The 66,910-nt window shown below is 41.7% G+C and overlaps 3 protein-coding genes and 1 pseudogene across 3 annotated transcripts; 3 read left to right on the plus strand and 1 right to left on the minus strand.

Annotated features, from left to right (window-relative positions):
* The first annotated feature begins 14,995 nt into the window (after positions 1–14,995).
* LOC122484273 lies at positions 14,996–22,040 on the plus strand (annotated as a pseudogene).
* On the minus strand, positions 20,551–21,501 carry LOC122482601 (olfactory receptor 52H1-like). Its single transcript, XM_043578911.1, has one exon. The coding sequence runs from the start codon at positions 21,496–21,498 to the stop codon at positions 20,551–20,553; it is 948 nt and encodes a 315-aa protein (XP_043434846.1). The 5' UTR covers positions 21,499–21,501.
* Positions 22,041–32,770: 10,730 nt separating the features above from the next.
* LOC122482602 (olfactory receptor 52B6) lies at positions 32,771–33,775 on the plus strand. The gene has a single exon (XM_043578912.1). The coding sequence runs from the start codon at positions 32,795–32,797 to the stop codon at positions 33,773–33,775; it is 981 nt and encodes a 326-aa protein (XP_043434847.1). The 5' UTR covers positions 32,771–32,794.
* An 11,383-nt stretch (positions 33,776–45,158) lies between these two features.
* TRIM6 (tripartite motif containing 6) lies at positions 45,159–60,346 on the plus strand. The gene is made up of 8 exons (XM_043580483.1): positions 45,159–45,256; positions 52,870–53,358; positions 53,837–53,932; positions 54,622–54,852; positions 57,337–57,359; positions 58,684–58,784; positions 59,071–59,097; positions 59,319–60,346. Exons 2-8 carry the CDS (start codon positions 52,936–52,938, stop codon positions 59,879–59,881), a joined length of 1,464 nt encoding a protein of 487 aa, XP_043436418.1. The 5' UTR covers positions 45,159–45,256; positions 52,870–52,935; the 3' UTR covers positions 59,882–60,346.
* The last annotated feature ends 6,564 nt before the right edge of the window (positions 60,347–66,910 follow it).

Below are 66,910 nucleotides of genomic sequence, written 5' to 3' on the forward strand. Positions count from 1 at the left end.
GACGGGGGGAGGGTGGAAGAGAGAATCTTAAGCAGGGTCCAAGATCAGTGTGGAACCCAATGCAGGGTTCGATCCCATGACCATGGGATCATGACCTGAGCTGAAACCAAGAGTCTGACACCGACTGAGCCACCCAGGCACCCCTAAGTAGCATTATACCCCTTTTATAGAGACTAATATAGATGATAAATGGTCTATTTGAGTGAGACCAAAATCCAGATACCTCTGACTTCAAATTGTGTGTTTTACACTATTCTATCATACTTCTTCCTCAAACTATACACATGTGGTTTGAAAAAAGGAAAGGGGAAACAAACTCTTGAAGACATGTACTCAAAGAGAGTGATTGAGGGCCCTCTAGTGAAACAAATATAGAATTGCTACATTCTGAAAACCAGGTCAAGATAAAAAGCAAGCAAACAACTTCTATAACAAAACTAATATTTTTGGAAACCTCCACAATACTATGCAAGTCTAAAGTTCTTTACGTGAAATAACTTCCATAATCATCTTAAAACCCTATGAGAAAGGAAATAATGTTACCTACAGTTTGAAGGTGCAGAAACTTAGGCACAGAAGTTAAATAACCCGCCAAAGGCCACATGACAGGCAAATGTTAGAGCTCCACATTAAACCTGAGAAGTCTTTACGTAAACTGACACGTAATAAAATTCTCTGTAGAGTATATGGCAAATGGCACATGCATGATATCTGCATAGCAGAGGATATAAACTTAAGCCACATGAAGAAAACACAGACAAATATTGTATGATTTCAAAGACAAATGCTGTGTTTGCAAACTAAAGCAACAAACATAACAACAACATGAAAGCATGGAACTCGTAGACACAGAGAACAGATTGGTGATTGACAGAGGCTGGTGTAGGACGTGAGTCAAAGGGGTAAAGACCGTCAAATGTACAAACTTCTAGTTATAAAATAAATGAGGGGATGGAACGTGCAGTATGGTGGCTCGGGTTAATAATAATAATGTAATGTAAAAACAGATGAACACAAGGGAAGGGAAGCAAAAACAATATAAAAACAGAGAGAGGGGAGCAAAATATAAGAGACTCTTAAATACAGAGAACATACTGATGGTTGCTTGAGGGGTTGTGGGTGGGGGATGGGCTAAATGGGCAAGGGGCATTAAGGAAGACACTTGTTGGGATGAGCACTGGGTGTTATATTTGGGGATGAATCACAGGATTCTACTCCTGAAATAATTATTGCACTATACGCTAACTAACTTGCCAGTAAATTTATAGAAACAAACAAACAAACAAATAAATGTATTGCATACTTGAAACTTGCTAAGAAGGTAGATCTTCAAAATTGTCATCACAACAAAAAAATTTTTCAACTATGTGCGGTAATACGTGTAACTGGGTGTATTGTGGTGATCATTATGCACCAAGTTTAACATCCTTCCCACTCATCTACACCAAACTTTTCCCTCAATGTAGCATAACATCATCTTAGACAATTTCATTTTGTTACTGTGAAGTCAGGTGTCCAGTTCCACAGGTGTATCTTGAAGCACTAGAACTTAGAATTGACCTGCCTCACAAATCACACTTGTAGACATGCTACTTGTATCTGCTCAGGTATGTGGTTCAGTGATTATCATTTGTTCTTCAACAACCTTGAGCCCTCCAAGGTATTGATGCTTTCTGTACTTTTTGCTCGTTATCCTAGTGTCTCTGCATTCCTCCTTTCTAGGTTAAATTCTAATTCATCACATCAAGCACTCTCTTACACATATTTTGCTTGCCCTTGATCCACTGACTTTCCATCACGTATGTAGGCAAAACTCAACTCCTAGATTCACCAATATAATAAGTCCTTCAGATCATTATGGAAAGGCACTTAACTAGACATGTTTGTGTTCCCATAAGTTCATGATCATCAACCTTCAACTTCACCCCCAACACTGCCCGATGACCCAGCAACATGATCTTATTCAGCTCAGTCTCCCTGGATGACTTCTTTCCCTACTGTTCTCCAAGCACGTCCACCAACTCCAACTCCCTCTTTCTCAACAGATAACCTTTCATTTTACTTCACAGAGAAATTCAAAGCCATTGTATGTGAAATCATGTAAGACAGCCTCACATCTGGCCGTGTGTGTGTGTGTGTGTGTGTGTGTGAGTGTGTACGCATTTGTCTTCTACCTAGCCTTTCAAGAAGTTTACTCCTTCAACATTTAAACAATTAAAATGTGCTCAAGTATTTTCTGGTCTAAATCACACAGAAACAATTATATTCTCTCATTCATAGCTAGATATGTACTTGTCTACACCACTTACGTTCTTCTCATCTCCTGCTTACCCTTTAACCTATGTTAATCTTACCTCTGTCCTTATCTTTCCACCAAAGCAGCTTTTCCTAAGATCACCAATGAAATCCGCGTCCCACACTGAGTCCTTGCTGGACTTAGCAGCAGCATTTGACCCTATTCCCTATCTCCTCAATCTTGAAATATTGTCTTAATGTTTTATTACAACACTTGGAATTTTTCTTCAACCATCCTGACATCTCATCTCATCCTTTGCCTGTTCTTCCTATTTTGTGTGTCTTAAGTCCTGGGATGCTTCAAGGCTCTGCTTGAAGCCCCCTTTTTTTCTCTTCACACTTTTCCTAATCTGTATCATCCACTCCCAAGATCCCAATTAATAGCTATACATGACATCTACCAATTCTTTACCTATCATTTACATCTAACAAGACACATACATTCAACTCCATTCTGGATATCCTCTTTTGGATATCTCATAGCACTCAAATTTAATTCTCAAAAATCAAAATGAAAACTCATCATATTCCTTCACAAACCTGATGCCCTCTACTGTGTCTAATATTTCACAGAATACCAATATCATCCACTAAATGACCCGAAGCAAAAATCCGAATTTCACCATTTATACCTTTCCCTTTTTAACCCCCCATGCGCAATCAATTATTGTAATCCAATCTTTTTAGAATCGAAATTAAAGGTCTTTAACATACCTAACAAGGTCTCCGCAATCTGGTCCTGTTACCTCTTCAGTTTTCCTGTTACACTCCAGGAATGTTTGCCAGGAAAAGAAGTCCTGCTTTTTCTAAAAATGTATATGTTAAAATCAATTTCCATGTAAGAAATAACAGTAAGTTCCTCCCCCTTTTTATTTCCAGGGTTCCAACTATAGTATTTACGTATTTCCTTGAATTTTGACTTGAGTGTCTGCTGATACCCAAACTTCTTCTCTGCAGATGAACAGAAATGAGGCCAGAGATGTTGGAAAGCCACGTGATGAAGACAAACGAGACCACTGCTATCCCTACAGGCGAGCAATCACACTGCAAGGTGTTCAAAGAGGTACCCATGCAGTGAGCTGTCATGCATCGATCCTGCACTTCTCTGAACAATTGCCATTCCAGATAAATAAAAGTCTAAACAGATAACGTGCTATGTGAATACAGGTGAGCTAACACATGTTCCCTGAGTGCCAAAGTCTCCTGACTGTAAGAGTATGCAAATATTTCCTCCTTGACTTTAGAACGAATACCCTCATCCCTCTTCCTATCTCCAAGCAAGGCTAGGTTCTACTTATCATTCAGGTCTCTAAGTCCCCTTTCATTCAACTTAAATATTACTTTCCTGGGTACAGTCTTCCTGATCTCTCCGCGTCAGAAAATTCTGTTTCCAAATTGTATCCCTTCTTTTCTGCAGTTCATCACACTTGCAACCACTTGTTTACTATTTATTTTCTCTCCTAGACTGCAGTCTCTGTAAAAAGGCAAAGATCATGCAAATCTCGTTCTTCCTGCTTTTGTTGTTATCATGGTTTCAAAAATGCTTTCAATATCTGCAGGTTGGTGGCACTTAAAAAGTGCTCAGTGAATATTTCTGGAACTGAATGTTGCTGTTGAGTCAAGACAAAAAGAATATTCTCTGGAAATACATTTGGAATCATTAAATACCTGTTCATGAATAAATAAAGGAAAATAAACCTATGCAAACTGGCAGCCAATAATATGCCAAACCAGGAGAATGTTAAAGGCATTTCCACTAAAGAGCTAAAGATCACGGTTATCATAACAGTTGTATTAACATGGCTCAAGAAGTTTTATCCAGAGATATAAGGCTGCCTACTTTTGCTCACCCCCCTTTGTCTCAGCTGAGGTGAAAATTCTTCCAGAAAACTTTTTCTTAACCACAAGACTGAGTCCTCATATTTACACACACAGCTGGTATGTAAAGGCATTTTCATAATCAAAATTTTATTTCTGTTTAAAAAAATTTTAATGTTTATTTACTTTTGAGAGAGAGAGAAAGACAGAAGACAAGCAGGGAAGGGCAGAGAGAGAGAGGTAGACACAGAATCTGGAAGAAGGTCCAGGCTCTCAGCTGTCAGCACGGAGCCCGATGCGGAGCTTGAACTCATGAACCGCAAGATCATGACCTGAGCTGAAGTCAGACGCTCAACCAACTGAGCCATCAAGGCACCCCAAATAATTTTATTTCTGACACTAGTTTAATCTCTATAAACTCTTAAGATTTATTAAATAAATAAATAATGTTTAAATCATTGCACACAAGCTCCTGTTTGATATGGGACCTTTGTACTTTTTCAGCCACGACTCTCCCTACCCCACCTCTGCTTTCCCTTCTATTTATATTCCATTAAAATACAGTTTAATTAGTAAGTGTCTAAAATATAATAAACGAACGAGTAAAGTATAACACACACACACGCACACACACACACACACACACACACACATGAAATGGTAGGCAAAGTTTACACAAAATCACATCATTCCTACTTCTTAAGAACCCAGATTTTAGAGTCAAGTATCAGATTTGCATTGATCAGTGACTGTTTTTTCATTACACCAAACAAGTTATTTGATGTCTCTAAAGTGTCTGTTTCTGCACAGAATTTTCGTGGGCATTAAATGAGAGAAGTCCTCAGCTCAGTGTTAACCTACCAATAAATAGTGACCATCATATGAGGTCATTATTATTACAAACACTTACAAATATACACGGATGCCAGAAACCCGCACAGTAACAGAAAATTTCAAATCACACCGAAAACACAAGAGTTGGAGTCCGCTCTTCCAGACCCAAGCTCCCAGACCATGTGGTTGTGGCTGTTGGATTGTGTCCTGAAGACAGCTCCAGTCCTACTTGTTCCCTTCTGCTCCATTTGTCCATCCTCATGCCAACCCCTGAGACTGTTTAAATCTGGCACCCAGGCCTGCAGACTGTATTCATGGGGAAAACCGGACTGAGCCCACCCCTGTCTTTTCCTAGCATCTCCTTGCCTCTCTTCTTGGGTCCCGTGTATGTCCCTCAGTTAGCTGTCCCAGGATCCAAACCTGAGCTCTGCCTTTGTTTTCTCCAACACTCACCAAACCCAGACCCTTGGGGAGGACCAAGTATGCAGAGAAATGGCACCTCCGAGCAACCAATCCTCTTATTCCTCTTCCTGGACTTCAGAGGGAGCACTCAATACTTGTGGGCCCCTGAGAGGCCACACCCACGCACCCAATCAGTGAGCCGTGGACTGCACAGGAAGCACTTCCCAGGGGTCTAGCTCCTGAGACTCTGACGTCCTGAAGGCTGGGGTGGTCTGAGTCCCTGCAGACTCCTGTCTTCTAGGACAGGCAGCATCCTGAGCTAGCAGAGTCCCCTGGGGCTTGCAAGATGGCAAGCCACTCTCCACCACTCTGTGTGTGTGTGTGTGTGTGTGCAAGAGAGACAGAGAGACAGAGAGACAGAGAAACAGAGAGACAGAGAGCAAGAGGGAGAGAGGATTTGTATGTCTCTGTGAGTTACTGTGTTTACGTTATAAGCATTCAGTCAGCTGTGTAAGTATATGTACCAGTTATTTTAGTATGAAAATGCAAATAGACCTGTGGGAGGAGGGGTACAGGTTCTGGTTTCTGATTCAAGCCTAAAAAGAGACTGCCTTCGTTATCACAGATCAGTCCTATGGATCAAACACTTGAACTGACATGTAAAACTCCTTACACATATGCTGGCGAGCCCTAGCAACTGACACTTTAAAATATTTCTAGAACCACATTCCTCCTTTGTCACCACTCTTCAGTCCCTTGTCACCTCTGTGACTGGACCCTCCTCATTGATCTAAAGATCTCAGTTCCACCCCACCTATTCATCCTCTCCTTGCAAGCCATAATAATCTTTCTAAAATAGAAATATGATCATCATTCCTGCCAAGTTGATAAAGACTTTAGTATAAAAGAAATCCCCATTGGCATCACACGCAAGATCTAGTGATTTCAGGCCCTTGACTTCCTCTGCAGTTACACCTCTTGCCACTCACCCCTCAAACACTCTAAATTCCATACTAATGTATTTCGAGTCCCAAACACACATTAAATTTTTGCAAGCATCATCCCTTTACATACGGTATTCCTTCTTTCTAAAATACCCTTCCTATTTTGGGGTGTCTGGGAGGCTCAGTCAGTTAAGCATCTGACTTCAGCTCAAGTCATGATCTCGTGGTTTGTGGGTTTAAGCCCTGCCTCAGGTTCTGTGCTAACAGCTCAGAGCCTGGAGTCTGCCTCAGATTCTGTGTCTCCCTCTCTCTCTGCCCCTTTCCTGCTTGTGTTCTGTCTCTTTCTCTCTCAGAAATTAAAAAACATCAAAAAATAAAAAAATAGAATATCCTTCCTATTCTTTTCTGGCTGACTCAGCCTAAAATTTAGCATCACCCATTTGGAAAATCACCCCTCACCCCAACATGCCCCCCTGACTTTATGCCTGCCTTGGCACTAACCACACTATGTTACAATGATATGTTTAACGTTTTGTTTCTGCTTCTAGAAGGCAAGTTTCTAGATGACAAGGATCTTACTCCTGATATTTGCCATCAGATATCTATGGTTGTTCAAAAGTAGGCATTCAACTATGTTCTCAATTATTAGTAGTTAAAGCAATATTACAGCATCTGTTTTTATGACACTTATTTTATAGCATTTTATACATTGAAGTCACTATTCTAAACCAACTAGAAACTAATTTTACATTGCTCAATGCATCTGGAAAAGGCCTGAAATGTATACCTGTATTTTTACAAATATCCCCACTTCCTAATTACCCACCTCTTCACAAACTCTTCATGGTCGCTGTCTTCCTAAAGTCATAGCATAATATAGAGAAGAAAAGAGATAGGACTAATTGCTGAGTCTTAAGAAACAATTAATTTACAGTGATATAAATAACTCAGATTAAAGTAGAATATTTTCAGAACTGTACATTACAGGAAAACCTCTCTTTTATTGTAACAGTTCTATAGTCTTCTTTCAGTTCAAACCCTTACCTTATGCCAGTTTCTTTTTCAGAAAACTTTACATCCTATGACAAGTATGATTAGTAGGGAGGAAATAAAGAATTGTGGCATCTAATTGCTGTCCTCGATTTACTTTTGTTCTTGGGGAAGCGCTTGCCATCTTTTCTATGAATGCTTCATTTATTCATATAGCATATTTTGGGAAACAGTTGTTATTCTGAGTAGAATAAATGGGGCCATTCACAGTATGGGTATCATGATTTATATGTGGAGCCTAGGGCATTTGAATGTTGATAGCCTGGTGTACATAGAGGCCCCCAAGGTCAGATGACAAAGCATCACAAAGACAAAGAATTCAGGTTATAAATATAAACAAGAATGGTGGTTTCATAATATGTTCATAGAGGCGCCTGGGCGGCTCAGTTGGTTAAGTGATTAAGTGTCTGAATCTTGATCTCCGCTCAGGTCATGATCTCATGGTTTATAAGTTGTAGCCCCACATCGGGCTCTGCACTGACAGCATGGAGCCTGCTTGGGATTCTCTATCTCCCTCCCCCTCTCTCTCTCTTTCAAAATAAATAACTAAACTTAAAAAAAAAGTATGTTCACAAATTTTATGATACTCCTCTCTTCAAGGGATAGAACTTAATTCCCCTCCAGTTGTGTATGGGTTGGACTTATTGATTCATCTCTAACAAATAGCATATGGTGGATGTGTGCCTTCTGAGAGCAGGCTGTGGAAGACATTGAAGGTTCCTTTTTTGCTATCTCTCCTGAATTGCCCACTCTGGGAGAAGCCAGCCTTTGAGACAGGACATTCAAACCACCTGCCTGAGGAGGAGCTGAACCATTTTTTTTGTGTTTTTTTTGTTTTTGTTTTTGCTAACAAACAGCGCTACCTAGTGATCGTCTTGGAAATAGCTCCTCGGCTTCGGCCAAGCCTTCCTAGGTCTGCAACCCCAGCAACATCCGGACTGCAAGCAGTAAGAGACCCAAGACAGAACCTTCTAGGCGGGCCGCTCCTGAGTTCTTGACATACAGAGACTGTGATAATGTTTATTGTTAACTTGTGAAGTAACTTCTTACACAGTATAGATAACTGATATGAAAAGGAACATAGGTTATCCTGTATAGTCCTACCTGTGGATAAGGAATTAAAGGTCAGGACATTGTAACTGCTGTTATTAGCCACTGGGCTACTTAACGATAATCCACTGTAATTCTATTTAAATCACTCCCTTTGAAACTTACCTCAACAAGGGAAGTCACCAGTATGTGTGAGATACAGTAAGCACCAGGTGTGATATCTGTAAAAGGATTGCAAGATCACTTTCTTCACACAACAAACATTTATGAGGGTAAGAATAGTATGTCAAGCTCAGGAAACCAGGCATTATGCTACACCCTGGATATTCAGAAATAAATATCAGTATTTCACTTGAGGACATGATCTACTAAGCTCAACAGGCTTGTAAAAATGAAATTTCAATACAGAATGAGACTCATAGGAAACCCAAAGAGGTTCATGGAAACTGCGTGGAGGAATAATACCACAGTCCAGGGATAAGAAAAGATCTTGAGGGACAAGTGAACTTAATATGAGTCTTGAGGATGGAAAAAAAGTTAAAGGAAGACAGAAAAAAAAGACACTTCAGGCCCAGAGACCAGCATGTGCAAAAGATTAGAGGTGTAAGGGGATACGATGTGCTCTGGGACATGGGTGTCACTTAGCAGACCTGGGGACATTCTGGGTCATGTGTGTTACTTATCAGACTCAGGTACATTTACTAAAGTGCTGAGAAATGAAACTAGCCTGAGGGGCAGGCAACCAATCAAGCAGGCAGTGTATCAATACAGATATACTGAACCCCTGCTAGGAGCAAGGCACTCTGCTAGCCACCAGAAGATATAATACCTCTCCTCATGGAGCTTTCAGTTCATGGAGGAAGAATATATTCTTCATATAATCAACAGAGTATATGTGTAAAAATAATCACTACCTTTGATAACTGTTATGAAAATCTGTAGGATGTTATGCAAGGTAATTGACAGAGGTATCTGGTCAGACCTGGGGAAGATGAGAAAAGATTCTGTAAGAAAAGCATTTTTAAAAGGATGTCAATTTTAACTAAGAGCTAATAAAATAGTCAATATGTACTGGGTTCTTGATTTATGTCAAATACAGGGCCAAATCCTTTAGAAACATTATCAGATTTACTCCTTCCTCCCTCCCAGTGAGGTAGATCTCCTGATTGTTTCCATATTACAGACATGAACAATGATACACAGAAAGTTCTTCCAGTTGCTCAGCTGCTTAACAGAGAATTTCCTATCTTAGATAGTCTGGCTCCTGAACCCTACTTCAACTTCACATGACACTACATTGTCTTCAGTAGGCCCAAGGAAAAGGGGACAACATTCCAAACACAGAGAAAAGTATATGCAAAGACCCTTAGGCAAGAAGGAGGAAGATGTGAATACAAGCTCCTTGAAGCAAGTATTTTGTTTTCAGTTGGGATCATATACTTAAACAAAATTGAATAGGAGTATAACAAGTTATGGGCAACAGACGCCATTTTTAGTAAGTCAATAGCCTGTTCACGGAACCATCTTGAAAGATGACATTCAGCTTAGTGGGTGCATTCCCTGCCCCAGCTTCCCATTCTCATGTATGCATTCACCCAACCACCATCTGTTGGTGAAGTCTATGGGACAGCATGGAGGGGGCAGTGAGGAGAAAGGCTTGAGGCCAAGCACTGCCTGCTGGCTGCAATGTACAATTCCAGCAGGTCCATTGGATGAATTAAATATCCAGGCTCCAGTCTCCTTGTGTGTGTGTGTGTGTGTGTGTGTGTGTGTGTGGAGATCTCCCCAGCTCACAAGGTTTGAAAAGCGATTTGTGATGCTGTATGCAAGGTACTTTGCACGTTGTTTGGGACATTACAGGACAATTGCTTTTCAATTGTTTTATTTTATTCTAGTAACTGTGTAACAGAGGCTGTGGATGCAGATATGGCCAAAGCATTTTTTTTTTTACTGTACTCAGGGAGAACACCGATTCCTGGGGAAGCAGGCAATTCCAGGACAGAGTGATGAGATAATATGACCTGAAAAGGCACTGGGAGCTGTGAGGACACAGAGGAGGGTGCTGATATAATTAAAGGAGAGAACAAGATGGTGAAGAATTTTACGTTCGAGCTGTGTTTTCAAGGAAAACCAGGCAAATCATGGGATGGGATGAAAACCGTGCTAGTCAGAGTGAACATTGTTTCAAATGTGCAGCAGCAGGTGAGAACATGGTGAGAGTGGAGAAACAGCTGGAAGTGGGTGAGGCTTAGAGGGATCTGGGAGATCACAAGAGCTTGGAGAGGGCAGCAAGAAACTGCCCCTTGTGTTCCAGAGCTTAGATCTTATTCTCAAGGCTACGGGATGAAGGGGTTCATGGAGGGTTTTGCTTGGGAGATAACAGAATAAAATTGATACAGGAAAGTCCATGGACTTACTGGTGGACTAGAGCAAGATGCACTTGGAATGAAGCTTTAAAGGAGCAAACTTAGTCTGAGGATTTTCACTGGAGTCCAGGCAGAGATGAGGAGGAGCTAGGTGGGCTGAGAGGACACAAGAATGAATTAAATAATGCCGCCTCCAGAGCCGGGGCTCAAATGAGGCTAGGGAGGTGTGGAGGATGCAAATGTTAAGGCTGAATTCACTCTCAAGGTCTTAGGTGTTCTCTTAAATTTTCTGCCCCAGGCACTTCGATGCGGCTCAAGGTCTTCTTGCCAGTTCAGCAGGAAAGGAGTGAAGTATTTTCTTGACTCATTTGTCCCTGTCTGCAGTTTAAGGGGAGGCAGGAGCAGGAACCAAGTCCCAGCGGTCACTCCCTCGGCCTTATCCATGAGCAATACATGATCCTAGGCTCATTCTGCCTTTTATGCAGTGGGAGTCTCCCTTCTGTTGAGGAAATGGATGGAAGTTGACCGAGCTAGGTGGTGCAGCTAACAGGTGGACCGTTGCTGGTGAACTTGGACACAGACAAGTAGCAGTTACTGTAATCACTTGCATTGCCAGAAGCCATTCCTGTGTCTGTGGACTGGCCACATGAACCAGAGGTTAAAGGAAGCAAGTATTCAGTGTACGTTTTTGACTACCCTTCCTCAGGATCTTCATTCTCTGGATCTGCATTTCCCCTCTGCTCTCCTTGTAGCAATTTCTCCCTACCTCTAGGCTCAGCCTCCTCTTGCTCTTTCCAAGAGTAATAATAACACCTGTACCTTGCTCTCTGAGCCTCCCACAGTGATATTTTAGATGGTCTCATTCTAGTTTGTTACTCACAGGAGAGAGCACGATGAGGACACCAGCTGTCCACCCCAGAAGGAGACGGTCTCTTAACAGGGTCTATTTGAAGAGACTGTTCTGATCTTTTAAGCCCTAGGTGGGACTCCAGATCTGAGCTGTGCCTGAGTAGGTGGTCTGGGGAAAGGGAGCTCTTGATAGATCAAGGAAGTAATGGCTTCTATGGTTGCTCCTCAAATCTTATCCTCTGTGGGTGGCTAAACCCTGACTTTGACTTATTGGTTGCCTGTCTATGAAGTCTGGGCTCACGCCCACAGCTTCTTCCATTTTAAAAGCATGAAACACCACATGAGACATGTTGTTTTGTTCAGCAAGTCAATCTTTGTAAGTAAGGAAAATGGTCTGATTTTTAACATTGAATAATATTAGGAAGATATCTTTATATGAAGTAAAGAACAAATGTATTATGTATTGCTCTATACACACCTCTTTTCTTCGGTAAATGTAATTCGCTATTCTTTTCCATGCCAATTTATGGTGCCAATGAATATTTCAAGTGATGGTAATCAAAACCAGACTTACCAGCTTATTTTAAACAGTCCAAGGGCAACTATAGATGGGTCATTGGCCTGAAGCTATCCCAACAGAATGTTAGATTACTGTGGATTAGAAGGGATTTTGGGGGGGCGCCTGGGTGGCGCAGTCGGTTAAGCGTCCGACTTCAGCCAGGTCACGATCTCGCGGTCCGTGAGTTCGAGCCCTGCGTCGGGCTCTGGGCTGATGGCTCAGAGCCTGGAGCCTGTTTCCGATTCTGTGTCTCCCTCTCTCTCTGCCCCTCCCCCATTCATGCTCTGTCTCTCTCTGTCCCAAAAATAAATAAAAAAAAAAAAAAAGAAGAAGGGATTTTGGGAAAATCCTCTAAAGATGGAAGATATAGGGGTGCCTGGGTGACTCAGTCAGTTAAGCTTCCTACTTTGGCTCAGGTGATCTCACGGTAGGTGAGTTCACACCCTCATCACGCCCTGCACTGACAGCTCTGAGCCTGGAGCCTGCTTTGGATTCTGTCTCCCTCTCTCTCTGCCCCTACCTCTTTCTCTCTCTCTCTCTCTCTCTCTCAAAAATAAATAAACGTTTAAAAATTTTAAAGGTGGAAGACATAAATAACTTAAAAAAATTTTTTTATGTTTATTTATTTTTGAAAGACAGTGTGAGTGGGGGAGGGGTACACACACACACACACACACACACACACACACACAGAATCCAAAGCAGGCCCCAAGCTGTCAGCACAGATCCTGACACGGGGCTCAAACCCATGGATCACGAGATCATGACCGGAGCCGAAGTCAGACACTTAACCGACTGAGCCACCCAGGCGCCCCCAAATCAAATAACTTTTAATGAAAGCTTGCACTTTTAGTGCTCTCTTTAATAACAACAAAACGACTTCATCAAATTATTGTCATATATTTTACAATAGTAAAACAATATACTTTTCCATATAATAGAAAATAGAAACTATCAAGACAAAACAAAAATAAAATAAAATCAACTATTAGTTTACTACATGGATATAACAATAATTATTTCCATGTTTTATCCCTCAGAAATCCTATCTATGAAAATATGTATTTTTATGTACCATTGATATTGTTCAACAATGACGTTAAGCATAAGCATTTTGTGAACTTTTTAAAATTTAATATCAAGTGGCAAATATTAAGTGTGATTCATTTTTTAAATAAAACTAATTCAGCTATCTTTGTGTATAAGCTGATATTTCCTGACGCAGAATGAGAAGGTTTTTCTTTGTTAACAAGAAAATTAATTTTGTTTTTTAATGAAAATTAACTTGCTTTTTAGTGAAGATTTTAGGCTATTCAAAATGAGGGCGGGATTGGACATTTTATTTTGACTTTCTTTAAGGAGTATAGTATATTCCATTATCTCTTACCATTTCAGTGATCAAACCCATTTAGTACAAGGTGGAGGGTTACTGAAAAATCTCTGGGAAGAGAGCTTTGAGGAAAGTCAACTGCATTACAATCCCTGAAGGATAGAACTTTCTTGTTTACTAGTTTTATTCAAATTCAGTGCTTGCACCATATGAAATAAAACGTGAAGGAATTAAAAACCAACTAAGAAAGGAATGATCCAATCTATTTTTTTCTAATTTTTTTTTTAATGTTTCTTCACTTCTTGAGAGACAGAGACAGAGTGTGTGCAGGGCAGGGGAAGAGAGAGAGGGAGACACAGAATCCAAAGCAGGCTCCAGGCTCTGAGCTGTCAGCACAGAGCCTGATGCAGGGCTTGAACTCACGAACCTGAGCCGAGCTGGATGCTTAACTGACTGAGCCACCCAGATGCCCCCCCCCTTTTCTTTTATCAAATCTATTTTTAAAGGAGTTTAAATAAGAAGTGGTTGGTAGTGGCATCCAGTTACTTCTATGATTTCTGTTTTTAATTTCCTCAAGCTACTTATTTCTGATCACATTTCTTTGAAGTAATGAAGGTAGGATGTATTAACAAAGAAAACTGAGATAGAAACAATGTTTTGAATAATCTGGGTGAAAGCCTCATCCTGAGTTTCAGAAAAGTACTATGCTGTAAACAACTCCATCTATTCTCAAGTAGCAGCATCCCCACCTGTAATGATGGTGGTTCGTAATTTAATAAAATCTTTCACTATTGAAACTTCACAACAAAGGATATCTGTAATCAATGGTTAGTAATTTATTTAACAAACACAAAACCCCTTTACTGGCACCGTGCTTGTATAAACTATACCCTGATACACAGAATTTCTATTTTACAGGCTTTGAACTCCTTTTCCCTTTTATGAACATGGAGCTATCTCTATACATATTGTAGGTTATTAACAGATGTTTAGTTGATCAATAGATCAATGGGTGATTAGGTAAATATGTGTGCCAGGTAACAGGATTGTTGTTTAACTAGTTCAATCAGAAAAAAAAACTCTTGTTTTTATTTGGTTTTTAATATTCTTTAAAAAACTTTATAATTTTCTTCCATTTCTTAAAATATTTAGTCAGAGACTACAAATTATTATTACAAGTTTTAAAATTTTGTATGACCATCATTTTTCATTTATGACCATTGTGTGAGAAAACAGTACCAAGCTCAGGATTTTCCTCAGAAGCATCTTTATGAAATTCTTTGATCTTACTTTGAATTTTTAGAACCTTTCTCCACAATGTAGAATACTACACACAATTAGGTCTGCGTCAGAGAAAACTTACTAACGGAAATTTTACATAGCAGATGTCTGAGTCCATTAACTAATAAATATATGCTAGTTGATTGTGAAGGGCTAGCTCTCAAACTTTCTTTCTCCTTACAGACAAGTGATGAAGGTTCCATACCATAATTCAGGCATGGTTGATCCCAATGACTCCACTGTCAATTATGATATGTTTGTCCTCAATGGCATCCCTGGCCTGAAGGAGCTTCACATGTGGATCTCCATCGCCTTCTGCCTGATGTACCTGGTGGCTGTGTCAGGAAATGTTATCCTGATCTGTGTAGTGGCAGAGGAGCACAGTCTTCATGAACCTATGTACCTCTTCCTCTCTGTGTTGGGTTTTTGGGATCTGATTCTATCCACATCCACAGCACCCAAAGCCCTGAGCATCTTCTGATTTGATGATGTGGACATCTCTTTTGGTGGCTGTATAACCCAGCTCTTCTTTATGCATTTTGCCTTTGTGGTGGAATCAGGCATTCTCTTGGCCATGGCTTTTGATCGCTATGTGGCCATCTGCTACCCACGGAGGTACACCATCATTCTTAGCCATGGTGTCATCGGCAAAATAGGGCATGTTGTAGTGCTCAGGAGTTTTGCAACTGTTTGCCCCGTTATCTTTTAGTGAGGCACCTGCCCTTCTGCCAGACAAACATCATTGCCCACACGTTCTGTGAACACATGGGGCTGCTTAAGTTGGCTTATGCTGATATCACCGTCAACATTTGGTATGGAATCTCTGTGCCATTACTCAGTGTAACGCTAGATATGGTGACAATAGTCGTCTCCTATAGGCTCATTCTCCAGGCGGTCTTCAGGCTGCCATCCCATGATGTGCAGATGAAAACACTCAGCACCTGTGGTTCCCATGTCTGTGTCATCCTCATGTTCTACCTTCCTGGGATTTTCACTGTCATTACTCAGCACTTTGGCCGAAAAATCCCTAAGCATGTCCACATCCTGTTGGCTGATCTCTATGTTCTCGTTCCCCCCGTGATGAACCCAATTATCTATGGAGTAAAGACCAAACAGATTTGTGAAAGAGTGGCCCTTGTGTTTTCTTCAAAAAGGAAGCATTGCTAAGGATGATTGGCTCTCATTGTGATTTTTTAAAGGTGAGGAGGAAGGATCCTATTTAAAAAAGCGGACAGATAAGTTGTCATTTAGGATAGATTCTACCTGCTATGGAATTAGTTTTTTTTTTTCATTCAATAGAAATGACCCAAATTGTATGAGTCCCTTATTTCAAAGGTAAACAGGTTCTTGAAAACCTGTGTATTCATAGGCATAAAACTACTATTTTAAATGTCTATAGGGTTCTTCACTATTTACTAGTAACATTTCTATTTCTATCAAACAAAAATAAGATTCATAGAATACATCTCTATGTGTCCTTCCCAACTGCTATATTAAATACAAATGAGAGTGAACAGGGGCGCCTGGGTCCCTCAGTTGGTTAAGCCTCTGACTTTGGCTCAGGTCATGATCTCACCATGATTCCTAAGTTCAAGCCCTACATTGGACTCTCTGCTGTCGATGCAGAGCCTGCTTTGGATCCTCTGTCTCCCTCTCTCTCTGCCCCTCCCTCACTCTCAATCTTCCACTGTCTCAAAATGAATAAACATTAAAGAAAACAAACTAGAGTGCACACCTTAAATAAGGGAAATGTTGAGGTTCCCTCTTCTATCTCATTTTATTAACAAAAGAACACCTTCACAATCTCATTACACAAATGGAAATATTTGATGATGCAATCTGCACAAAGGAAATCTTTACTGCTGTGAGTATGTGATTTAGGAAGGGGAAAAAGGACAAGGCAATTAAGTGTTTGGAAACACGAACTGCCTTGGATGCTGGGTGTCCTGTGCAACCCTTCTAATCTGCACTGGAGTAACCCTCTTTTCAGACTCCTTAACATCTATCTCACAGGGTTGTGGTATGAAGAGCCAAAGAGAAACTGAACACTAGAGCACTTTAGAAATTATAAAATGCTATACAAATGTGTTGTGTCACTGCCGTTAATGGCATTAAGTTCCCTGGTTTGAGCTTTCACCCTGCTTATGGCCAAAGGTTAAGAACAAAACAAAGCAAAAAACCCCCGTCCTTTGTCTGCAGCAAAGTCCTTCTATCTCCTGCCTCCCTTCTTTTCCCAGCAGGGTGAATCTAGCCACAGGGAGGTGTCCTCTCAAGGCTTGTCCCTATCAGAGGTGCACCACCCACTTCTGATGGGGGACGACGACAGACACTATTCAGCTACTCAGGCTGCACTGTCCCTATTCCAGGCAGTGTGGGCTGGCTTCCTACTTCCTTCAGAAGCCCGTCTAGGAATTTTCAAGGAAATTCTACCTTGCTCCAGAACCACAGAACTTCCTTCTCAGCTGTCTGCTCATATTCCTGGCGTATTGTGGGTATAGAGAAAGTATTTTTGTTTTTCCTGAGCTGGGTTTTCTGAAGAACTTTTGCCAAAATCTTGGCATCCTGGGCTAAGAGCAAGTCTTGGGAAGTTAATTTACAATAGTGCGATAACTACAGATAGAAAACTCCAGAGAGATTTAGCTAATTGCAGAAGTACAAAGACATGGCTGGGTTTAGAGCTGAAGATGAGTGTCTCATCTTTTCCCTGGAGAGATTTATTCCTCATCAGTCTCTCAGGAAACTTTCCCCCAAAAGAGGGGAGGAGACAAGGAGAGGAAAAATAGTCTCTCCGGCTTCTACAAGCAGAGAAAATACATTTTTCTTTAATCTTAGATTTTGCACATATAGGACATTTGTATGTGTAGGACATGTGACCTAGCCTTCATTGTAAAGCCCTACTGGTAAGAATCAAATATGGGGAACCACAGAGTTATTTGCTCTTTACGTAAATAATGATCATCTGTCCCTGATCGAGAACACTTTGCCTGTGCATTCAGAACAAAGTTGATAACGTGAGTATTTAAAAGGCAACACATGATTGGGGCACCTGGTGACTCAGTCAGTTAAGTGTCAGACTTTGGCTCAGGTCATGATCTCACAGTTCATGGGTTCAAGCCCTGTGTCAGGCTCCGTGATGACAGCTCAGAGCCGAGAGCCTGCTTCAGATTCTGTGTCTCCCTCTCTCTCTGCCCCTCCCCTGCTCATGCTCTGTCTCTCTCTCTCTCTCTCTCTCTCTCTCTCTCTCTCTCAAAAATAAATAAACATGAAAAAAAAAGCCACACATGCTCAGTCCAAACTTCCAGTATAAATGGTCTTCTACTTCCACAATACTCAACCATGTAATCAACCAGGTAAGTCTTGGCTGGCTGCTGTCCCTGTGCCTGTCCCTGTCCCTGTCTCTCCTCCCCATTCTATTCCTGTAGCCTGGGTGGCTCAGTTGGTTGAGCATCTGACTTTGGCTCAGGTCATGATCTTGCGGTTCCTGAGTTCAACCCCGCATCGGGCTCTGTGCTGACATCTTGGAGCCTGGAGCCTGCTTCAGATTCTGTGTCTCCCTCACTCTCTGACCCTTCCCCTCTTGAGCTCTGTCTCTGTCTTTCTCTCTCTCTGTCTCTCAAAAATAAATAAATATTTAAAAAAAATAAGAAATCAGACAGATTTATTAGCTTTATACTCATCATTTATTATTTATATGATGCTGAGCATATTATTTAACTTTTTTATTAAGGTAAGATTCACATCACATAAAATTCTCCATCTCAACCATTTACAGTGTGTCATTTAGTGACTTTTAGTGCATTTACAATGTTGTGCAAGCATCACCACCATCTAATTCCAGAACATTTTTATCACCCTGAACAGAAACCACGTTCTCACGAAGAAGTTAGTCTTTATCTCACCTTCCCTCAGTCACCTCGCCGCTACTAACTGACTTTCTGTCTCTATGGATTTGGCTATTCTGGACTTTTGACATAAATGGAATCATATGATACAGAAGTAGTCTTCTGTGTCTAGCTACTTTCACTTTGCATAGTGTTTTCAAGGTTCATCTGTGTTATATTATGTATCACAACTTCATTCCTTTTTATGACTGACAAAGGACCCATTGTTCAGATTGAATGCATTTGTTTTATCCATTCATCAGTTGATATGCATTTGATATGAGTTGTTTCCATTTTGGGGGCTAATGTAAATAATGCCACTATAACATTTATTTACAAGTTTTGGGTTAAACATCTGTTTTCAATTCTTTTTGGTTTATACCGAAGAGTAGGAATGGTTCATTTGATAATTCTACATTTATCTTTTTGAGGAACTGCCAATCTCTATTCTACAGAGGCTGCACCATTTTACATTCTCACTAGCAATGCATTAGGGTTCCAATTTCTCCGCATCCTCACCAACATGTTATTTCTCATTTTTAAGAAATTACAGTCATCCTGGTGGGGGTGAAATAGAACAATAAGAAGGAATTGAAAAACTATTTCCTTTCACTCCCTTTCCTACCCAAGTTCAAGCTCAGCTTCAGATTCCAGAGGAAATAGTATGTGTGAAAGTCCAGAAGGAAGGAGAATAGAGTTTGAAAAAGCATAAGATACACAGGGTGATTATAGCATGAGGTGGATGTAAGGAGGAAAGGGGAGAGGAAAGGGGAGAGGAAAGGGGAGAGGAAAGGGGAGAGGAAAGGGGAGAGGTGGTCAGCGAACACCATGCAAAAACTGGTTAGCACCAACAATGCTGTAAAAGGCTTTGAAGATATATTAGGGCATCTGAGTTTTCTTCCAAGAAAAATGGGCAACCTGAATGATTTTTTTTTGAGAGAGAGAGAGAAAGCGTGCGCATGCACACTAGAGCATGGGTGGAAGGGGGCGTGAGGGGAGAAAGAGAGAGAGAAGGAGAGAGAGAGAATCCCAAGCAGGCTCTGTGCTGACATGGGCCTTGATCTGTGAGATCATGACCTGAGCCAAAACCAAGAGTTGGTTGCTTAACCCAATGAGTTACCCAGGTGTCCCGTGAATCATTTTTAACTAGAGGATTGACATAATCTAATTGGGGTTTAGTAAGAATATTCTAGTTTCTGAGTAAAAAATGGATGGGAAAGAGAATAATTTGTAGTTAGCAAATTCCAAATGGGGCTGTTGAAAAGATTCAGGACACACACAGAGAAAGAGGTAATCATATTTTAATGTGAAACATGTGAGTGAATTTAAAGGATATTCAGAAGACATAATCAATAAGTGAATTTTGGTTCATGTTTATTGTGAAGTTTCAGTTGGATAACGAGGAGGAGCTACCAAATACAGAGTTGGCTATGTAGGATAGAGAAAGAATTGGGAGTAGAGCTTTAGATGTGGGAATTTTCAGCATGCAGATGCTTATTGAATTTATGAGCTTACTGAGTGGTAAACAACCTATGAATAAAGTACTATTTTTTCTTTTCTTTCCTTTTCAAAATGTATTTAAAGAGGACACTGAAACAGGATAAAAGGACCAAAGGAAGTGTAAACCTATCTTGCATGTATGTTTTTGATCGTAGAAAATTAGGATACTTCCATCTGATATCTGCCATTTTCTAGGGACTTGAAAAATCCTTACCTTTCTTAATGTAATTCTACCAATGATTTTCTCCAACAGAATTAAGGTCTTGAAATTCATGGGAATTGAATCCATATTGGAGGGCTTCCTGCTACTGATTTACACAAGAAATTCTATTAAATCAATACGATTACTTGACTTTTCATAATTTTTCCTCTCCGTGTTCTCAGCCAGGGGTTACTTCATCCCTTTAGGAAAGAGTAGGAGGATGACCTTGTCCCTGATCTGCTTGGTTTTTACACCATAAATGATGGGATTGAGTGCAGGAGGGATTGCCACATAGAGGTTGGCAAATATGATGTGAAAGGTGCGAGAGATATTGTGTCCGAAGCGATGAGTGAGGACAGAGAATATGGCTGGTGTGTAGAATATGAGAATGACACAGACATGGGAACCGCAGGTGCTGAGGGCTTTCTGGCGGGCATCTCTGGATGGAAGATGGAAAACAGCATGAAGGATGAGAGCATAGGAAATACCAATGAGGACCAGGTCTGAGATAATAGTCATCACAGGCACAGCAAAACCATACCAGATGTTGATGGAGATGTCAGCACAGGCAAGTCGGGCAACCCCTATATGTTCACAGTATGTGTGAGGGATGATACGTGACTTGCAGAAGGGCAAACGCTTCACCAGGAAAACAACAGGCAAAATGACACCAAAGCTCCGACCCACAATGCCCACCATGATCTTGACAATTGTCCTTGGTGTCAAAACACTTGTGTATCTCAAAGGGCAGCAAATGGCCATGTAACGGTCAAATGCCATGCCCAACAAAATGGCGGAGTCCAGAAAAAAGCTGAAGTGAAGAAAGAACAACTGGGTAAGGCAACCAGGAAAAGTGATTTTCTGAGCTTTCAACCAGAATATACCAAGTGTTTTGGGGACACACGTGGTGCATAATACGAGGTCTGCAGAGGCCAACATGGAGAGAAAGAAGAACATGGGTTCGTGGAGGCTGTGGTCCACAGTGATGAGGTAAAGAAGGATGCCATTACCAGCAAGGGCCACCAGATAGATAGTGAAGAAAGGAATCCCAATCCAGATGTGGAATTGCTCCAGCCCTGGGATCCCCACCAAAATGAAAGAGCCTGGATTGAAACTTGTCAGATTCAATGTGGCCATCGTAGTAACTGTAATTCCTTGAAGACAAAATGTAATTTTTTTTCCTAGAACTGAGTGGCCATAAATTCCCTTTAAGTCTTTTCCAGAACTAAGATCCTTTCATTCCCAACACATAACAAACACTAAGGCAAACACAACCTACTTCTTGTCACAATCTCTGTAGCATTTACCAAAGGCTGCCAAGAGACATCAACTAAACCAATAATCCCTACCTATAGACATTATCATAATGATATTGTTACTATATTGGGACTATGTCCCACCAGATCCATGACCTGGGATCATTACTGGCCCCTTGTTGTCAACTAAAGTTCCAAGTTCAGTCTGAAATTTCTCAAAGCTGTAAGTATTAAATATCCTACCTGGCATAAGTCTCAGTAACATCTTACTGAGGTATCCATTCAAAGAAATAACAGGGGTCAGGTGTGAATTAGCAAATCTGCATTCCTTATTGCCAGTGCATCATTAGGACTCTGGCAAACCAGCCTACTACTGCCTATTTGCCCCACTTCTTCAATATCTGGAGGAAAATTTTCACCTAAATATTCTTCTGTCAATTCAACAATTCTCAACAACTCATTATTTTTTCACCTGCCAACTTCCTGACCAGCTACCTTATTCTTTCATTACATCATTCTCCCACCACTGGAGCATGGTGATCTGAGGGTTGACGGGGGCTCTTCTTCCTCTTTCAGTCCCCATGTCTCATCTGCCAGCTCTTCTGATCCTCTTTAAAATCCCTGTTTGATCTGCCTACTCCACTTCTTCTCCACTTCCTCACCTAATCGCTTCAAATCATTAATCATTAATCACTTATTGGAGCCATGCAATAAGACATCCATCCCATTCTTTCAGTATTTTGCAAGCCTTTTTCTTTATCTCATGCTTCCAGATTTCTCTCTTAAAATATGAAATTCTTAAGACACTCACAACCTTATTTAAAAATTTGTAACTGGCATTACACCTACAGAATATACTTTATCTCCTGCTTGGGAGGCAATAGTTTCCTTTCATATTTTAGTTCTACCTATGTGAATGTGTCTCTCATTCTTCCCTACAAGGCATCCATATAGGCTTCCATAGATTTCTCCATCATTCCTACATCTCATTGCTTGGATTGCTGCCTTTTCTATCAGTGCAATATTGTCTTCTGTCAACATGTGTAAATTCTATTCCTTGCTCCTGATCCTTACAAGCACTAATGTCTCCAGGAAACCTTCTCCAGTAATCCTAAACCATGCAGTCCATTCCCCTGCTTACAAAATCACAGCTCTTAATCATTTTACCAAAAAAAAAATCAGATAGCTGTATTGAATTTTACATGATTTTCCTGGATTCTCTTTCCTAGATATATGAGCATCCTCTGTTAATGATTGGGAATCCCTCTCGAGGACAAATTTTCTGTTCTCATGTTTCTCTTCCAGAGTAAAAGAAGGCAAGATTTCACATAGAATAACCATTCTTACAATCTAAGGAATAAAAACTGTTATTCCATTGTTTACTTATTTTTTCACTGTGTCCTCTTTGGGCCAGAAAGTATTGAATATATATATCTGTGTACACACACACACACACACACACACACACACAAATATCCTTGGCTTATTTTTGCTTCCACCATCTTCAAAGACAATAAAAGTGGATTGACTGTTTTTTCAAATCTCATTCTAACCTCTGTAGTCACATCTCTGTCTCTCTCTACAAACTTTTCTGTCTCCCTTTTCTACTTATAAGACCACTGCAATTACATCAGACTCACTCAGATAATCCAGTATAATATCCCTATTTTAAAGTCAAGTGATTAGCAACCATAAATCTCCTTTGACATATAAATAACTTACGAGCAGGTTCTAGGGGTTAGGGTATGCATATCTTTGCAGAGCCATTCATTAGCTACCATAACCTTTTTCTGGATCTTCCCCATCTGTCTCCCCAAGACCCCTACCACAATTACCACATTCAGATAATACTCACAGACACCTTATTCTGATGTTAGAAAACCAATAAAGGGTTTGAAGAGGATAAACTAAAGATGAGAACAGAAAGGTGCAGGAGGTAACACCATTGGGGAGGACATGTAAAAAGAAAGAAGCATACCTAGATGAGAGGTGAGGCATGGGAACAAAGAAATTTAATTCCACCCAGGAAAGACAGACACACCTGCACAGCATAACTTTTTATTTCTCATTGTTTTTCTCAGGGGATGGAAAGACTTCAAAGTGAGGGCTCTGAAATATAGGGGGACTCCAGGGACTCCAGTCAACAGTGAATACTATTAGGATTAGTGCGTAAATGTTTACATTAATATTTTCCTGATCTAGAAATGACATCATATATAAACATGCTTTGATTCAGAGTTTTAGATAGAGAGGAGAAACCAGGAAGTGCTAGAATTCCTGTGTAGACTAGTCATTCACAGATACTCAAAAAATAATTTTTGAAAGAAAAAACAAATTAAAATAGCTAGGCTCCTGGTTCTGACTGGGGAGAATGGTGTGATAATAACCCTTTAAATTCTGGATCCCAAATGTTTATGTGAATGTTTGGAGAAAATACAGTAGACTGGTTAGGGATGTGGGTAAGTTCTGATCATATGGTTGTAGATATAAACATCACCTTTTAGCCCATTGGATAGGGCTTTCCGGTTTCTAGTTGTAACTGCATTGAGGTAGTTCTTAGCCTGAAGAAATTCTGACTTCTGAACAAGAAGAGTTAAACTTTTGCATAAACCACTTCCTCAGGTCATTGCAGACTATTCAATGTTTACCATAGGGCTGGAGATGTATCATTAATGTTCAGAGGCTTATTGCAGAAACCTTAAAGTTCTTCTTGAAACAGCTTTCTCTCACTTCCCTTGTTTTCTTTCATTGTATTGATTCTATTAAATGCATCGCTAAAAAGAACTACTTCTAGTCTTAGTGTCTTACATCTTTCACATTTGAATTGTCTTGTGTAACAGTATAATAAACATATAGGGAAGAGCAAGCTTTGCATACTACAGAAAAAGCTGAAGTTACATTGTAATTTTGTGGTGCTAACTAAGCTCTCCATTTCACTGAATCAGATAAAAATAACAAGTTCAGAATACCTTCAGGGAAAATAGACCAGCTATTAAAGGTTGTAAAGCTGGGTGTATCAACTGTGACACACAAAAATGGGTAAAGTAACTTCCTGCTTCCCTAAAGATATACTCTTTTGTCTCTGCTGTGTCCCCCGAGTGCTTGCAGATCTCTCAGCAACTTACATGAAATTGACTTTCTCTCATCTCAACCAGTCAGAGTGGAAATTCTGTAGCAAAAAATCAAATTGAGCACACAGGGACACCAACCTGGTTCATTCCAACAATATAGAAAAAGAAATTTAACATTTTAAATTAAAAACACATGGTATACATAAAAACTCCATTTAAAAAATCAAAGTAAAATAGTAGCACTTTGAAACATTTTAAAACTATCCTGCTGTATCCAAGAAGAGCCTAAGGGAGACAGGACAACTCAATATAATGAGGTTTCCTGGACAGGACTCTGGGTCAGAAAAAGGACATCAATTAAATCTAGAGAAATCTACTATGGCTGTTTGTACTAAACTCTCCTTCGTCTCTGACCTAGGATTCCTGTGTCTTCCACCAGCCACCATGAAATGAATAACTTGTTAGTTTGCAAGTAGAAGAAAATTTCATACTCCTCACAGTTCTTGACACAGAAAATTTGGGAATATAAAATAAATATACTCTGAGTGGAAAAACAGGTAAACAAAATATCCCTAAGAAACAGTGACTCACAGACATCAAAACTATCTTTACTATTGTCTGTCCTCTTTATTAAGCCATCAATATTATAATTCTTTGGAACAAACAAATGTAATTATAAAATGACTTGTTGAAAATGGAGCAGATATATACCATTCTAGAATGCTATATCACGATAAGTAGTGTTAAGTTACAGCTCTTACTTTTTTTTTTTTAATTTTTAAAAATGTTTATTTATTTATTTTGAGAGAGAGAGAGAAAAAGCAGGGGAGGGGCAGAGAGAGAGGGAGAGAGAGAATCCTAAGCAGGCTCCACACAGTTGGCACAAGTCTGATGCGGGACTCAAACTCATGAACACTGAGATCATGACCTAAGCCAAAACCAAGAGTCTGATGCTCAACTGACTGAGCCACCCAGGTGCCCCTTGAGTTACAACTCTTTCTGATAAACATGAGTTACTTCCTGAAGTTACAAAACATGTAGTAAATGCTCAAAAGATGTTTAACTATTATTATTGGTTCTTGTATATAATAAAGAATATATATGTATGTATATACAGGATACATATACATATATGTACATACACATACGTGTACACATATGTACATACGTGTATGTACATATACATATATGTATATACAGGCTTTTGCCACTTTTATTCAACAGCGTACTGGAGGTCTTAGCCAAGGAAATTAGGCAAAAATAAAAAATAAAAGGCATCTAGATTGGAAGAGAATAAGTAAAACTATCTCAGTTTATAGAGGACCTGACCTTGATATAGAAATTCCTAAGGAATCCACTAAAAATAATTATTAGAACTAGCAAATGAGTTTATCAAGGTTGTAGGTCAATATACAATATTTAAGATCAATATACAAAATTGTTTATATTTCTATTCATTTGTAATGAACAATCTAATAACAAATTAGAAGAATGATTCAATTTATAAGAACATCATAAAGAATAAAATACTTAGGAAGAAGTTTAAGAAGTATAAATTTTATACTCTGAGAGATAGAAAATATTGTTGAAAAAAATTAAAGGAGATCTAAATAAATGGGAAAATTTCCCATGTTCAGGGATGGAAAACTCAACATTGTGAAGATGACAATACTTCCTAAACTGATCTGCAGATTCAACTCAATCCCTACCAGAATCACAGCAGAATTCTTCACAGAAATTAGCAAACTAGGGGCACCTGGGTGGTTCATCAATTGGGCGTCGGACTTCAGCTCAGGTCATGATCTCACGGATTGTGCATTTAAGCCCCGCATCAGGCTCCTTGCTGGCGGTGCATAGCCTGCTTGGGATTCTTTCTCCCTCTCTTTCTGCCCCTCCCCAGCTTGCACATTCTCTCTCTCTCAAAATAAATAAATAAACAAACAAACAAAGAAAATTAACAAACTGATTCTAAAATCCATATGGAGGGGCGCCTGGGTGGTTCAGTCGGTTAAGCGTCCGACTTCGGCTCAGGTCATGATCTCACCGTTCGTGAGTTCGAGCCCCGCGTCGGGCTCTGTGCTGACAGCTCAGAGCCTGGAGCCTGTTTCAGATTCTGTGTCTCCCTCTCTTTCTCTGACCCTCCCCCGTTCATGCTCTGTCTCTCTGTCTCAAAAGTAAATAAACGTTAAAAAAAAAATAAAAAAAAATAAAATCCATATGGAGTCACAAGGGATGCAGAAGAGTCAAATCAACTCTAAAAGAGTAAAATAGGACTTGTACTTCCTGACTTTAAATTTTTTTAATGTTTTATTTATTTTTGAGACAGAGACAGAGCATGAGCAAGGGAGGAGCAGAGAGAGAGGGAGACACCGAATGTGAAGCAGGCTCCAGGCTCTGAGCTGTCAGCACAGAGCCCCATGCTGGGCTCCAACTCTCAAACGGTGAGATCATGACCTGAGCCGAAGTCTGATGCTTAACCGACTGAGCCACCCAGGCGCCCCTCACACTTCCTGACTTTAAAACTTGTTATAAAGTCACAGTGATCAAGAACATGTGGTGCTAGCACAAGAATAGGCAATTCAATCAATGGAAACTTCTAAAGTTCTTTCACATTCATTGTCTCAGTTGGCACTTTAAAAAGTCATAAACACACGTGGACACACACATGTGTGCACACCACATCCATTTCGGTCCCAGCTGCAATCTGACACTTTGTGAAGCCTCCCCTAACTTTACCAGGCAGAATTATTCTTCTGGCCTCTGGATTCCGTAGCACTTTGTACCACTACTTTATGGTAATTACTAGTACCCGCTCATGGTAAGAGGACATGATTCCCTTACCTATTTACCTGAAATGCTTACCAAAAAAGGGATCAATCTTGTCAAATTGTTGAATGAGCAAGACTAGGGACAATGATTCCTATATATCCTTTCCTTCCTGATGCCATATGAGTGCAATAGATTTTTAGGGGCAGTGAAGGAGTGAAAAGAGAGTGAAGGTTAAAAAGACACAGAGATATGAAGACAGACACTAGGCAGATAATGAATGAAAGAAGCCCAAGAGGAAAATGCCTTAGGGAAGACAAAATGATGAGAGGAAGAGAGAAGAGAGGGGGGTTGAAGGCATGGAGGAGAATGAGTATTGAAGCAGGAAATGCAAAAACAAGTTCAAAGGAAACTCTCATGCTAAGAGCCTCTGAGTTGGTGCTGACCACCACTGCCCACTCCCTAAGATGCTCAGTGTCTTATCAATAGATTTCTTCTCTCTGGCTCTATGCCAGAGCATATCCTTGCCTGCCTTAGATCCTTGTGTTGAACAGAAGCATATTGGCCCAGATGGCAGGGAAGGGATTTGAAACTAAGGGAGGAAAGGGGACACCAAGGGAGGAGAATCCCCATTCCCAAAGGAGAAGAGGAAATAAACACCATATGGAGCAAGGCCCCAGATTCAACTCTATATATGGAGGAAGTTGAGCTGTGTATGAAATGTTGACTTGAGAAACTGTGATTCTGAGAAGGAGGCCTCAGGGAGGTAAGTGTGGGTCACACATTTTCAGGATGGAGAGGAGGTGACTAATATGGAGGAATGGATGGGAAATGGGTACGAGATAAGTAGACAGCTTTGTAGCAACGTTCAAGGAGAAGTGATGGGTGAAGAGGAAGAATGGCCTAGGTCACTTTGTTCTCCTGTGGAGTGAGATGGGGGAAGAGCAGTTTGAAGGGTCACTTTACAGGTGAGGATGCGAGACTAATGAGCAAATCGTCCTTGGCTTGTAAGGAGGATACAAGAATCATAAATGACACACAGCTTTATCCTCAGACACTGAGAAACAATGGGGGAAATGTTATTTTATTGCAGTTGTAAGGGGAGGGGGAGCATTTATAAAGGATAACATTCTGGGGCGCCTAGGTGGCTCAGTTGCTTGGGCATCAGATTTCAGCCCAGGTCATGATCTCGTGGTTCATGAGTTCAAGCCCCGCATCGGGCTCTGTGCTGACAGCTCACACAGCACAGATTCTGTGTCTCCCCCTCTCTCTGCCCCTCCCCTGCTCATTCTCTGTTTCTCCCTCTCTCTCAAAAATAAATAAACATTAAAAAAATTTTTTTTTAAAAAGGATAACATTCCTGAATGGAGCAGTCAGGTAAAGGATTCAAAAACAAGTGGGAGTACAAATTCATTGGAATAGAAGGAACACGTTTTTTGGTGATTTTCCCAAAGCACAGAGAAGCAAGAATGAGAAGGCAAGAGAACTGGGCATACAAGCAGCGGAGGGTCTGAAAACAGGAGCTGCTGGAGAGAAAACTTAAAGTGGGGCTTTTGGGGATGCTACCCAGTTTGGGGGTGCAGGAACATCAAGGGTGCCTCAACTGGAGTGAAAACACAAGTCCCATGGATTAGCGATAGGGAGGTGCTGTCAACAAAGGCTGCCTTGGAGGCTGACTATCTAGGAGGAGAACCGGAGCTGGAGAAGCAAAGTTTGCATAGGGGGCCAATGTGACCCACGGACGTGGGAGCAGGTGGCGGAGGATGCACGTGGTGAGTCATGTGGGAAGCATGAGTGCAAAAGGCACAGGACAAGAAGAGGGTGTGAGAACAGAGGATCTGTGATTACAAACCCATGATTTTTATGGCATGAGTGTGTGTCCCTGACAGTGTGAACTTATACGACTGTGTGGGTAGAAACCTACCTGTTCTCTCATTTTTGTTAGCACTCACCACATGTCAACTCTATCCCAGACACCAGTGGATAAGATGCAGCCCCAACCCTGAAGGAGCTTCACAATATATTAGGGCTGAAAATACTTCAATGTGATAAGTGGAGAGAGAGGTAATTGCAGGGGAACATAGGTGCACAGAGGAAGCACATAGCCCAGCCTTGAGGGATGAAGAAAGTCTTCCTGAATGAGAAATATAAACTGGGTGAATAAAAGTGAGGAAGGAGGTAGAGGAAGCAAAATGTAAACTCAGAGGCATGCATTTGATCCAGTATTAGAAGAGCAAGTGGGCAAGTTATTTGTGAGAATCATTCAGGCAGAAGGAAATTAGTATCTGTAATCAAGTAAGTACCATGCTCAAAATTATCTGTAGGAAACATAACTTATGCACGGAGTCTGGCTTAGAGACTGGAAGGACTGTAGACTAGTTGGGGCGAGGACGTGGATAAGTGGGTTTGAAGCCTGGAAAACAATATGGATGGCAGACATAGATTTGGGAAGTACTAGCATAGGTGGGCTAAATGAACCTAAGGCAGTGGACCAGATTAGCCAGGGGAAATGGGCAGTAAGGAGAGGTTAGAGACACCTGATAGCAAATACCTGATAGCAAATCCTGCTGGGACAGAATCACCCTTAATATGGACTGGAAAGGAAGATCCGGAGACTGGAAAAGCACCAGGGGAGGGTAGAGACGTCAAAGCCCAAAGAGATGTGTATGGAAGGACTGACTTTGAATATTTATTTTTGAGAGACAGAGAGAGACACAGCATGAGTATGGGAGGGACAGAGAGAAAGGGAAACACAGAATCCGAAGCAGGCTCCAGGTTCTGAGCTGTCAGCACAGAGCCCAACTTGGGGCTCGAACTCATGAACTGCTGCGTCTTATTCACTGGTGTCTGGGATAGAGTTGATATGTAGTGAATGCTAACAAAAATGAGAGAATAGGAAGGTTTCCACTCACACTCACACCTGAGCCAAAGTCAGACGCTTAACCAATTGAGCCACCCAGGCACCCCTGGAAGGACTGACTTTGGAAAAAAGGAAGAAAGATGCAACAGTAAGTAGTGGGACAGATTAGTAGAATAAGATATTTTTATGACAGCTGTTGTTATTTTTTGTTTGTTTTCAAGGTTATAAAGATTTGAATGTTTATAAATGCAAAAGATCTAAGAAGGAAGATCCAAGAATTTAGGAGAAACTGAAGATATAGAAGAGAGGGGATAAATTGGCAGAACAAAGTCCCTGAGGAGGTAGGAAAGAGGGCATTCAGAGGATAGATGGGGAAATTATTCTTTTAGACATACATACACACTTACACGCATATGCACATATTGTTATATATGCACATGTACCAGTATACAGGGGTGTGTATTTATCCATCTGGTTTTAAAAATAATTTAAGACCACACACACAAAAAGTAACTATGGGAGGTGATGGATAATAAGTTAATTAACTTGATTGTGGCAATAATTTGACAATGCACACTTTGAATATATACAATTTTTACTTGCCTATTATTCAAATAAGTTAAAACTTAAAAAACAAACTATAGATTTATTTTGAGAAAGCTGATGTCTTAACAATCACTTGGGTCCTCTGACTTGTATACATGGTGTACATCTCCATCTTTTTATGTTGTAAAAAATCTCAGCAGTAGTTTGCAGCTCTCAGTGTAGGGGCTTTGCAAACTTCAGTTACATTTTTTTTTTAAGTATGTGGTTTGTTAACATACATTTTGTATGCTTTTATGTTTATATTGTAATGGAACTTTTAAAATTTAATTTTCCAGTTGTTTGCTGCCAGCATAGAAAGTCACAATTGCTTTATATTATCTCTAAATAAATCAGTAAAATAACTTGAAGGGGCTTTTTTTATACCTAAGTGAAGTAAAATATATTCCAGCTCTAACAAAGGAATCGTTGAAGCACAGGAAAAACAGTCACACCGCTTTCTCTAAAACTGGAGGAAATGAAAGGAGAATGGGTGCAGAGATAAGTCTGTAAGAGTGGAATAATGATATGAGGAGTTGGCTCCCGACAAAGTTGAGGTCTGAGTTATACAGGAGAAAGTTCAGTTGATAGAAGAATAGGAATTTGGGCAGTGGTAAAAGTTGTACGTTCGTTGTGAGAACGTTGGAGAGGGCTGAGGGGTCAAGTGGCTTAATTCGTAGTACCGACTGCATGGTCCTGTCATTTTCTCCACATCCTGACCATGTGAGCTGAGGATCACACTGGTTAGATGTAGCAGAAGTCTAGGCATTTCCAGGGAGAATGCTGCAAAACCAGTCGGAACTGAGAAGCTATTGATCCCGGAAGATGGGATGGGCATCTGGACCAGACACGGAGGAAAGGGAAAAAGTCTTGTATCAGTGGCTCGGAAACTTTAGCATGAGTCAGAGTCACCTGGTGGCCTCGCTAAAAAGTAGATTGCTGCCTCGAAGCCCAGGTTCTGACTCATGAGATTTGTGGTAGGGTTCAAGAATCTGCAAGTTCCCTGATGATGCTGGTGATGCTGATCAGAGGACCTCACCTTCTGAAGCATCACACCACACCTTCCTTCTTGTTCCTGGTGACTGCATCACACTTCAGAGCCAGATGGGTGATTAAGGAGGCACCACACAGTTTAATAAGGCTTCCAAAGACAAAATCTCATGTGATATGCCAATAGGACAACAATCATGCTCATTTAAAAGATCAGAAAATTGTTTCTTAGAAACGACAGTGAAGTGTCCGAAATTACACAGTGTAATTGACAGAGCAGATCTCTGACCCAAGATTTTTTTTTGTTTTTTTGCACATAATGTCTAGTGTTCTTTCTAAATGCCACAGCTGCCTTCACCGCCTCCATACTTGTCAGAGCATCATTGATGGGGGAAAGAGATATAGTGTCTGCAGCCCACAGCCCCCAATCCTACTCTTCCACATGGTCTGCTAAGAAGAAGTAACTGTTGCTCGGTGTCGGACTGTGGCCCTTCTGTGCAGAGCCTGAGCTTTTGCAGAGTTCATTACAGTTCATTTACCTGGAGAGATTATAGAGATTGTTTTGATGTTCTAGCTATTCCTGTTCTTTTCAGAACCTGTGACACTGTACTGAGTCTGGCAAGGTTTTCGAGCCCCACAAAGCTCTTAGAACTATGTCGAAAACCTCTGAATAAGAACACAGAGCCTTTCTGTGGGCAAGGTCTATAACCATGCACATCGTGCAGAGCCCATGTGTAATTGTCTACAGAGAGAGAATATGCTGGTGCCGACCCCATAGTGGTTGTAGGACCTGTGTGTACAGACCTTGTAGTTGTTTGCAAGAGTTTGCAACTGTTCACTCTGCTAGTGTGTACAAAGTCTGAAGTTATGTTTCCCCTCTGACACAGGCGAGGGCTCTGAAGAAAATCATGGCCTTTTCATCTGCCAGGAGCACGACTGCCATGAACGACTCTGACACTCGCACGACAGGCTGCCTCCTTACTGGCATCCCTGGGCTGGAGCACCTGCACATCTGGCTCTCCATCCCCTTCTGCACCATGTATGTAGCCGCCCTGGCAGGCAACGGCATTTTAATTTGTATCATCCTCTCACAGCCAAGCCTGCACGAGCCCATGTACATATTCCTGTCCATGCTGGCCAGTGCAGATATCTTGCTCTCCACTTCCACTATGCCCAAAACACTGGCCAACTTCTGGCTAGGTTCCAGCCACATTTCCTTTGATGGCTGCCTCACCCAAATGTTCTTCATCCACTTCCTCTTTGTGGCCGACTCTGCAGTCCTGCTGGCCATGGCCTTTGACCGCTTTGTGGCCATCTGCTCCCCTCTGCGATATACCACAGTCCTCACGAGCACCGTCATTGGGAAGATCGTCGCTGCCACCCTGACCCGCAGCCTCATCATCATGTTTCCATCCATCTTTCTTCTCAAGCGCCTGCGCTATTGCCGGATCAACATCATTGCACACACTTTTTGTGAGCACATGGGCATCGCCCGTCTGTCTTGTTCTGATATCTCCATCAATGTCTGGTACGGGTTGGCAGCTGCCCTACTCTCCACAGGCCTGGACATCATCCTTATCACTGTTTCCTACATTCACATCCTACGAGCTGTCTTCCGTCTCCCTTCTCGAAATGCCCGGTCCAAGGCCCTGAGCACATGTGGCTCCCACATCTGTGTCATCCTACTCTTCTACATCCCTGCCCTTTTCTCTGTCTTTGCCTACAGGTTCGGTGGGAGACGCATCCCACGCTATGTCCATATCCTCCTGGCCAACCTCTATGTGGTCATCCCGCCTATGCTCAATCCCATTATTTATGGAGCAAGGACCAAGCAGATTTGGGAAGGGGCTAAACAGATGTTTTCACATCTTGCCAAGGAATCTAAATAAGTGTTCTCAACTTGACCTTAACTTAATCCCTTTCTGTATCTATTAATTGATCCTATGTTCACCCTAACCTCGTCTCTATGTCTTCCAGTTATCTCCATGCAATTATCATCTATGTCCCAATTAATTCCCATACATGCTCTACTCAAACCCACCTTTGATTTCTTTTCTTAGAAATCTCCAGTAACAGCCACCCCACCGTCATCTACCTATTATTCAATATCTTCTGGTCCTCCACCATCTCAGGAAAAAATGGTTAGGGTAAGGGTGATAAGTTATTTGGAGTTTCCCATCCAAACAGGACTTTTCTCAGTATCCACTTGCATTTTCTCCTTAATGTGTGTATGAGAGATATGTATTATATATTCTATAATGTATATTTTATAATACATACAATATGTATAAATATATATTATATATAGTATAAAAGTGCTTGGTATATAATAAATGCTTGACAAATGATAGCTTTATTTGTATTCTTGCTTTAATTATTATTAATTAATAGCTCATTCAACTCAATTAATAGCTCATTATCTCATAATTAATAAAAAGTTGTCCTGAGACCCAAGCAGATTGCATAATCATACATGAATTTTATTTCTACATAGAGGAATAGGAAAGGGAAAACAAGATTTAAAAAAATCTAATTTTTATAATAACTGAATTCAACCAAATATAATGTTTAAATATCAAAATTAAATGCCTTTAGAAATTGTTGTAGATGTTGCTTTAATTACACCTGCTCCAGGGGCACCTGGGTGGCTTAGTCAGTTAAACACACAACTCTTGATTTTGGCTCAGGTCATGATCTCAGGATTGTGGGATTGAGTCCTGCACAAGACTCCACATGGAGACTGCTTGAATTCTCTCTCCTCCCATCCTCTCCCTCACTTGTGCGCATGCTCCCACGCTCTCTCTCTCTCTCTCTCTCTCTCTCAAATAAAAACAAAAATAAACAAGTACACCTACTACAAAACACATATACTTAATCACTGTTTTGCAGATACACTAAATTCATCTCCTCCTCAGATCCTGGTACCTGTTAATCTGTTGCCTGAAACATCCTCTTCCTATATCCTTTTTATTTTTTGAAAAAGAGAGAGAGACAGAGAGACAGAGAGACAGATACAGGGAAAGAGAGAGCACCTGTGCATGCACAAGTAGGGGAAGGGCATAGGGAGAGGGAGGGAAAGAATCTTCAGCAGGCTCCATGCTCAATGCAGAGCCCATGGGGCTTGCTCCCGTGACCATGAGATCATGACCTAAGGACAAAACCAGCAGTCAAAGGCTTAACCAACTGAGCATTCTGATGATCCACTCTCTTCTTAATCTTTACATTACTCTCCTTTCCTTCAATTTTCTGTTTATATGTCTCTTCCACAGAGACATCACTATGATCTTCCAATAAAAAATGCCTTCCCCCCCTTTTTTTTTATGGCAAAAAAACGAAACCAAAACCAAAAAAATCACCATAAGGAAAGTCAAAAGCCAAACTCAAACTGGGAAGATGTATTTTCAAATTATATTACAGATGAATGGTTAATTTTTCCTAATACACAAGGAGCCCATAAAGTGTAGGGGGAAAAAATGATCAAGAGTCTGATGAAAGATGACAAAGTCAGTTGGAATATGCTTAACTATTAATAAGTGAAATGAAATTGAGGCTATAGCATAGTTACCATTCCTCACCTATCAGATCGGCAATAATGAAAAGGATCAACATCATGTTGGCAAACAATTAAGAAAACAAGCTCTTTCATACATTACTCATGAATATAAAACACAACAGAATTTTTGTGGAATTTGGAAATACCTCAACCAAATTCTCATGCATTTCTCCTTTGATCCAGCAACCACAAAGGAAATTGCTTTCCAGACTAACCTTCACAGATACAAAACAACATGTGCACAAGTTTAGTAATTATGGCAAGTACAATTGCCATAGTATTATACAAACTAATGTATTTGAAAAACTTGAATGAAGTCTGAATTGCTGAGCCCCAATGCCATACCCATATGCTTACTAGGAGTGGAAACTTCCCCAAGTTCCACAAAGGCTTTAAGGCCACTCAGACTTGAGTTAGAGAAAGTCACCCTATTCAGTACATACCAGCCGTTTGTCATTAGGCAATATGGAACCTCTTTAAATTTCTTTTCCTTCTCTGTAAAAAAAGTAGCAACACCTACTGCAGAGTTGTTTTGATTATTTAAGAGATTAGCCTGACAAAACAAAATAAATGGTGTTTTAATGGATATTTTGTTGCTAACAAATTTGTCACTATTATAAATTTTTTCATGTTTATTTTTTGAGTTGGGGGGGAAGGTAGAGAGAGAAGGACAGAAGTTCCAAAGTGGGCTCTGTGCTGACAGAGCACCTGGGTGACTCAGTTGGTTAAGCGTCCAACTTCAGTTTAGGTCTTGAATTAAAAACTCTATATTTTTTAACATTTATTCATTTTTTGAGAGACAGAGAGAGACAGTGTGAGTGAGGGAAGGACAGAGAGACAGACAGACAGACAGACAGACAGAATCCAAAGCAGGCTCCAGGCTCTGAGCTGTCAGCACAGAGCCCAATGCGGGGCTCGAACTCAGGAATCGTGAGATCATGACCTTAGCCAAAGTCCGACACCTAACCAACTGAGCCACCTAGACACCCCTAGGTCTTGAAATATCAAGAATCATGATAAGAGAATTATGGAGGGGCAGAGGCAGAGACAGAAACAAAGAGTCAGGAGCAAGACCAAGAAAGGAAAGAAAATATTCCAAGAAGTTGAGTTTTTCTGACAGCTGACTATAAGTCCCAGAATGTCCAGTGAAGAATTTCAAAATTTGGAGAGGGGTGGTATGTGGAATCAAAACTAGGGATATCCAGGGCCTTATGGAGATGAGAGTCTGAGCAATGACTTCGAATCACGAGCTTCTTGTATGTGACAAAACAGAGATAAAATGCATAGTGACATTGTTTGTGAAGGTCTCAAAGCAGTGAGTGGTGGTGAGCATCCTGAGGAGGGAGGTATGATGGAAAACTCATTGTTGTCTTTTCGGTGGGGGAAGGGCTCCTTCTCTGAAGCAGAGGGTCGCTCTCTTGATTCTGGGGCATCACTCCAACATTCTACACTCCTTTTGGACAAAATGGACTTCAGCTATTCTCCACAAGCCAGTGGAGTTCTCCCAGGCTCCTTTCTGTCTTAAATGCATAATGATGGACTCCGGGACTTCCTAGGTGCTTACAAAAATATTTGGATCCTGGGGCGCCTGGGTGGCTCAGTCGGTTAAGCATCCGACTTCGGCTCAGCTCATGATCTCGCGGTTCATGAGTTCAAGCCCCGCGTCGGGCTCTGTGCTGACAGCTCAGAGCCTGGAGCCTGTTTCCAATTCCGTGTCTCCCTCTCTCTCTCTGACCCTCCCCTGTTCATGCTCTGTCTCTCTCTGTCTCAAAAATAAATAAACATTTAAAAAAAACTATTTGGATCCTAAAAACTACGGATGTATTGACTCTGTGGTATGGGGGAAGGCTAAGCTGTAAAACCAAACTTAATCAATACTTAACTATTAACCATGCTGTTATGCTTCAATTCGACTCTCCTAGTTAATTATTTTGAACATATGGGATGTGGGCATGTTTTTCTTTATTTTCTTTTTATTTTTTTTATTTTAATATGAAATTTATTGTCAAATTGGTGTCCATACGACACCCAGTGCTCATCCCAACAGGTGCCCTCCTCAGTACCCATCACCCACCCTCCACTCCCTCCCACCCCCCATCAACCCTCAGATTGATCTAAGTTTTTAAGATGTTTTTCTTTGTGTTAAATCAGGAAGGAAGAATAAACATCCCTGAGGCCGAGGCCTCAATATCACCATCTACTGGCCTCTAGCAATATCCAAGCCCTTTGTATTTGCTGTTCGAGGTCCTATCACAGCTCTGCCTTGCTTGGGATACACATTCCTTCCTCTTTCAATTTTCTGATTGGTATTGCAACATTCCTGACAAAACCACAGACTGAGAACGACTGGATGTACTTTGAATTCCTCCCTATAGCAGGCTTTTCCTGCTCCTCCCATCCCTTCAAGACACTGCCCCATTCCATTCTTTTCTCTTTTACCCCTCCCCCATCCCCAGAACTTTCCCTAGCTTCTGGTCCTGATCTGTATACACAAATATAGGTGGGTGAAGCCAGGTGTCCTTCAACCTTCCTACAGAGAGTTTCACCTCTCTGTCAGACTTCAGCAGTGGACTGTGTCGAGTGGCGAATTGTAGAAATTTTGCAAGTTTACGGTGTGATCCAAGCTTAGTGACAGAGCGCAGAAAAACTGACCTTGGGCCATGAAGTAGCTGTGTAAAGGCTATTGTCCAGCACACCCTGATACAGAAAACTAAATGGAATGGAAGAGGCAGGCTTGAAGCCCTGAATAAAGGCATGGAGCCACCAGATAAGAAATATTGAAAGGCCCGTGGCCCACACTTCTCTTTCTTTTTCTGCTCCAAGAAATAAGTCCAGTTTCTTCCTTCCTTCCTTCCCTCCTTCCTTCCTCCCTTCCCTCCTCACTCCCTCCCTCCTTCCTACTTTCCTTCCTCTCTTGCTTCCTTCCTTCTTTTCTTTCTTCCAATATAAGTAAGAGCTTTACTGAAATATAATTCGCATACCACACAATTCATTTATTTGGAGTGTATAATTCAGTATCTCCTATTGTATTCATAAAACCATGCCACTGTCACCACAACTGATTTTAGAACATCCCCATTTCCCCTCCTCTCCCAACAAAACCAGTGTCCCTTTTTCTTCCATCCCACCTCCTGGCCCTAGGCAACCACTAAACTACTTTCTTTTTTTTATAGATTTATCAATTCTGGACTTTTCACATACGGAATCATACAATATGTGATCCTTTCTATGGTTTCTTTCCCTTAGCAGACTGTTTCCAAAGTTCCTCCATGTTGTTGCATATATCAGTACTTCATGCCTTTTGATAGCTGAATACCATTCCATTGTATGAATATACTACATTTGTTTACCAATTTATAAATTAATGGGTGTTTGGGTTGTCTCAACTTTTTGGTTGTTATGAATAATGCTGCTATGAACATTCAGATACACGTGTTTGTGTGGAATTATGTTTTCATTATCTTAGGTATATACCTAAAAGAATTGCTGAGTCATTCGGTAGCTATATTTATCCTTTTGAGGAACTGTCAGGCTGCTTTCCAAGTGACCATGCCATATTACATTTCCTCTTGCAGTGTATGATGGTCCCAATTTCTTCACAGAATCGACAAAACTTGTTATTTGTCTTTTCAACTCTAGCCCTCTAAGTGGTGTGAAATGGTATCTTATTGTGGCTCTGAATTGTATGTCCCTAATGGCTAATGGTGGTAAGCACTGTTTCTTATAAGTTCCCAGCTAGTTTTCATCTATACTCCTGGGAATGGGACTACAATGTTAGAAAGATTAATGAATAAAATATGTTAAAGTGAATCCAATTCATTTAGGATAGTAGATGCCTTATACTTAGACTTATGTTCTAGTTTTCTGGGAGCCATGCTTCCGTCCTCATCTCTTAAACAAGATTATAATCTCTTGCCCATTTTATTTCCCCGAGTTGTCATGAATGTTGAATAATGGCTTAAAAGTATTTGGTGATATTAAATGTATGATACAAACATGGAGGAAGAAAAATGATGAGAGTTTGCTCACAAAAGTGGCCTTTCCAGCTAGATGAGACCAGATATTTGTACAGCAAAAGCAGTATTCTAGGCATACTCAGTGTGGTGTAGAACTGTGGTGTAGAAATCGCCATATTCCTGTGCTTGTTCAAGTAAATTTCTAGGTCTCTGTGTAGGATGCTAAGGGACTACAGGAGAGGTCATGGTTGATTGCCCAAGAAAGAAGACAGCTCTGGCTCCCAGCCTCTTCCCTACCTAAAAAAGAGATACCTCTTTCTCCACTCTCTCCCTATGTCAGACACAGAGATAACTGATAGACTCTACCAGAAGACCATTATATAAGTCTGTCCTCATTTTGCTTCTTAAAGTCTCTGGATACAAGTGTAGAACATCTTGCTGACATGGAATGCAGCAGTGTGTTCTACAGTTCAAGTTGCCTTACGTCTTTCCCATAGTCCAGAGGAACATAGAATCTTTGCCTCCTGAACTAAAGCCAAAGCTTCATGGAGGACAAATTGCCTGGCAATTCAAGTGAGTATGGAAAGAGCTAAAAGCAGTCAGAGAAGGATCTTTTAACTCAAGTGACCTCAACCCCACAGGAGAGGCTTTTACAGTAAGCATGGAAACTAAACATGGAAAAACACTAGAAATTCCATCATCTAGGGTATGGGTATTGTATGGTCTGAGGGCCAGATGGGTTCTTCCCTCCACAATGATGGAAAGCACAAGTTACAATGCTGCAAGTCCCAGAAACGATTCAGAATTTGAAGAGGCAAATGAGCATCCAATGATGAGATCAACAGGTAAAGTATGGCTCAGACCAATAACCAAGTCTGCAGTAATAAAAATAATGTAAAGACACAGGAATCTGGGAGAATTACTAATCCTGAGACTCCTTTTACTCTACATTCCCCCACTGACTTTGAGATCTTGACAAATTCTCCTACCACAGACATCTGTCCATTCCTGCTGATCGTGACTCCTTGGTAGCCAGATCAGTGACCTGTATCTGCTAACTGCTCAATATCCCATCTTCTTTGCCCTGTGATTCTCACAAGGGCTCATACCAGACTTCACAAGTCAAAGTGACTAACAGTCTCTACCCCAACCCCGTCCATGTATTCCTTTCTAGGACACTTTGCACTTCCTCCTGTGAGAGCAAAGAAAGACCGGTTAAGTCCAGAAATCACAGAACACACCCTCTTTTAGAAAGGGTTAAAATTGAGGTCAGAAAAGCAAGACCCAGGCAGACTATTCTAGAAACCCACCACGGTACATGAAAAATGCAAAATGTGATCTCTAGTGTCTAGAGCCTGAGACACTTGTGGGAAGCAAAGAGGAGTCATGCCCTTCTTTCTTTCCCCCCTTCTTCCTTTCTACCTTCCTTCCACAAGCCAACTCTGAATAATTAATATGTTCTGTACATTGTTCGACACCCTAGATATACACATAAGAATGCAGAAATTTCCCCTTATCTTAGAGTTCAGTGTATTTTTCTTCAGCCCTTGTTTCCTATCATTCATACATATGCCTCAGAGATCTCAGTGAATCTTCTGACTTTAACCCCCACATATTATGTTGGCTCACAAATCTATACTGAGTCTAGTGGCTAGATACTTGGAAATTAGAACGTATTAATTTCATCTGAATGATATCCATGTAATGCACACTTGATTTAAAGCAACAACAAACATGCATTTTTTCCCCCAGCAAATTGCTTAATCTCCATCATTCCCCACCTTGGTGTAGAGTCTCACCATCCTCCCAACTGCTTAATGTAAAAATCTACCTCAGATTCCTCCTTCTCCTCCTTCAAATATGTTGCTGTCACAGAGCCTAATCTTTCCAGCTCAGCAGCTTGTATTATCAGTTCTTTCATATCTCAGTATATTGCCTTAATTTAGTTTTATCTGGACCAGTTCAATCATCTCGGAGTTGATCTCCCTGATTTCAGCATTGTGTACCTCCTAGCTTCCACCCACCCAGACACCCAAAAGATCTACCCAAAATACAAATAATTGCACTTTCCACTGCCTATAAGATGATAAAAATTAAACCCCATAGAAGATACTTATTGAATGGAAAGTAAACTAGCAGACACATTACAGGACAACACCTACTCAGTACCTAATATGCCAGTTAACTTTACACAAACATACGTAAGTTGAGTTTCTCAGAGTTTCTTTGTAAAGTGGATTTCCATCTTTCACTGTCTTTTCTGTGATAAGCTGAATTTCAGGAGCAAAAACTGAGTTTTTAAAGGCCTGTAAAGAGCAAGGGTGGTGGATTGGGCTTGCATGAAGTAGGGTTTCAACATTGCAGGCAAATAAGAGTAAATGAAATAAGAGAGATCAAGAAAACCTTGGTGAGAGAACTTGAACTGATTTGAAAGATAAAAAGACATTTTAAAAACAGCACAACAGTGTGCCACTTGGCTTGGAATTTCAGAGTGGCTAATCTCAGGAAAAACACAAGTCAGAGAAGAAATGCAAGTTGTATTGAATGGGATCAATTATCTACTATTTGATTTACTGATTTATCCTCCTGTTTTAAAAAGCCTTTGATGAAATGAGTTTTGAGCTAATTCCTGTGCTAGATACCATCCTTCCATTGCATCTTTTCCAGACTTAGAGCTCAGACTTTTCCTTTAAAAAATTGTTTTATTCCCGGGTGGCTCAGATGGTTAAGCGTCTGTTTTCTGCTCAAGTCATGATCTCGCAGTTTATGGGTTTGGGTCCCACATTAGGGTCTGTGCTGATGGTGTAGAGCCTGCTTGCACTTCTCTCTCCCCTCTCTCTCTGTCCCTCCCCCACTTGCATGTGCACTCTTGCTCTCTCTCAAAATAAATAAATAAACCTAAGAAAATTTTTTTGATTATTGAAGTATAGTTGACATACAGTGTCATATTAGTTTGAGACGTACAGCGTAGTTGACAATTCTATCCATTACTCGGTGCTCACCACAGTAAGCGTAGTCACCATCTGTCATCATACCAAGTTATTACATATTATTGACAATATTCGCTATACTGTACTTTCTCATCCCTGTGACATTTATTTTATAATTGGAAGTATGTATACCTCTTAATTCCCTTTATCTATTTTGTCCTACCCCAGGCCTTCTTTAACATCAGGGCTCCCTTGAGCTTTTTCCTTGGCCCTTTGCTCTGTTTTTTCAGGGTACTTTCCCTGGAAAGATGTTCTTTCAGTGTGCTCCCTTGAATATCACTTCACATTTCTCTTCTTCTTACTTGTACTCTTCTCTTAGCTCACCTCTTCTTCTTCATGTCCTTCATTAGGATGTGAGAGTAAGAAATCTGGATATGCACCTAGAGTTACTTATCCTTAATCCCCACCTACACATTATCATCAGCTCACATGGAGAGACAACCAATTATTTCCCAGATCCATTCTCTTTCATCCAAACTCAACAGCATCTAGTTAAGCATGTTTTCGTCTGTACTAAAGGAACAGAGGCATTTGTTACCTCCAGACATCTTTACCCTGCTCACTGCAGCCAGGTGATCTTTTCTTACATTTACAAATTTACATTTTCAAATTCAGAACATGTCATTCCCTACCTGCCCCATACCATCACTCACACACACACACACACACACACACACACACACACACCTTATTAAAACTCTTTAGTGGCTTGCCAACAATGTTAAGATAATTCAGTGGGGAAAGAATATGGTCCTGGGACAACTGGATATCTATATGCAAAATAATAAAATTGGACCTCTATCTCACACAATAAAAATTAACTCAAAATAGATTGTAAACCTAAATATAAGAGCTAAATTACAAAAATTTTTAAATTTTTAAATTTTTAAATTTTTTTTATTCTATATTTGAGAGAGACAGAGTGCAAGCAGGGGAGGGGCAGAGAGATGGAAATAGAATATGAAGCAGGCTTCAGGCTCTGAGCTGTCAGCACAGAATCCAACGCAGGACTCCAACTCACGAGACCTGAGTTGAAGTTGGACGCTTAACCAACTGAGCCACTCAGGCACCCCTAAATTATAAAAGTTTTTAAAAAATATATAGGAATAATTCTTCATAACCTTGGATTAGGTAATGCCTTCACAGAAATGACAACAAAAGTATGTGACAAAAAAGGAGTTTCATCAAAATTCAAAACTTGTTCTTCTAAAGAATGCAATCAAGAAAATGAAAAGACAATCCTTAGCATGGGAAATAATACTTACGAATCAGAATTCATAAAGGACTTGAATCTAGAATATATAAAGAACTTTTAATAATAAAATGACAACCCATTTAAAAAAATAGGCCAAGGATCTGAATAGACACTTCTCCAAAGAAGATATGCCAATGATAGTAAAGTGTATGAAAAAATGCTTACCACCATTAATCCTTAGGGAAATGCAAACTAAAATACCAATGAGATACCACTGCACACCCACTAAGATGACTATAACAGACTAAGACGAGTATAAGAAATAGTGGCAAGGATATGGAGAAATTAGAATCCTCTTACACTGCTGGTGGGAATGTAAAATGGTGCTGACAAACAATCTGGAAGATTCTCAAAACAGTAAATGCATGATCTGGCAATTCTATTCTTAGGTATATACCCAAGAAAAACAAAAGGCCTAAGTTAAAAAAAAATTGTACAAGAATATTCATAGTCACATTATTCATGAAAGCCAAGTAATAGAAACAGTCTAAAATGTCTAAGAACTGGGGCGCCTGGGTGGCTCAGTTGGTTCAGCATCTGACTCTAGATTTCAGCTGAGGTCATGATCTCACTGCTCCTTAGTTTGAGCCTGGGTTGGGCTCTGTGCTGACAGCTCAGAGTCTGAAGCCTGCTTGGATTCTGTCTCCCTCTCTCTCTCTGCCCTTCCCCCACTCACCCTCTGTGTCTCTCTGTCTCTCTCTCAAAAAATAAATGGACATTTAAGAAAAAAATTAAACACTGATGAATGGATAAACAAAATGTGGAAAATCCATGCCATGGAATACTATTCAGCCCTCAAAGGAATAAGGTACTCATACATGGCACAACATGAATGAACATTTAGAAGTAGTATGCCAAGTGAAAAAAAGCCATGTTGCCCAACCCCCTGTCCTGACTTCGATCTGGACACCCTCCTCCTTGCAGACTCCCATCCCCCAACCCTCTTTCCCAGACCGAGTCAGGCTCCTCTCCTCAGTTCTCTTGGGGCAAAAAGTTTGCCCTTCCTTTTCTTCTTAAGAGTTGCTGTGCCATTGAAACCTTACAGCTACAGCTCTCAGGCTTCGTAAGCTTTGCATGTATTCACAAGGACCTAAATACACGTATCTATCGTCTCTCATAGTGTACATGGGTCACATAGGTTAAAATTGCAGGTACAGTTTTTAAGTTAATACCTTTTAATGATGTCTTTGCAAAGCATACCATTATGGTGCGAGGCGGTTATCTTTACCTACACGTATACGTTTGGATTCTTTTATTCAGACAATTTAATTAATAGAGCGTACGGGTGTATTATCAGTGTTACTCAACACTGACGTGAGATCGGAAGACTCCGGTAAAGTGAAGACGATGCACAAGTGCCCTCTCGGGCGCTCAGGTGTTCCCCCAGGCCCCAGACTCGCGGCTCCCAGGTGAGCGGAACAGCGCCCCCTCTGGCAGCTGGGGCCCCGGCCACCACACCCCTGGAGTGCGGGCCCCGCGCCGCGGGACGCGCCGGCCCTATCAGCAACCTCTGGCCCTCGCCTCGCCCCGCCTCTGGGCTCGGAGTCTCTGGGCAGGGGTGGGTGGAGGCTGCCGCTCCTGCGAGTCCTCGGCTCCGATCCAGACCCAGAGTCCAGGTTAGTGAGCAAGTCCGCTTTCTGGCCAGCCACCGCTGTCCCCGCTGGCGCTGGGAGCCCCGCCCGCCCTGCAGGCTGGGGTGCGGGGCGGGGGGGTACTTCGCGGGTGGACCAGAGCGACGGAGACCTCTGCGGTTTCGAGTTGACTCGAGTTTGGCAAGGGAGCGCGGAAGGCCCGGCGACCCCTGGCTTGGGAGCCGGGAGTAGTCTGTGTAAAGGGTGGTGTTAGGGGGCGGTAGGATGCGGGGGAAGGGGGTGCAGCCCTGGAAGTTTTGGGTTCGGGAATGGACGCAAACCGTGGGACGGCGTGGATTCTGAGGTCAGCACCCCCTCCCCCGTCTCGGCCGCTCTGCCCCAGGAAGTGACACCGCTCATCCTCCACCCGGGAGGCCTTGACCTCTCTCCAGGGGGTTGGGGGGGTGAGCCTTCCGCCCTCGCCAGACCTGCGGGTCCGTTTGGAGGCGGGGCTGGCCCTGGAGCCCTGCCTGTCGAGGAACCGAGCAGGCCCCGCACCCTCTGGCCCTCACAATCTGCTTAAAACTACTTGGAGAGTCTTGACCACCCGGGGCTGCTCACAGCCAGATCCTCTCCGGCTTCTCATTCTCTCGACGTGCCGGCCACCGGGAGATGTCTGCCTTTCTGTGACGCGCCACTTACTGTCACTTCTGGCCGAGGTGACAGGGCAGTATAAGACATGAAGTCCCTTCCTTTTCCGAGCTCATGATATAGACGACTTGATCGTTATTTCTTTTCATCCTCACCCCAACTCAGCGAATTCAGATTAGTGACAACGTTGATTAGTTAATCGAGGCAGAAATATGTGCTTGAGAACCCCCTGTGTCCAAATTCTGCCTCCGACCCTGACCTTTTTGAGTTTAGGTTTCATCCATCTATAAAATGGACAGAGAAATATTTGTACCCTAGAGTTTGGGTGAGTATTGAGGGTTTAAACACATAGGCGACTACAAATAGTAAATTATCAAGTCATTATTCTTGACAAACTCAATGCTGAGCTTTTAAAATCCACAATTAAAACGATTTTTGCAAGAATAAATAGAGTGGGGAACACAATATGTTAAAATGCACAATAATAAAGAAGAATATGGCTAACATCTAAAGTTAAAAATTTAAGAGTTTTAAAAAGTTGGGATTTCAAATGGGATTCACAAATGCAAGGGGAAAATAAGGATTTTATGAGCTATTCTTTAGAAAAAAACCCTCAGTTAATGGATTATCTAAAACTCAGGGAGAAGAAGAAAACCTGTGCAGGACAATATTTTAAGAATTTGCAAAGTTATTACAAGTTTCTGAAATGCATGGGATAGAGATTCTTTCGATGTAAATTTAAAAAAGAAGTGAAGCAGATAATATTCCAATTCAAATATTTATCAAGTGCCACCTGTTAGATAATCCATTCCAGATAATAGGTTAAAGTAGAATAACCCTATACAAAGGTTAAAAAAAAAATACCGTTATTCCCTAAGCATGAGAAACTAAACTCACTTATGAAAGCAGTTTCCACCCGATTGGGTTTTTGCTGCATTTTCAGTATACCTCCCAGCTGGAGTGGGGGGGTGGGCAGCCCTGGCCATCTTATTTCTAACTTATTGTGAGCCCCCAGCCTGCGCTAACCTTTAGTATTCCCTGCCCAGTCACTGGCTTTTTTTTCTGCAGCCATTTTGATACTGAATTGTGAGCTTCCATTCTTTCCAATGTTTCAGATCTAAATATCAGCCATTCTCTGATTCTTCCTCTCCCCACCCTTTTCTAGCTACTTTGCCCCCTGTGTTGCATCTGCCTGTGGAGGAAGCTCCCGTATCTAAAACAGTGCTTCTGAAGCCTTCCTGTCTGTGTATAGGCATCACCTGGGGATCTTTATTGAATTGCAGAAACTGAATTGGCCAGGGTGAGGCTGAGATTCTGCATAAAGAGTTCCATTGGATGCCAATGCTGATAGTTAGCCGACCACCTGACCTTCTTTTTCAGGCATCTGCTTCTGATTTAATAGTTCCGCCTGGTCATGAATTTGGCCTCTTTCATTTGCAAATTTGACCCACTGAACTCAGGCACCTCAGGCTCTGGGATCTGCACTCACACGGCCGGGCTGTCATCTCAGCCCGGCCACACTGCTCTTGAGACCGGCCTCCAAAGGAGGCTGAATTGACCTGTTATGTCCTCTCTGGGCTGCGCTCTGCTGCTGCGGGTGGTCAAAGGCCTGCAGGGATGTGGGCAAGGGTTACTCAAACATGCTAGCTCTGTGCTCCCCTCCTTCACAATTTCTTCTTTTCTGCAGCCTCAACTTTATACACGTTGAGAAGCGACATCAACTCTTACATCATCTTTTCTGCTCAAAAATCTTTGTCTTGAATATCTATAGTACTGCATTAGGTGAACAAGAACTATAGAAATATGGGACCACATGTATAATTTTAAATTTTCTTGTGGCCTCATTAAAAAGAAACAGGTGAAATGGATTTTTTAATATATTTTATTTAACTCAATGTGTCAATTTTTAGGATGAGTAATCAATATAAAAACAATGTTGCATTTTAGATTATTTTTTCTAACAAAATCTTTGAAATCTGGTGTGTATTTTATATTTAAAAGATGTCTTTTTTTTTATTGTTTATTTTTGAGAGAGACGGAGACAGAATGCGAGTCGATTAGGGGCAGAGAGAGAGGGAGACACAGAATCCAAAGCAGGCTTCAGGCTCCGAGCTGTCATCACAGAGCCTGATGTGGGGCTCGAACTCACGGACTGTGAGATCATGACCTGAGCTGAAGTCAGACACTCAACGTACTGAGCCACCCAGGCGCCCCTAAAAGATCTCATTTTTGACTAGCCACACTTCAAGTGGCTACCATATTTGACAGCTCAGTTCTTTTTTTTTTTTTAATTTATTTTCTTCAACGTTTATTTATTTTTGGGACAGAGAGAGACAGAGCATGAATGGGGGAGGGGCAGAGAGAGAGGGAGACACAGAATCCGAAACAGGCTCCAGGTTCTGAGCCATCAGCCCAGAGCCTGACGCGGGGCTCGAACTCACGGACCGCGAGATCATGACCTGGCTGAAGTCGGACGCTTAACCGACTGCGCCACCCAGAACTGACAGCTCAGTTCTAATTCATGCTTAGAAGATAGAGAGCCACGCCTTCAATTTTTCTCAATACATTTCTTCTTTCTGTTTTTGTCAGCTCTAATGAGTTCTAATTTACATCTATCAAGTTAACTTTAAGCACACAATTCTATGAGCTTTGATATGTAGACAATTGGCTCCTTCAGGAGGCAGAAATGCCCCGTGGCCTATCCTGTACATGAAGGTCACATTTGGGAGCCCAGGGCTAGTGTGCTTTCAGTGAGGCAGTGCATTTGTGAGCTGGCTCTTTCATGTCCCAGACAAGGCTCCAGCTAGGCAAGCAGACAAATGGCTTCCAAGGAAAGTGATTAAATGCCAGAACACACACACTCACTCTATACATACATACATACATGCACAAGAAAGATGTCTTTAAAAAATTCTCTTTGTGATTTAAGACAATAGCAATATAATTTAACAACTGAAAACTTCTAATAAGAATAAGATAGTGTTTTTCAATGAGAAGGACAACTGTCTTAATTCAGCACAGGCAAGAAATAAAATTAGAGTAAATTCTAGCATTTCTAGCTGTCTAGTTAGAGAAGCTTCTAGCTTTTTTAACTGACCCTTACCCCAGGCACACAGAAGCAACTGGCTCAGGCTGAGCTTTCTCATGTTGTCCTTAAATGCCATCTCATTAAATCTTGTTATGAATGGAAATAGTGGATTTTCATCGTAGGTCCAAAAGAAGTAAGAAGATACGAAAAGTGGTAAGAAAGTGCCTCATGAATTCTTGTAACAGATACTTATTTAGGGCTACCTATCTACCAGACTTTGCTCTGTCCCCAGTAGAAATATCCAGAGGCCCTTTTCCTTGTGGTGAGAGGTAAGAGCACCAGAAGATCAGAGAGCAGTGCCAGCTTAGGTGTAACCATAACTAGTTTTTGCATTGGCTCAGACAATTATCACAACTGTACTCCTAAGGGAGGAATGATTTCAGCAGTGCACGAAAGATGAAGCCACATCTCAGATCAGGAATTATTCCAGTGTTCTAAAACTAGACACTGATAAATTCAGGATTTAGACCTGGGTCCATGTTACTCTAGTACCAATGCCTTCCTTACTGCCCTATACTGCCAGGGAAAAGGAGGCAGCCTGAGTCTGCAAGATGTAATGCCAGGAATGAAGCAGAGTTGGGCTGGGGAAGGAGCCTGTAGATAATTTAGAAAGAGCTGTTGGATGCTTTTTTTTAATTTATTTTTTAACGTTTGTTGCTTTTTGAGACAGAGACAGAGCATGAGTGGGGGAGGGGCAGAGAGGGAGGGAGACACAGAATCGGAAACAGGTTCCAGGCTCTGAGCTGTCAGCCCAGAGCCCAGTGCAGGGCTCAAACCCATGCACCGTGAGATCATGACCTGAGCTGAAGTCAGACGCTTAGCCAACTGAGCCACCCAGGTGCCCCTGTTGGATTTTAAATGCTAGGAAGAACTGGGATTCCATCCTGAAGCAGTGTGGCCAAAAAGTGAGACCAGCGCTGGTCAGGATATGGACAGAAGCAAGCTGAGCCACTTCATGACCGGAGTGCCCTTGCAGGTGATGTGGGTAGCATGAAGAAAACATTCTCTCCCTTTAAGGACCAGATGGGTCTCTGATTAACAACCTGAGATTTGAAACTGCATAAAACTGGATTGTTATCTTTGTCACTTACTCACTCTGAGACTTTTGGTAGTTAAACACCTTTTTAAGAAATTCACTTTTCACATTCAGAAAATAGATGTTATTAAACTTCCCTGATAGAATTATTGTGGGGATTGCTTATATAATATCTGTAAAGAGTTCAGCCATTGCCTAGCACATAGAAGTGATCAGAAAATGGTATTGATGATTATTTCCTTCATACACATTTCATATACACTTGTCTGCATTAATCACGGTTATCTATCTTTGTGTCTTTGAGAGTAGATTTGTTTCCTGCTGGGAGTCTAAATAGTATATGCCCTTGGGGAGTATTTGTTTCATTCATCATTATCTCCCCCACAGCAGCTATAGAACCATGCTTGACTTTCCAGTACTCACTGTCCCATCACATGCCTTTTATACAAGCTGAGAGGCGGGGAGAACTCTGCACTGGAGGTCATGGGTAAGCCCCCTCCTCTTCTTTCTTCCTCTCATGCACTTTGTTTATTAAGATATAATTCTCATATCATGAATTTCACCCTTTTAAGGTATATTTTTTGGTATAGTCACAAATGTATTCAATAAGCACCACTATCTAATTCCAGAATTTTCATCACCTCATAAAGAAACCCTAAACCTCTGAGCAGTAACTCCCCATTCTTTCTCCCTCAGCAACTAATCTATTTTCCCTAAGATTCACCTACTCTGGACCTTTTGTGTAAATGGGATTCTATAATATGTGATCTTTTGTGTGTGGCTTCGTTCACCTGGCGTGATGTTGTCAAGGGCATTCACGCTGCAGCATGTATCAGGACTTCATTCCCGCCTTCCTCCCACTTTTATACACTTCTATCCCATTAGTGATTCAGTGCTTGCCTGAAATGCTATAAGACCTCTTTGTCCCTTCATACATCTTCCTTAGGTCTTTCTCTGGGGACTAGTCCTACACTAGAAGGGCACGTGGTCTCAACAGCCCCACCTTTCCCCTCTCCTCTCTCAACACATGCATCCCTTAAGCCTCCTGTCAAAATTTATGACAGGCCCTGGTGAAATTTCTTCATCAAGCAGGACCTTTCTCATTTCCACATCCCTAAAGCCCCGGGTCTGTGTCTGATTTTTACCACCGTCACCACTGAACATCTGTTTAAAGTTCTGACTTTGAGGACAGAGCCTTGAACTAGGATTATGGACATGTTAAGTTCTGCCAACTCTATGACTTATAAGCTATTTGATTTTATTATGTCACTTAATGTCTGTCTCTATTGTTTTATCAAAGAGCCAAAAATACTTATTTATTCAGGGTTTTTTCTATGAGGGTTAAAGAAATCAGGGGAATGTGATTTCTAAACCACAACTAGGTATAAAAGTTTTATAAAAATATTACCTCATGTTATTGTGGTCATTGCTGGTGTTTTTGTTTTTTCTGGGAAGGTGACCATGAGGGATGAAAGGGCTCTGTATGGAACAGAGCTGTAAGAAGGTGGAAGTGTCTTCACAATAAATGAATCTCACAAGAAAGCTCATGAAAAAAGGAGGTTCTGGATTTTTATTCATCAAAAGTTGAGGAACTTACACTTGAAACCAATATATCACTGTATGTTAACTATACTGGAATTAAAGTGTAAAAATAAAGTTGAGGATCTATGTGTAGGCACTGCTATTTCTGAGCTACAGTAATGAACAAAAACAGTCTCCGATCTCTAGAACTTATATTCTAGTGGGAGGATTCAGGCAATTAAAGATGTACATTTAAATGGTGATAAAAAGAACAATGAAGCAGGTTAGTATATGAAGAGTGATTTTTATAAGAGTGGCCATGCTTCAGTTAGGTTAGACAGAGCCAACTTTTTTTTTTTTTAATTTTTTTTTCAACATTTATTTATTTTTGGGACAGAGAGAGACAGAGCATGAACGGGGGAGGGGCAGAGAAGGATGGAGACACAGAATCGGAAACAGGCTCCAGGCTCTGAGCCATCAGCCCAGAGCCTGACGCGGGGCTCAAACTCCCGGACCGCGAGATCGTGACCTGGCTGAAGTCGGACGCTTAACCGACTGCGCCACCCAGGAGCCCCAGAGCCAACTTTTCTGATAAGAGAGCATGAAAGCAGAGTGTGGTACGAAGTCCCTGAGTCAGGTGGATATCAGGGTGAACGGTCTTTCTTGAAGCAGTAACAGCAAGTGCACACATCCTGAGGTAGCCGCGTGTTTTGGTGCTTTTAACCAACTGAGCCACTCAGGAGCCCCTGTTTGGTGCTTTTAATACTGAGGGTGTGTTTGGTGGATGAGAACAAACAGATGGTGGCTCACACAAGGCCACTTCTCATGGGCCACAGTTGGTCCCTACATCCAGTAGGAGTAAAGAGAAATTATAATTCTTGCTCTACTGAGAGCACAAATTGACGTCTAGTATGAGTTGGGGTAGATAACATGTCTGAAGCCAGGATAAGAAGCCCTTGTTGCCCCAGGTATCTGATCTCTTTGTTCAGAATACCCAACATCCTTTTAATCACCTTTTCTTTCTTTCTTTCTTTCTTTCTTTCTTTCTTTCTTTCTTTCTTTCTTTCTTTCTTTCTTTTTCTCCTCTTTCTTTCTTTCTTTCTTTCTTTCTTTTTTTGTAAGTTTATTTCTACTTGAGAGCGAGACAGAGCATGAGTGGGTAAGGAGCAGAGAGAGAGGGAGATACAGAATCCAAAGCAGACTCCAGGCTCCGAGCTGTCAGCACAGAGCCCAACTTGGGGCTCGAATTCATGAACTGTGAGATCGTGACCTGAGCCCAAGTTGGACACTTGACTGACTGGGCCACCCAGTATTCACCCTCATTTCTTACTCTGACCCTTTTTTGTTTGCCCATCTACCCAGGATCTGTGAGCAGGAGGTGTCTTAGAAATCTCAGCTAGGCGGGCAGGAGCCAGGAGAATAGCTACAATGACCTCAGCAGTCCTGGTGGACATACAAGAGGAGGTGACCTGTCCCATCTGCCTGGAGCTCCTGACAGAACCCCTGAGCATAGACTGTGGCCACAGCTTCTGCCAGGCCTGCATCACAGGGAACAGCGCAGAATGGGTGATAGGCCAAGAAGGGGAAAGCAGCTGTCCTGTGTGCCAGACCAGCTACCGGCCCGGGGACCTGCGGCCGAATCGGCACCTGGCCAACATCGCAGAGAGACTCAGAGAGGTGGTGTTGGGCCCCGGGATGCAGCTGAAGGCGAGTCTCTGTGCACACCATGGAGAGAAACTCCAGCTCTTCTGCAAGGAAGATGGGAAGCTCATCTGCTGGCTTTGTGAGCGGTCTCAGGAGCACCGTGGTCACCACACAGTCCTCATGGAGGAGGTTGCCCATGAGTACCAGGTGGGAGCCCACATGGCAGGAAGGCAGGAGGAGCAGGGGGCCTTGGCAGGAGATTGTAACTTTTCTTCATGCTGCAACGCAATTTCTTTGTAGTTTTCCTGTTTACCTAGAGGATGAACCTAGAAAAGGCCCTCACTGCCCAAGGGTAACTTTATCTCTTTCTTGCTCAAGACCTGCTCTGCATGAACAGAGGATGATGTGGGGGGAGGGGAGGGGGGTGCAGCTAGGGGCCTTGGTGGATCAAGTGTGAGGAATATGGTGGCAATGAGAGGAAAGTCCTTCGTGGGCAGGTTTTTTCCCTGGGAGGAGAGACAATCAGCCTGCATCCACTCTACATAAAAGATCCTTAGGCCTTCTCAGTTCTTCAGCCCCAGCAGGATAGGCTTCTGAGGTCAGCATAATCTCTTCCCCATTTACTCTGTTCTGGGCACGGAGACAAGCTAGCGCTTGACCCTGCTTGACCTGATGTTTCTTTAAGGAGAAGTTCCAGGAGTCTCTGAGGAAGCTGAGGCAAGAGCAGCAGGAAGCCGAGAGACTAAAAGCTGTTATCATAGGGAAGAGGACATCCTGGAAGGTAAGAGAGATTTCTTCCTGAAGGTGTCCTGGGACAGGCATCAGGGCAGGGCATGGGAACCGAGGGCAAAGGAGCCCTGGTCCTGTCTGTTCCCTCATTTGGCTGGAAGAGCTTCCCTTTGCCCCATCCTCACTGTGACCCTTACAAACAAGGGTATTGTTCTTGCTGTGGAGTTGGGGAAGGAGGAGTCAGAGAATGAATACATCAAAAAGTAATTCAGGTTTTTGAAGATAGTTACATAGGAGAGGAAAGGCCATTGGTGGCCCCCAATTCCTGATTCCAGGCCTTATTCTATGGTTTCAAGCTCTGAAAGCTGCTGGAAAGACAGGTCTCACACAGGCCAATCATTCCCACCTTGGTACTCCGAATTGGAAGGAGAGGCCAATGCAGATGCATGGGAGGCCATGGAGGCATCTTGGAATCTAGACCTCACCCAGGAGCCATAGTCTATATCTAGGAGGCCTAGATAAGGTAGCCTGGGGCTCATGGTCTGGGAAGAGCTGAAAAGAGAACAGAAGGGAAGAACAGGTTCTGCAGGACTTCTTCCCCCATTTACCCTCTCCTGGTGAGACCTGGCCCCAAGAGCAGTGCTGAGCCTGACCCCCCCCCCCAACCCTGCATCCCCGCTCCAGAGAGGAGACCCTCAGCTCAACAGACTAGCAGCCTCTTCCTCTTGCATCTTCCTAAAGAATCAGATGGAACCTGAGAGACACAGGATCCAGACACAGTTTAATAAGTTGAGAAGCATCCTGGACAAAGAAGAGCAACGACAGTTGAAAAAGCTGGAGGAGGAAGAGAGGAAGGGGCTGAGTATTTTAGAAGAGGCTGAGGATGAGCTGGACCAGCAGAGCCAGTCACTGAGGGAGCTCATCTCAGACCTGGAGCTTCGGTGTCAGGGGTCGGCAATGGAGCTGCTGCAGGTGAGACTTGTGAAGGAGCCCCTGGTCTGACGGTCCAGGCAAAGGGAGACTAACTCTCCTTCCCTTCTTACACGGGACTGATGACCTGGTGGGGGCAAGAAAACAATTCGTTTGGCCCACTTGGGCCTTTTACCTGTTAAACTGTGTAGAGGTCATGGATAAAGAATGGAATAATTAAAGTACAAATGCTAGGGGAATGTCTCATTTTTACTTATTATGTATAAACTGAGGTCCAAAACTTTATTTGATACAGTGGAGAAGCTCTGTTATATCCATTGATGTTCTACAGCAGCACTTCTGAATCTCGGCACTATTGATATTTTGAGCTGGGAATTCTTTGCTGGGAGGGGCTGCTCTGTGCATTGTAACATGTTTAGCAGGATCCCTGGCCTCCACCCACTAGATGCCAGTAGCTCCACCCCCCACCCCCCACCCCTGTCCGCTCTGACAACCAGAAATCTTCCAGATATTGCCAAATACCCTTGTGGGGCACATAATGCCTCTTCTCCTGTTGAGAAGAGGTAGGCATTCGGCACCTGTTGTCTCTGATGCTGACTTGGGATTTGTCAGGTACTTTTCACCCAGCTTAGTCCCCGGCAAAGGCCTACAAAGCTCAAGTACTTAGAGGTTCTGTATGTAATCACAAACCCTTCTTTGCTTTACTGTCTTCTTAGGGCAGAATCATTTAACATGTTGTGATAGAAGTTCGAACAGGTCTTTTTAAGGCACAGAGAAGACTGGACTCTGGGGTGTGTGTGCGTGAGCGTATGTGTGTATTGGGAGGGTGCCAGATGTCAAATCTGGAGAGGTTTCGTGCAGGAGCTTGAATTGAAGTTGAAATCTGAGCAGGTATTTTCTGCATAGAGTGAATAGGGTGACTATGAAGTGAAGACAGGATGTACTTTGTAACCTTCTGGAACCTTCAGGCTGTTCCTTACTTTCTGTTTGCCTACTTGCTTTCCTCTTCTCCCTTTGGTGGTAGAATAATCATTGCCTGTTCTTGAGCCCTACTATTGACATTCTTCCACACTCCTCCTGATTTCCCATCTTCATTTTATTCTTCTTGCCCTTTTGCTTCGTCTTTGACATTGGGTTACCCTGACGCTTCTCCCTGCTCCCATTCTTGCCTCTCCACAGACCCCTCAAGATGTAAAAATTGCTCTGTACATGCAAAGGGATCATCAGTGTATGTCGCTCTCCCAGGCACCTGTGTATACTCTCACACCCATTAGCATGACTTGCCCAGGGGGCGTCTTAACTTGAGTGCTGTCTCACAGTCAGTTTTTCTAGAGCTTGTCCAGCACAAACACATTCCTCTTCTCTTTTCTGTATCTATGGGGCTTTGCTGCGCAGTAAGATTTGATAGCTGCTGCACGCCCACAGCTTTCAAGTTTCAAAATAGGACCCCTGAGAATAACACTAACAAAAGAAAAAGAGCCATGAAGTGGCACCCTGATTTGGCCATTTGGGTTCCTCAGTACAGCCATGCCTTAAGGCCCACACAACCTTGGGTATTTGGTGTAAGTTGACACGTATCCACCACCTCCACTGCTTCCCACATGCAGGCCAGTTTAAAGATAGCCCCGACACAGAGAAAATAGATGAAACCGTTGGCCTTTTTTTCAGTCATTGTGGTAACGAGGCAGAAGTTAGGGAGACCAAGTGGGAGGCTATGAGGCATTTCTGCTCAAGTGAGGGAGGAGGTGGCAGTGATGACAGTGAAGACCAGGTGGCTAAAAGAAGTTGCAAGCATGAAATGGACTGGCTTGGCCTAAGATGGGACGTCAGGGTGAATGTAAGGTAGTTTTTAGGATGATACTTTGTCTAAATGTGGTGACTAAATGGATGCTGGTAACACTGAGGAAGATGGAAGATACGAGACCTCATGGTTGCAGAAAAAGTAAGTTTTGCTTTAAACATTTTGAGTTTGTGGTGTCGGTGGCTCATTTGCTGGTGCAGATGAGAGTGATCTGAGCACAAGTTCCGATTTGGGAATCATCAACACATGTGTGTGTCAAAATCAAGAAAACTGGAAGAAGTCAGCAAGGATAGCTTAGAGGGCTAGAAGAGGCAAAGTTTGAAAAATAACCATAGTTAAGACTCTTGTATCCTTAGCAACTAGAATGTAAGCATCTCAAGGACAGAAATTATGACTTAATCATGTGAGATTCTCTAGTGCTAATAGGTGATGTGCATATATAACATTACACACACACACATACACACACACACACACACACACACACACTATTGTCAAAATAAAGGTGCTATTGATGAGTTGAATCATCTCCCAACATTCCTACATAGAGCCTCAGGGACAGTCTACTTTGAGTTCTTATCTCCACTTTGTGGCCTCCATATGGGTCCATCTTTATTTCCATGATATCATGGGGTTGAGGGGAATGGATAAGGAATATGGATGAGGCTGTGTTAGAGGATAAGACCAATAACTCCTTGCCTTAACAATTTCTCTTTCCTTCCTAGGATGTGAGTGATGTCATGAAAAGGTATGTGTAGGAGAATACAGGGTGGTTCCCTTGGATTGACAATGGTTCCGATACCCATAGAATTATCTTGTGGTCAGTGGAAAAGGAAAGAAGAAAAATCACAAGATGGGAGATTTAGGACTATGATGTCCTGAGTTGCTCATCATGAGGATTTTTGGGTTCCCTGAACTAAAGGGAATGACCTGGTTTCTATGGTAGGAGAATTTGACTGATGGGGTGGGGATGGATGTTACAAATTGGGGACAGTGGTTCTTAAGAATAAAAGGTTACAGTATCATTTACTCTTCTAGTATCCTATGATGGAACATTCTTGCCACAAACTCTACCTGCTTCCAGCCCTGATTCCAGTAGTTTATAGCTACCTTAATCTACACAGGGATTTTCTTTGTCCATGTCTTTTATCAGAGGGAAATTTCCCATCTGTGTTTCCCAAGGTCCAAGAATCAGTTCTTGGGGCATCTGCCTTCAATTTCCCTTTCTCCCTTAGCTTTAGAACAGTCCTGCCTTGCTACCTATTTCTCCTCAGACTTCCATTTTTTTCAATTCCAATAAAAACATAGATGTGAAATCTTGAGAAGAGTTGTTTTAGGCCTTGAACAAAAGCTGTTTGCTTCTCTATCACATACTCTAGAATTTCATCCATCAAGATGACGGCTAAGGTTGTCCACACACCTGGTACCTTTACGCTCCTCACAGACACATGAAATATGGAGACTGTTGTCCTTTCTGAAGTCTTCACTCTCAGTTTGGAGAAGATGTCTCCTTTCTCCAACTGGCGTAATATTCCTAGAGACAGGCCTCTTTTTGAAGGCCTTTCTCCCTAGGCCTCTGGGAGACCCTAAGGCCTAAACTCAGTCTTCAGAAGAAGCCCTTTACTCAATACTCTCAGAGCCCTGGCAGCAGGTTCCTGGCAGTCTCCCTTCAACACAGCCCCTTGTAGTAGACCCTCTAAGGTGGCCCTTGTAAGCATTTTGTATCTTGTTTAGAGGAAGCAAAGGATTTCCCAGTCACTATTTTATGTAATTTTATATAATCTTAAGATGTAGAGAGAGAAGGGAAAATGATTGTATTTTACAAAAACAACAAAACCAACCAAAATGAGGCTTTGAAGGGTTAGATCTTATCATAGTTTACACAGATGCTGAGAAGCTAGTTTCTAGTCCAAGTCTTTGGTTCCAGTGCTAGGGCTCTTTGCTGAATTATGCTAATTTTCGTCAAGAAAGAATGTTTAAGTTCTCCCAGGGACCTGGGAGATGAGGGAGATGGGTGTGGGAAGAACCCAAGGGCAGCAGTGTAGGAGATTCATAAGGTCTCTTCTCTCTAGAAGTGAGTTCTGGACCCTAAAGAAGCCAGAAGCTCTGCCCACCAAGCTGAAGAGTATGTTTCGAGTCCCAGATCTGAAAAGGATGCTGCGAGTGTTTAGAGGTGAGGAGATTCAAGGGACAGCTTTTGGATGTGGAATTATTGTAGCCCAAGCAATAAATAGAATAGAGCGAAGAGTTGATATTTGGGGAGAGTGGTGCAGAGAGAGGTCAGAGAGGGAGGGACATAGCATGCTGCAAAACATACAGTTCATATTTAAGGAGGAATGAGATGGCCAACTTGCATCCTTATAGAAGTCCCTGCCTCCCCCCTCAATCCATGATGGGGAGACAGCAGACCTGAGACTGTCAGTTCTGTGCAACATGATTGACTCTGGTTATCATTACAGAACTGACGGATGTCCAGAGCTACTGGGGTAAGTAGCCAGCATGGCATCTTTGAGCAACATGTCCTTATTCTCTTTCACATGCTCCCCCCCTACTCTGACATACCCACATACTCTAAGGCACGAAGTGTTAATACCATACCTCCATACCCCATGTAGTTCCAATTCCTCCACTTCTGTGTTTCCTCTTCTCAGTGTCTTAAGACCCACGTACGTATCCTCCCCTGCTGATGTTGTATCTTTTCCCACAGTGGACGTGACTCTGAATCCACACACGGCTAACTTAAATCTTGTCATGTCTAAAAACCGGAGACAAGTGAGATTTGTGGGTGCCACGCTGCCTGGGTCTTACCTGGAAGAGCATTATGACTGTGGTATCCTGGGCTCCCAACATTTCTCCTCTGGGAAACACTACTGGGAGGTAGATGTGGCCAAGAAGACTGACTGGATCCTGGGGGTGTGCAGTAATTCAGCGGAACCCACGTACTGTTTCAACCAGTTTACGAATAATCGAAATGTTTACTCCAGATATCAACCTCAAAGTGGATACTGGGTGATTGGGCTACATCATAAACATGAATATAGAGCCTATGAGGAATCTTCCACTTCCCTGCTCCTCTCTATGATGGTGCCCCCTCGCCGGGTTGGGATTTTCTTAGACTATGAGGCTGGCACTGTCTCCTTTTACAATGTCACAAACCATGGCTTTCCCATCTACACCTTCTCTAAATATTACTTTCCTAGCACCCTTTCTCCATATTTTAATCCCTGCAACTGTGTGATCCCGATGACCCTGCGTCGCCCAAGCTCTTGAACATTCTGCCATCTCCACTCACACCTGAGCAGTACCCTCTAGTCTGAGGTCCATCTGTACCTCAGTCTCTCTTTTCTGAACTTCTGTATTCCTGCATTCTCATGCCTTTCACTTTGAACATGTACTCAATGCTAGAATATACCCAGAGGTGATAGTGAACATCCCTAACTAGTTAATTACAGACCTTTGGATGGGTGGGGGGTAGCTTTCAACATGTTACCATTAAGCATGATATTTGATGGAGTTCTTTTTGTTGTTGATTCATGGGATCAAATTTTTAGGAAGTTCTGTTCTATTTTCTATATTTTTAAAATATTGAATGGAAAATTGAATTTCAACAGATACTGTCTATAAGATGGAGATTTCTTGTGTCATTTTTATTCTGTTATTGGAGTACATTGATTTGTTTCCATTTTTAAATGCAACACAAAGGCCTGAAATAAATCACTATTATTCTTCACATGCGATACTGGATTTATTTTTGCTAATACATTGTTTAGGTTTCATTCCCATCTCTGTTTATGAAAGATTTTGACCTGTAATGTTACATTCTTATAACATCATTGTCAGGTTTTATAAAATGCAACAAATGAACAAGGTATTGTATTTTTGTGTAAGTATATATAGGATTGAGTGCTAAAAACCATTAGAATGTTAATTCTGATGGCTTTAAATTCAAAGAAAGAAATTTTAATTTCAATGTTTACTACAGCCTTCATGGATTTGAAATTTTAAGCGTCATGTTTGAAAATTTAAAACAAATCTCCCAAATTCATTGAATTGAATAGAAAATAGAACAGAATTGAATAGAAATAGAATAGAAAAAGGAGAGAAGAAAATGATAAATCCAAAACAGGTTTTTCTCCCAGAATGGGAGGAGACATACAAAGAAAATAATATAAAGAATTTTAAGGAAGAGAATGATTTTTTCCAGCTTTACCCCCTTTCTTTATGCTCAAATGTGAACAGCTTTGTGAATGAGCTGCTAGGACTTTGGCAGAGGTGCTATATGCTTTTGAGCCAGCTGTAAAAGAAATTATGAGGTGGATGTGAGAGTGGAAACAGAAGTTAGCTAGAGCTGTCCAATATGGTAGCCAAGAGCTACCAGTGGCTGTTGAGCACTTCAAGTATTACTATTATGAATTGAAGTCTGCTGTACATGTAAAATGCACACCTGGTTTTGAGGCCTTAGTTTATTTTTTTATATTTATTTATTTCGAGAGACAGAGAGCAGGTGAGAGTCAGAAAGAGAATCCTAAGCAGGCTCTGTGCTTTCAGCTCAGAGCCCCACATGGGGCTCAATCTCATGAACTGCGAGATCATGACCTGAGCTGAAATCAAGAGTCAGATGCTTACCTGGTTGAGCCACCCATGTGCCCCAATGACTTAGTTTTAAAAAAATGTAAGGTATCTTACAACTTTTCTATTGTAGATTGCAATGATAATATTTTGCGTATACGGGATTAAATAAGTATATGTTAACTACACCGGTTTCATTCCACTTTTTTGATGTAAATGCTAGAAAATTTAAAGTTACATATGTGGCTCACGTAGCTTTTCTATTGAATAGCTCTTATTGTAATGCAATTTCTATCCCTATGGGGGCCTTGTGTAGGCAGATATGTTCGTCTCTACACAGACCTCCTGGCCCTCTGAGGCATTTTTGTAGAAGAGGGTAATGGCAGAGAAATCTCAACATATCTAGATATTTACAATGTGGGAGATCATAGCAAGGGATCATGGCCAGAGAATATGACTGCCTAGTCTGGTCCCTGTCTTTAGCCATCAGTCTGCTGGACTTTTGTAGTTCTTTCATGGTTTGAGGAAATCCTAACAAGTTCATCCTCAGGCTCAGCTCTGGTGTCTGGGGGGAGATGAAGTACAGGATATAATCAGAGCTCAATAATGGCTTGCTGTAGGGCAGGGTTTTACTTGAGAGATGAAATTTGTGGGAGACCAGAGGCCAAGTGCACACTCTTCATCCTGATTTCCATTTCACTTGGAAGAAATGTGAAAGGAGATAGAGCTGGCAAATGGTTGTCCACAGAGCTAGTGGGTGTTCACGGATGAGAAATGATAAAAGGGAATCGGCCTGAGTAATTGCTCCCTTGTCACTTAGTTTCCCAGGAAATAAATTCCAGGGAAAAGGAGTTAGCCCAGCTGTCCTCTGCCAGCAGAAGTGTTCCATGAATGACCGTAGACAATAAGGAAACACATAGTACTAGCTGGGATTGTGTCGGTGAGGTCTGGGGAAGGTTGTCCAATTTGAGATTTGGAGGAATGAGATTTCAGCCCTGACTCCTGGGGAAATCTGGGCAGAGGCCTACTGGCCTTGACATTTTGGGCACAGCAGGACAAACCTGCTCTGAAAAGTAAATCCAAACACGTAACTTAGGATCAAACACTAAAGACATTTATTTCTTATAAAAATCAAACACGAGTGTAATTAGTGCTGTGTGGCACTGTTTCATGTGAGTTTCATGCACCAAGCTTTCTTCCACCTGAGTCTCTGCCATCCCCAAGGACAGTATTGTCATAAGCATCAAGCCAGCAGAAGGGTAAAAAAGCCTGGAGAGGCAGTTTGCTTCTTAAATTTTTCAGTTATATACGGGATTCGTAATTTCTGCTCACTTTCTGTTGCTGAGAATAGCCATCTGGCCATACCTAACTGCAAGGAAAAATGTAAAAATGTCTAGCCACATGCAATCATGTACAATCAAATTTCAAGGGAAGGAGAGTGCAGATTTTTGCAGAGACCTAGTGGTCTGTTAGGTGGGACAGTCAGGAGTGCCTGGAACCTAAGGCAATTCCTCTTCCTCATTACAAAAGACTCAGGATCTTAGCTTTTTTTCTGGAACCATGTTTATTCCATCTTGTAACCTAAAACTCATAAAGAAGAGGGGAAGAGATGAGATGTTTTGTTGTCATACGCATAGGCATAAGCTAAGTAACAACCATCTTTTTAAATTAAAGGCCAAGCTACGCTCAAAGTTAAAGGAGATAGAATAAGAGAAATAGAACTGGTAGAGAGTGTTATCAGGATTTTCAGGAGGTTGGAGACAACCAGATCTGGAATGTATACTCTGATCTGATTGGATGAACTCCTGTACAGATTGTAAGTGGGTTCTGTTCAGTCTCTTATCTTGTCACTGCCAGGAAGACGTCTGCAGAGACTGAGGTACTAATGAGAGCTGAGCTGAGGGGGTTGGGCCTATGGACATACATAAAGACATGAAATAATTCAAAAAGAACTAGAGGAAAAAATATGGATGGACAAAGTTACCTACTTAAATAGATGTTCAGAGGTGGCTGAGTGGCTCAGTCGGTTAGGCCTCGAGTTTCAGCTCAGATCATGATCCCACGGTTCGAGAGTTTGAGCCCTGCATAATGGCTCTCTGCTGATAGCGCAGAGCCTGCTTCGGATAAGCTGTCTCCCTCTCTGCCCCTCCTCAACTCATGTGTGCACTCGCTCAAGGAAAAAAAGAGATGTTCATTTAGTTACTGAACAATGAAGTTAAAGGGGGAAAAATAGATGTTAAATAATTACAAGGAGCTGAATATCAATAAACTACTGAGATGATTATGGAAAGAAAATGAGAGGTCAGGCTTCCTCTGCCTTCCTTTATTATGATAATTCCATATCACAAGAAGAAGTAGAACCTCTATTCACCAATAATAATATAACGCTTGATAGGAAGACAATGTTACAACATTAGTAAAACTACCATTGTAGAAGATAATATCAAGAGATGTTCTTGAGATTAAAATGTAATAGCACGTTTTGTTGATAAATCCTGCTAAAGAAAAGCTATACCCATACGATTTAAATATTATGGTCATTGGTTTTCTCCTATAGTCTTGGATTGATGTACTTCTCTAACAAAGTTAATGTCAGCTTCTATATAAGGTAATTGCAATAATTGTTCTATGCTTATTACTATAGGACATTTGCACACTGACCTGCTAATGTTATCAAAGCCAAAATGAGTCATACAGAAAAAAAAAAAAGATTACCACAGTGTATTGGAGGAAACTACACAATAACTTAAGGGCTAGAGAGACTTGAGTCATTAAATCATCTTTTTTTTAATTCTTTTTTTTTTCAACGTTTATTTATTTTTTGGGGGACAGAGAGAGACAGAGCATGAACGGGGAGGGGCAGAGAGAGAGGGAGACACAGAATCGGAAACAGGCTCCAGGCTCCGAGCCATCAGCCCAGAGCCCGATGCGGGGCTCGAACTCACGGACCGCGAGATCGTGACCTGGCTGAAGTCGGACACTTAACCGACTGCGCCACCCAGGTGCCCCTAAATCATCTTTAATAACCATTGAAGAGGTTCTAAATTTTGTCAATGGACTAAGAGGAATTAACAAAATAGTTCATTGGATAGAGAACAAATTAGGACCAGTCGTACTGCATATTTGAAGATTAGTTGATATCACAAAACAAAAGGGATTTGTATGTGTTTGACTGTTTTGTTGCTGTTGTTATTGTTATTATTCCTATCAATAAAGCCAATTTGTCTTCATACACAATGTAAGTTTACAGTCTTACTCCAGGGTTACCTGGAGCCTCTTGTTTGTTATTTTAATCTACTACATAAATGTTTAATAGACTTCCCTTTTCTGTATTTCATTTTATGATGGCATTTCAATAGTAGCACTATTGGGTTACATTCCATGCAGCATATCAATGATATCACCTTCTCTTATATATCTTGTGCTTAATTGCAGTGGCTTCTAGAGCAACAAGGGCATCCTTGTGCTACAACAGAATGTTCAGATGGCTCTGTCTTTAGGATCATGGAATATATCCAAATCCCTGTGACTTCCATGTCAAAGACACATTGGAAGATGGTGATTGGAATGTGTGCCAGTGGCCCTGCGCTGACAGCACAAAACAATCTTTGAGCTTTTGGATCTGCTAAGGAGCATGTATAGTCTTTGAAAATTATACTTTATTAATGGCCACCAACTATTTGATCCATGCTCTGTCAATCACAGTACCTAGAGACTATCCTCTTTTAGTTTTGGACCAATAATGGATATTCCAAGACAAGTCAGGGAACCATTTGAAATGTAAATGGTATTACAAAAGAGTCAAAAGAAATTCATAATACTCAAAATGTAGGAAAAGACTTCAATAGCTACCTTACCTAAAAATGATACTAAGAAATACGAAAGTTGAATTGTAGTTTGTGTTGACTAAGGTAATGATAAAAAATTTAAGTTGAAAGCTTATGTTGGGAAAGAAATAAGATATTTCCATATGCATATTTTGACACCACAGTCGGGGATGTCAATTGGAGCTTTAAAGTAAAAGAAGAAGTGAGAAAATCAGCCTAGTACGATGAACCTTATATGTTGTGTATGGCTATTGACATATGACATGGTTATAAAACAATGGAGACAAATATAAGATTATTTTGACTCTTGGGCCTTGGTTATGGATAACATTGAATGGGTTGAACTCTGGGGAAAACAAAACAGCTTTCAGCTCTGTGTGGTGGTGGCAGTGTAAATTTGGGAAGATGGTGGCCAAAGCATATTTGCCCAGAGTATAAATTCAAGATCTTGGATTTAATCTGTGAGTAAATGGTCAGCCATGATGAGTTAAGAAACTGGAAAACATTGGGGCGCCTGGGTGACTCAGTCAGTTGAGCAACTGACTTTGGCTCGGGTCATGATCTCACGGTTCGTGGGTTCGAGCCCCACATCGGGCTCTGTGCTGACAGCTCGGAGCCTGGAGCCTGCTTCCGATTCTGTGTCTCCCTCTCTCTCTGCCCCTCCCCCACTCGCGCTCTGTCTCTCTTTCTCTCAAAAATAAATAAAATGTAAAAAAAAAAAAGAAACTGGAAAACATTAATTGGATATATTAATCTACCAGCTGAGTTGAGGATAGACTAGAAGGGGGAAAGCTAACAAAGACTAGAATATCTGGACACTGAAGTGTTTACACTAGTAATATAAACCGAAGGATTACTAGCCCAGTGAAATAGATAAGATCTGGAAAGTGATCCTTTGTATCTCAGTGATAGGCACTGATATAAAAGTACTGCCCATGGTATCTGTAATGGCTTGTAATAGTACAAGGCAATAGATATTGTCATCACCAATTTTCCCAAATAGACTTCGAGGTTCAAGAACATTGTCACAGCTCCATGGAATATAGTTGGGAATTGAAGATTTTTTTGTAATTTACTACACATTCTTTCATCTTCTGTGAGTGGATTAAGGGGCAAAAGACCTTTCTGAACTGAATAAAATTGAGAAGGTTTTTCTGACTATGATTAGGGGGTCGGAGAAAGAGCAGAACAAAGGCATTCCCTGGGCAGGTAGCTATGTCCTAACCTTTCTGCTATAGAATGAAGAGTAGGGGTAATAGAACATGGGTTTGGAAATTACTTATCTGAAATCCCACCAACATTATCCAGGTCACACTCTAGGGCTTCACTTCCATGCCCTCTCTGACTGTGTGTTGAATCTGACATCCCTACCTCGACTCTCAGGAGAGGAGCTTGGTGCTGAACTCAGATAGTGAGAAGTTCAGGATCTGAACTGAGCTATGGTGAAGTTCACAGATACACAACCATCATCATCTCTGCATTGACTTAGTGTGTGACTCAAATAGTAGCACACAGTGAGTACGTGTCAACATAGTCGTCTCCCTCTCTGGGTTCTACTCTCCTCATCTCTGCATTTTATTTCTGCAGTAGGAAAATCCCCTCCTGTTTTTGTTCCTATAACCCTCGGTAATGGTGAAACCACTGAAAATAAATCATGTGAAAGAATTGCCAGTAGAGGCTTGTGAGGACCTGCCTGCTGAGGACAACTACCACCAGGTCATTCAGTGGCCACACAACCACTTTGAGAACACACATCCCTGAGGAAAGCTATCCTGCTGGAGGAGATGGAAGGATTGAAAATAGACATGATAATACTACTGAGGTTGGTGGCCGGCTGTTCATGCAACGCTCGTGAAAAAATAGCAGGAAAAGGAGATGAATCTGAAGCAGAATAAAAGCCTGA

This window comes from Prionailurus bengalensis, chromosome D1 (genome assembly GCF_016509475.1).
Source record: "Prionailurus bengalensis isolate Pbe53 chromosome D1, Fcat_Pben_1.1_paternal_pri, whole genome shotgun sequence".
NCBI lineage: Eukaryota > Metazoa > Chordata > Mammalia > Carnivora > Felidae > Prionailurus > Prionailurus bengalensis.

Bases quoted from the DNA above. Each gene is read 5' to 3' on its own strand.
- TRIM6 (XM_043580483.1), top strand. From the start codon at position 52,936: ATGACCTCAGCAGTCCTGGTGGACATACAAGAGGAGGTGACCTGTCCC. The intron at 53,359-53,836 runs GTGGGAGCCCAC...TGTTTCTTTAAG, and splicing joins AGGTTGCCCATGAGTACCAG to GAGAAGTTCCAGGAGTCTCT. The intron at 53,933-54,621 runs GTAAGAGAGATT...ATCTTCCTAAAG, and splicing joins GGAAGAGGACATCCTGGAAG to AATCAGATGGAACCTGAGAG.
- LOC122482602 (XM_043578912.1), top strand. From the start codon at position 32,795: ATGGCCTTTTCATCTGCCAGGAGCACGACTGCCATGAACGACTCTGAC.
- LOC122482601 (XM_043578911.1), bottom strand. From the start codon at position 21,498: ATGGCCACATTGAATCTGACAAGTTTCAATCCAGGCTCTTTCATTTTG.